Raw genomic sequence first — 53424 nt, forward strand, 5'->3', positions numbered from 1 at the left:
TTGGCACCTTGTTGCTGAAGCTGCTCTGACCTCCCTCCTCCCCAGCTGTCGTGCAGGCAGGGCACGCGCTCCTGGCATGGAAAGCAAGAAGCTTGTTCTTTCTACAAATAAGAAAGCCATAATTACATTCTTGCTATAAAGCTTCTTCCTTTCCCTGCTACATCACCCTGCCCCTCCCTGCCACATCCGTAGCCTTACAGCTCCCTACCCACTATAAAACAGAAATACTGCTGCACACCCTACCTGAAAGAAGCAGCGGGTACATCTTTCCCCATGCACAGACTCCCTCACCTCCCTCTCCTGCCACCACATCCACCCAGTTCCTGGCCTTTTGTGTGGCAGGGAAGATATAGCTTATTTCTGCAGGTACCACAGCTGCTGCAGCGACTTGTCTGGCTAAGGCCATGTCCTCTAAAGCTGGCAGCATCCTTCCCTCGTAGTAATCGATTCCCCTCACCTTCTGACTGTGGTATGAGGTTGGGCAGATGCTTTTTATATGCTTAAATAATAATATATTATTTATTATAAATATATATTTAAGCATATTAAAAAGCATCTCCTCAGCCTCACACCAAAGTCACAAGGTGAGAGGAATCGAGTACTATGACGGAAGGCTGCTGCTAGCTTTATATAGCTATATATCTCTTCCCCCCCGCCCCCCGGAGGGCTGGTAAAGGTAGGTTGCCTTAGGTTTACTTGTTAATGTTGCCTTTCCTGTATTTTTCTAAGAAGCAGCAAAAGTTAAGTGGATTCTTCAGAAAGAAGAGACATTTTTACAGACGTACAGCTACTAAAATGGCACTAACAAAACCGTGGAGCTCATCGCTGTTACCCAGGCCACAGCCACCAGGGGCCAGCCCAGGCACTTTCTTTAGGGGGTGTGACATGCTGCAACGCAGAGAACTCTTGATTTCTCTCCGTCTTGTGCATGTACTTGCTCTCTCCTCATCTCCTCCAGGAGCTGCCTTTGCAGGTTTGGGGCAGATGCAACACAGTCCTGATGATGACCTCTTTCTTGGATATCTTTTATTAGATACTAGAAGGCTCGTTTCGCTTCTCTAACGGCCTGCCATCCTATTGAGACTCCAGCACGTGCTCTGCAGAGAGCAGCTCAGAGTCAAGGTGTGTGCCTCAGGTTCCAGCTTGCAGACAGTGTGCAGGTGAGGTGGGGAATGGGCTGTACAGTAAAGCCGGTGACAGAACAAGTGTCCAATTTCAGCAGGCTCCTGGGTTGATTTTGTGTCACGCAAAGATGTAGTTTCTCCTTATACCAGCAAAGGTTTTGTTGGGTGGTTGTGGTTTTTACTGCCAGATGGATGAAGATGGCTCCAGTTGGGAACTGGGAGAACTACCTGCGCTTTCATCTTCTAGCTTGAGGAATATGCGTATCCATCCCCAGGCTGGAGGTTGTGCAAGGAGGTGTCATTTCTCTCTCTGACTCCATGTCCCTGCTCCACACACGTGAGAGGAGGGCGGTGCTGTTAGTTTAAACTGTTAGCCCTGCGCAAAGGGTCTTTGTCACATGAAAAATGGTTAAAATCGGTAGGAAAAGTGTTTTAGTTCTGGGCTTCCAGAAAACTACACCACCAAGCTAAAATGACCTTCTCAATACTTGGCCAGCGGAAGAGCCTCATCCCCAGCCAGCCTGGCTAAGGTGATACCAGCAAAAACTAGAGGTCACCCTCGATGTAAGCTGTGAGGTCCTGCTGAACGTGGTCCTGCCCCTGTTCCTGCCTTGCTGAGAGCCTGTCTGCAGTCAGCTTTGCCCCAGGGCTCCAGGGTCCCAGCAAACAGTCCCCCCTAACCCTCCCAGCGCCCACCCTGGCACTCTCTTGCCAAGCCTCTGGGTGATGACTGCTCCTGCGGGCCAGCCGAGGGAACGGCCCATGGAGGTCTCGCACCTGCAACAACTGCAGGTGACCAAGGTAAGCCCACCCACGGCTTGCACGGTATCAAAACGTCACCTACCGGGTACTGGGAAATAGCGTGGGAGGGACGGTGCAGACCATGCACCATCCACTTGGAGCACAAGTCTTATGAGGAGCGGCTGAGGGAACTGGGACTGTTCAGCCTGGAGAAAAGGAGGCTGAGGGGAGACCTCATCGCTCTCTACAACTACCTGAAAGGAGGTTGTAGCGAGGTGGGTGTTGGTCTTTTCTCCGAAGTAACAAGCGATAGGACGAGAGGAAATGGCCTCAAGTTGCGGCAGGGGAGGTTTAGATTGGATGTAAGGAAAAATTTCTTTACTGAAAGAGTGGTGAAACATTGGAACAGGCTGCCCAGGGAAGTGGTTGAGTCCCCATCCCTGGAGGTATTTAAAAGACGTGTAGATGAGGCGCTTAGGGACATGGTTTAGTGGGCCTGGTGGTGTTGGGTTGATGGTTGGACTCGATGATCTTAGAGGTCTTTTCCAACCTCAATGATTCTATGATTCTATGATTCTATGATTCTATGTTTGTGATTCCTGAGCTCCGAAATCCTGTTTTACATCAGTGTTTCTCCACTCATTTTTCTTTATACCTCTCTCCCCACTGCACCTGTACTGCTCTTCTTCCTGAGAACAGCTTAGGCAGGCTCTGCCAGGAGGGAGAAATATCGGATGCCGTCTGGAGCTTGCTTTAAGCAAGGTAAAGAGGGAGCAGACAAGGTCCACACTAAGCCGTTTGGCACTGCGTAGAACTGCCTTTATTTAGCACCACGGTGCTACTGTCATCCTCAGGATGTAGCCTGGCACTAATTGCTTCTCCAGTTGGTTTAATTACGATAAGCCTGAGATGCTGCTGCTGCTTTTAATATTGTGAAGATTCACACGGTACCTGCTGCTAGATCCCATGGATGCTGGGAGCTGCTGGACCACGGTGCCAAAGCTCAGCTCCTGGGTGAAACTCAGTAAGATGGTGAGCTATAGCTTTGGCATGAAGGTAGCCAAAATAAAATTAAACAAGCCTCTACCCATTGGTACTTATACAATGCCACAGTTGTGACTAGTGCTTTACGGGTTGAGGAGGAGCATGTTGGAAGCGTTTCTGTATCAAATAAACCAAGTACAACAAACCACAGGGTGGAGCAGAAGTGTGGCTGAGATGCAAACGAGCAGAAGATGAGGACCAGGGAAGAGCTGCCCTGAGGTGTGGTCAGCAGCAGGGAGGCAGACACCTAAACTCGCCCTGTGAACCCAGGAGCAGGCTTTCCCTTCCTGGTCTTGCCCCGAGAATGACTTTCTCAACAGCTTTGGGCAAATTACATCACTTCTGGACTTCCCTTTCCTCTCCTAAAAACGAGGTTGCTGCTTTTATGCCTTTGCAGCAGTGCTGGGAGGACTGTTACTGTTTGAAACACGCTCCAAAGAACCACCAACTGCTATGTGAGCTTTATCCTGGAGATGAGGTGTTTAGCCCCCAAAACACACCCTCCTCCTATTACAGGTCCTGTGAAAGCTGGAATAGATGCTCCGCTGTTTGCAGAGCAGGAATCCAGGTGGGACCGTAGGGGAGGTCTCTCCTGGGCAGCTCGGAGAGGGGTGTACTCTTGCTGATGGAAATCTGCTTTCAGCAACGTCGCTGAACTCCCTACTGCTTTAAATGTTAGCCTAGATTTTAATAATGATATTATTACATTGCTGAACAGATTCAAACCGTGGGAAATACATCCACCTTATTTAAAGGCAGCTAAATAAGCATAATTTATTTAATGAAGTGTCATAATGTTCTTTTGGCACTAGACCTGTCCTTGGTGTCACCCATGTCGGTTCCTGTGTCTCTGTTGGGTACAGGGCTGTGTGGTGCCGATGTCGGCAGCCAAAATGATTTTTTTGATGAGGAACCAACATCTTTGGCTGAGGACTTTGGCTCCACTTTGTGACTGCAATCAGCCAGCGACAGTTGAAGATTATGACATTAAAAATATATTTTTTAACTACAGTTAATTGATTCTCATGGGAAATTAGCATGCAGTGGGCCGTTTGCTCTCTACTTATCACTACACTTTGCTAAATGACATCAGCACTGCTGTCTGTTACCGTATCTCTGCTGTGACCAGTGAATCTCCTCGTACCTTGGTGGTGCTGGGCTTTGATTTCGGAAGACAGAGGCTAACCCCAGCTGAGGCAGGCAGCAGCCACCCGGCTCTGCGGATGCGACTGGAAGACAAACGCTGCTGGATGGTTTCAGTTACTCCGTGGATGCCGTGCCATACTCTGCATCCCCATATTTCTTACTGCTTCTTTCCTTTTCCTGCCCGACTGCGGCTCCGTCTGGGAAGCCAGAGCCACGTGCGTGTCTCCAGGCTATACATCAAAACTAGGCTTTCTGCGACCGTGGCTCTGCAATAAACCACGAGGAGAGCATGTCCCTGCTTGACTGGTACGTTAAGCAGATGTTCAGTATCTAGACCTCATTTCAGGCAGGCAGAAAAGGAGGGAGAAGAGGACGATTTTCTCTCCTCCCTAACAGCCAATGATGCCCTTGCAAACCTTCTGCGTTTGCGACGCCAGCCTGCAAATTTGGCGTTAACAGCTGTTCTTGAGCTGCTGGCTGGATTGCAGGGATGCTACCTCCCAGGATATTTGAGCGTATGTGGAGCTGGCTCCAGCTGCAGAGATGGAAAGGGCTAAAAGGATGCTTTAGAGCCACTGAAGAAATGCTGAAAGAATATGCTGGAAGCTTGGGGCTTATTGGGCTGCGTCACACCTGAGCTGACCGCTTTAACTCTCCTTCGAGCTAGTCTCCTTTATATTTATTTCTTACAGAAGCAGCTCAATTTTTCATAACTTCCCTGTGTGAAAGGCTTATTATTATCTGTTGTTATTATTCTCCAAGGTCACACAGCACCTCTGTGGTAGAAATGCAGCCCTAAGAATGAGCTGAGCCATCTTGGTTCTGTTTTGCATCCATCCAGACACCTTTGCCCTCACCCACAGGCATCAGCAGCAGGGAAATGTCCCATTGACAGAGGGATTTCATAAGTGTTATTAATATAAGAGGGTTTTCTAGGCACAAAGCAAGAGCTAATTAATGTGTAAGTGTGCTCTAGTTAACTGGGGAGACTGTAAATACCACTCTACCTGGGCTGGACACAGGTAAGACGAGGTGGCTTGCTCTGTTTCATCTGAGGGGTGAGGAGCAGAGCGGGAAGTTCCCAGCCCTGTGCTCCAGCTAAGAGGTCAGCCTTCCCCTTGCCAGGTTAATCACGCCCCCCCCACCGCCTTCATCTATGCAAACAGTTGCTAAAATATGCCCTCATGTTCCTATTTAAGCTGCTTTAACTGCACAGATGACATATATGTAGGTACAAGAAAGACAGCGGTCAAAATTATAGCCGATGGCGATCTGGAGAGCAGAGCATCCGTGCAACAGCGCTGTTAAATTCTAAGAAGTATTTTGTGGAAGAAAACAGAAGGGCAGTGGTGCCCTTTTCAAGCTGTTCCAGAATAAATCCATCACTGAGCAGAACTGCTTTAATCCTCACGCTTCATAAGGGAAAATTTCCTTTCAGCAGCAGCACAATGGTCACCACAATGGGATGCCTGTAGCAGAAACCGTCTCAGGGCTGTGCCAGGCAAAGAGTCTGCGTTTCACAGGATGCCGTGGGAGTGACAAGCTGGTTTCCTCTGCTTGACCGCCGAAAAAATCAAAGAGCATCAGTTGTGGTGACAATGGTGGAATCTGTTTTGGGTTAAATGCTTCAACTTCCCATCATAATAAAAGGTTTCTCCCATACTACGTTTTCTCCTTAGTCCTATATCTACGTGGAAGAGTGCTGCTGGAGGCACAGCCGTGGTGAGAAAAAAATCTCTGCAGGCTAATACAGCGGCTACTCCTCTTACCAGCAAGGCAAGGATGCGGGCAGCATGCCGGTGGGGACCTGGCAAGTCCTGCTCTCCAGCCAGCGCGCTCACTTTGCCTTGATTTCAGCGGGACTTGCAAGAAAATAAAAGGTTAAAATCATCTAGGGAGGGAAGGGCAGGTATTGAAGGGCCGTACGTTTTACACGTTATTGATGGCTCACAGTCAATGCGGCTATGCAGCTTCACTGGGCGTAGGGGACTGAGTTCGGATCCCGTCGAAGGAGGCAACGGCGCTCTCAGCTTCAATGCGTTCCCGCATCTCTGCATTTCAGAAAAAAATAAACATTTTACAAGTTGAGGAAGAAGGAAAAAAAACCCCAAAACATCCCTCTTTGATTGATTACTTTGCTAAAGTAGTCGAAAATTGCTCCTGCCTGTTATGCATCTATTCTGGGAGCAGTGATATTGAGGAATTTAGTGAGGAGTTGATGTTGGCTATTTGGTGTGCATGGGGGCATTTTGGATGGTTTTCTGTTCTTTTAGCAATAAGACAAAAAGAACTGGGTGTAAAGGACTCATCTGGGAGGAAAGCTGCCCAGGGCGCAGAGTCAGTTCAGAGAGGTAATAGGGTGCTTGCGCGCAGGGAAAAAAATTATTTAGCAGAACGCAGGGCTCCATTTCCAAAAGTGCGGAACACCTCGAGCCCCGGGGAAGGTTTTCACGGGAGCTCGCCCCTCTGGCAGTGCTTCTGAGGGCAGCGGCCATCCCAGCACCCGCCTGGCTGGGCTCTGGCCGCCGTGATGCCAGGCACCATGCGACAGCAAAGGCCATTGCAGCTTTACCAGAGCACCCAGCGCTGATCGCTCACCCGGAGCAACCAGCAACCGGGGCTACGAAAGAGGAGGTGAAGGGATGGGGAGGTGATTTTGGGTAGCCGGGGGAGAAACTGAGGGTGTTTGCTCAGCAGATGTGCTGAGGCTGCCCAGCACCATGAAAGCTGGATCCCTTCCTTCCTCTGAGCCGGTCTCATCGAATGAAAACAAGAGGCTAGAGGCCGAGGTTTATGGCTGGTATGTCTGAAACAAATCAAAGGAAAGAATATTTGGCTTGCCCGAGTGTGGCAGGGAGCGTGCCAAGTCTTTTGTGTGGGAGCAAAGCCAAGGTGTTGCTGTGCGCTGGTTTGGGGGTGGCAGGTCCTGATGGGCAGGGATTGATGGTGGCTGCAAGGGACGGGCCAGGAATCACAGATAGTGGACCGGTGTTTAAAAAAAAAGATAGAATAAACTATATAGCTCAGTGAGACAAGGAAAGGAAAGCTGGATGTCACCCCAGCAGTCTGCGATCCCCTTCAGGGACCTCCAGTTGCACTGTGCTGCTTATCTCCTGCCTTCCCAGCCCCTTCCCTGTCCCACCTCCCTCCTGCGGCAGAAGTTGGCTATATAAAAGGAAAGGATTTTGGAGACGAGATGAAAATGGTCTTTCATTTTCTTCCATCTGTGTTTGCTCACTCAGTTGTCTGCCTGACTTCCTAAGTCAGACTTTAGTACCTATCATCTCCCCCTCCCACCCCCTCTAATTTCCCTGCCTTGCAATTTGGGTTTTCCCTGGGCATTTTCCTACCCCTTGGGCTGTGAAATTTCCTGCTACGGTCATCCCTTGAATTTACACATGCAATGCAAAGGCTGACGAGGGGAGATGAGAAGCATGGCAGCCGTGCGAGGGGGATATAATTTGTATAAAGCTACCAGAAATGACAGCAGAGCGCTGAGCTGGACGGCAGGGATGGCTCTGCAGCCCGATCCCACCACGCTGGGCCAGCTTTGGGATGGAGATGGGTATGGGGCTGGAGCAAAACATCTCTCCTTGGGCAAGTTGCTAGAGGAGCAGCAGAAACTCCTGCTCGAGCTGAGCCAGATGATAGAAAGAAGCATTGTCGTGTCTATTTTAGGATTTTGTGCTGCTGCTCCTCACCATCCCGTCCAAATACATCCCTTTAATGGATGTAGCTTGAGAGGAAGCAGATACATTCTCCTGCAAGAGGGTGCCTGTGCCTGTAAGCCTGTTTTCCCAACACTATAAATTGGTCCTATAAAAGATGTTACCTCTCCCTGCCTCTCCTTAATAACTAGGTGTTGTGGCTATAACACCACTTCGCCGCCGTCATATTTTTCACCGGGACTCAGTCCCCCCCTCTTTTTTCCTCCTGGGTACTGAACAGCTCTCAGCAAAACCAGGCAGTCAATCATCCCAGCATCCTAACATCCTGCATCCCAGCATCCCAGCACTGATGGCAGCCGCTGGGTAGGGCAGGGGTGGTTGGACACATGGATGTGAACAGAGGGATCTGGTGAGGATGCTTCGGGAGGAGGTGGGAAGCTGGGCACAGAGGGGAGGGCAGCGGCAATAGGGCCATGTGAGAATTCAGGAGATGGGTGGGGGTGGCTCGGGTGCATATCGAGTGGTCCTGGACAGCCCTCCCGGGACCCGGCTCTGCAGTCATGCAGATAAAACCACTGTTTATTCAGATTTGCCCTCCTGGGATGATCACTCTGTCACCACGTTGTGGTGCCCCGTGGGGAGCCCAGCCCTGAGACGTGAGCTGCAGTGCGGGCTACAGGCTCATCCTTGGACACTCAGCGTTCCTTGTGTGTGAGGAGCAATTTTGCTGCCCTCGTCAAGCAAAGGCAATCAGTACCTGCCCACTGGCAGGCACTGCCCTGTGCCAAACCCTCCCGACAATGCAAATCTCATGGAGAGACGGAGCAGCGAGGGCACCCGGCTGGTGCCGGGGCAGCCTACCTCCTTCCCATCCCAGCCCCAGCGTGCCTGTGAAGAGCACCAAGACTCCACTGATGGCCCTGGCAACTCAGAAGGGGAGTGGAAAGGGTGACTTTCAGTTTTATTTAAAAACAGTAAATGCCCAACTCCCCCCCTCAAGTGACCAAGCAGGGAAGTGCTCATCTGCACCCAGTTTCCTCCCATCCAGCGCCACTGGGACCAGTAGCAGAGTTAGGTCCTCTCTGCAGGACAGGCATCCAAGTTGCGGCACTTGCTGAGTCTTCACGTAGCTGCTATGTCGAGCTGCTCGTCTTCCTCGCGCGCGTGCACGGGGAATGTAGCAGAGCAAATCACGTCTGAAAGTTCACGTTTCCAGATTTCTTTTCCTCAAGGACCTCGGAGCCCTTTCACTGAACACTAAAGATACAGCGTGTGCTTCTTCAAAAATAAATGTATTCCTTGCGTGTAAGCAGAATGCAATGTGGCTGCTGAAAATCTGTGCAAACCCAGTATCAGGCCATTATATATATTACAATAATAAAGGTTTAAAATAAACCCTTAGAGGTTAGTCTTACAGCTGAAACTTTGAGGTATCCTTTGGTCGCTGGGTAAAGCCTTGGGGGGGGACTTTCAGTCGTGGTTCATCTCTTCTTGTCTCACTTGTATGGATGGCCGGCTGCCTTAGGGGTAATGTGGGGGGGCTGTATGCTAGCAAGGATTCATACATCTGGGGTCAATTGCATCTTTGTACGTAGAAATGGGACTTAAACATGTTGATCCTTTTACCGTTCATTGGGTGAAGGAAAAGGGGAGCATTTAAAAGGCAACAAATCTTGTCAGCTCACAGTTGGCACATCCTGGCCAATAGGTTGAGCAAAACCAAGCAGCTGAAATGTCGTCTCTCTCTCGCTTGAGCCTAGATTTTTTACAGAAGATCCCACCCTTTTGCCATACGTTCATTCCCTCTCAGCTGAGCTGCAAATGTGAGACCCTCCTGCTGCAATGCTGCAGTAAGTTGCCGTCAAGAGCAGCCTCCTTGCTTTATGCTATTACAGTAAAGCATGGCCAAGTATTGGCATGATGGCGGTTTTGATGAGCTAGTTTTCCGACGATGCATATAAACTTGTCATCTTCCTGACAAATTAATGCTTTAAAAAAAACCTTTTTAACTAGCTAAAATGTTAACCATTGTTGCCCTAGGGCTTATTAATATTTTGGTGTACAGTAGCAACACTGGAATAACGCCAGGAAGTTGTAGGTATTAACGCTTCTTTGCCTGTCAGGATATTTAAGTCTTAGGTGTGGGATGTGGGTGATTTAAATAATTCCCATAGATTCATCAGCTTCCCTTGTCACATGTATGGGGACAGGGGGAATCACATGTACGAGCATGCTTAACAAATGAGCTGTCTAATGAAGCGATTTTGCCTACAGGCATTAACCACCTACTGTCAAAGAGACCAGTGGAAAAAAAAAGGCATAATCCCATGTCAAAGTTTCGTACTGTGTCCTGCCATCTTTGACGATGGCAGCTGGTCCCACCCCACACGTGAGAGATGGTCCCAATAACACATCAGCATTCAATGCATTTGGCCACCAGCGAAATGTAAGGGCCCCGAGTAAACAAACCTGGTTAGTGGGAACCTGGTGAATAACAGGAATAAACTAAAAAAAAATATTATACAGTCTGATAGGAAGAGGCTTATTTAACACACCCCAATGAAATCTTTAATTAGGCAGCCTTGAGCAGGGGGTCACCACCCACACAAAACAGAAGAAACCCAAAACGAATAGCCCATAAAATGAGAATTAATTGAATTATTAATTTAATATAAGAAAAAAAAAAGTCACAATTTTTCATACGTGCAGGTACTAAACAGAGGCTTTCAAAAAGATGCTCTGAGAACACACCTGTACAACGTGTAAGGGTCAAATACTTGTAATGCCAGGCCCTGCCTCTGCAGCAGGGCTTGCCAGTCACAAGCACTGCCCGCAGCAAACTGGGGCTGCAGGACCAGAAAACCAATGTGCCGGGCAGTGTTGCTTCCTAACAGCACAGGTAAATCCAAAACTTTCCATGGAAGCAGGAAAAACGCTACCTACGATTTGCCTGAAACCTGTGCATTGGTCAGCCGTGCTTTTGGGGCATGCGAAATGTCACCTGGTGCTATTGGATGCGGGGAATCGCACCGGGCAGCCACCAGCTCCTCCCAGCTTGCTGCAGGCAATTAAAAAGGATCTCCTGGGCTCCAGCTTTTCTGCCCCTTGGGCTGGGACAGAGTTATTTATCCATGTATGGTATTTCTCAACCCATAAGTAACCCGCCTTTCTGTTTTCCTCCTGGAGCAAAGGGGGGGTTGTTGAAATGAGGGTCCCCACAGGCTCAGAGGGGATAGGTGGCGTGGCTGGTGACTGAATTCTTACCGGGCTGTTGGGAGGGGTTTTGCTGCTGGGGGTGGGATGTAGATACGGGTCCTGGAGAGCTTGGTCCACCTGTTTTCTAGGGTGCAGCGCATATGTGTCTGTCGTCCCCAAATCCAGGGCTCTTGACACGTCAGGTGGGATTTTTACTGTGGATGTGGGCTGTGAGTTTCCATCTATTTCCCCATGCTTTAATCTGTTTCCTCAGAGGTTGTTCGGGGCCCCAGCCCTGCTCAGCCTGGGTTGGGCATCTCTCCCGTAAATGTTTCCTGGCTCCCCACATGCAGGAAGCGGTTTTGGGGCATGTTGCAGAAATTCTTTGTCTCTACTTCCCACTTCTTTTCCTGCTGGGGGGCCCTCAGCCGGGCGCGTGCGCTGCTGGCTCAGCCAGCCTTGTGCTTCCTTGTTTTGGTCCGTGTCTGGCCATTTACGCTTTATAAAAGATAGAAAGGCCTGCTTTTTTAATAGCTGGTGTTAGCCTGGGCGATACCCCGTGCCCTCGGGCATGCCCAGGCACAGGTGCAGCTGTCCCTGGCAAAGCATGGTGGCTTTCGGCCAGGCTGCTCCGTCCTTCCTGGAGACCAGGGTGGCCCTTGCTCTGCAAAATGTCCTCCCCTTTGGGTGGAGAGGGAGCGGGGTGGGTTTGGGTGCAGGCTGAGGGCCTGACTCCTTCCTCCTCTCAGCCCGGCTAAATGGCTTTATTCCTGCAAGTAACGGGATGTGGCAGGCTGCAAGTGCTGCCAAAATCCTGTCCCTTTCTGAGAGCACGGTGGCTTTTCCTCTGGTTTCCTTTGTTTGGGATTAAACGGTCAATTATAAAAAAAAGAAATAAAGTCTTAAAATAACTTTCTGGACTAGCTGGTGCTCTAGAAACCCCCCAAGTGCCTGGGTACGTGTGGCGAGTCTGACGCCACAAAGAAAAGGCTGTGGCCAACGTTTTCCCACCGTGACCTGTTTTTGGCAGCGGCCTGCCCTGCTTGACCTGACTTGCATGATAAGCGCTATGCTTTAGTGAGCCAAAAGATAAAAAGCCTTAAAAACTGGGATCCCTCTGTGTCTCAAATTAACCTTTAAGACCGCTGGGCACTTCTCCTCGGGCTGTTGACTCGTGCATCATGGGCGCAGGTCCAGGTCTGTGCACGTCCCCACCAAAGGAAGATGCTCACCCCGCAGCCCCAGGCAGGGAGGGCCCCTCTCCCCGCTCCCTGCTAGAGCTGAGGCTGTTCCAGGTTTCCTTCTCCTGCTGTGAAAAGAAAGGAAGGTTCAGCCCCAACAATATGGTTTTAGGGTCGGGATTTTTTAAGTGCGAAATTCCTGGGGAAATGTGAGGTTTGTTTCCATGTGCTGCAGCGCCAGCCGCTGCTGGGAGGGCAGCAGCTTCCCGAGATTCTTCAATAGTCGCTTCAGCAGAGTAAGAGCAAGTTCCCCTGCTGGTAAGGCAGACTTTAAAGAAAATTTCTTTCTTGTCACTTAAGGTAAGGAAGGGAGTTAATTTTCCTCCTGCAGATGCCCCCCCCGCCTGTGCCCTGGGCCCCAGGCGTCGTGTGTACAGCTGTGTGTACAGCAGCTGCTGCTGACAGCTCTGGCTCAGGGGTGGGATGGGATGGGATGGGATGGGATGGGATGGGATGGGGTGGGATGAGGTGGGTGGGACAAATATATCTGAAAATCTATGGCTTTCCCTTGTCAATTTTAATGAAAGAAAGGAATTTATTTTTCTTTTGCCCAGAAGAAGCAGCCATGGGAGGAGAAAGCCAGCAGGTATTCCTGGGCACTCATGTCCTCGAAGGGGGAAAGGGCTGGAACTAAACCGCTTGTTAGGCAGTAATTTGCGGTGCTAGGGAGTGGATTTGTGCTATGCAGAATGCCTCTGTGCAGGGAGGAGGCTGGCGGCCGTGCTTGCATTGACGACGATCAGGTAAGTGTGGCTCTGGGCTGGGAAAAGATGGGCACGTACATCGGTCCCATCCCACGAAGCTGGGAGCGTGGCATCAAGCTGTGGCCTCAGCGCAGGCCATCGGGTGCGACCTGCCCACTTCCTTGTGGGGAAAATGTTACAATTCACTGGGAACCTGCTTGGGAATAAAATAAAATATTTATGGAAAGTAGCGAATATCAAGAGGGATGTGTTGGCGGCCTGATGGCACAGAGCAGTTTGGTTTTATGGCTTATAATCCAGTAGTTACTGTACTGTGGTAGGAGAGATGCTAATGCTGCTGCGGCGAGGGCCAGCCCAGCTCCTCTGCCTCCGGCGCCACTTCGTGCACCGTGAAGCCACCTGGGCTTGTGTGGAAATAGAGGCGGGATGGCCTCATGGCAAAGGGGTCTCGCTGCGGCTTGGCAAACCCTAGGCAAGCTCTGCTCCGTATCTCATCCTCCCCTCCCATCAGCGCCACAGACATGCTGATGACCCCAGGCATCGCTAGGCTTGGTATCATTTCGGAGCTTCAAAGCCTTCAGCTGGATTATTATTTTTTTTCTAAGCATTTAGCCTGTACTTGCAGCTTTGACAGTTAGCTGGTTTAGGTCAGAAATTGGTGAGGCTGAGTCTTTCCGTAAGCCAAAAGGAGCACACGGGAGGCTGAGCACCAGGCGTCTGCCTTTGCCAGGGGTCTTTCCCATTTCTGTCCTCTATGTATTGCACCACGGAAAAATGGAGGGTATTACAGGGAAATTAGGATGGATAAACTTTGGACCAACAGGAGTGAACACTGGCAATTTGGTAACTTCTCCCACCTACAGCTTCCCATGGGCTCTGTGGGACTCCCAGTGCTCCTGCCATGCCTCCGTATCCCAGAAGCATTCACACACACCCACCCCACAGCAGACGCGGAGACGGAGGCAGGGATGGCCAATATTTACCTGCTGCCCCTGGAAAAGTCCCGACTGGAGTCTGAAATATAATTTACAGATCTTAATTCTTTAACTATAGCCCCATCTAATGGTACGATCCCAGCCGCTCCCTGTACGACGCTGGTGTCTGGGTGGATACGAAGCCTCCTCCAGAGCTGGGGGTTTCTTGCCACACCAATGGCGCTGCTGGGCCAGATCCAGCCTGCCAAATGTTTCTGGTCGGGAACACAGCAGAGGTGGGGGCTGCCGCTGTCACCACACTTGGGCGCATCGACGGCTCTGGCCATGCCCCAGCCTGCTCCTTGCAGCACCGGTATGGTTCCCCCCCCCCTTTTTACTGGTGTAAAAAAGCAGCAGCGCCTGCGGCCGCTTTGATGAGGCATGCTGGGCTCTGGCTCCTGCCGCCTGAGCGGCATGCCAGGCGGGATGCGGGCTGCCGGGCTCGGCTCAGGAGCCAACACGCGCAGCTGTTGGGAGCAGCAGGATTTGTACTGTGGGAGCCTTGTGCCGTCTCTCCCCGAAGGCTCCTCTGATGTCCTCTTCTCTGCCCAGGCCGGCATCTGGCACATCTTTTGATGGGCGCCCATACCAGAGCGATGCAGAGCCGAGGGTACAAGCAGCTTGATGCTGCCAGTGCTCCCGCACAGGCTATGGGGAAGGAGCAGGGTGCCCAGCACGGCAGGCATTAGGTGCTTCTGTATGCATGTAAGCAGCACTGCGGTTAATGGAAAGCATTTAACGGACAGCCCTGCGATCCCTTGTCTGGAGAGTGTCCTGCACGCACGCAGGAGCACATGTGCACGTCAGCAGCAGCCCCATGGGACACGCTGTCCTGTCCCCACCACATGCTGTGGGGGGGCCAGGGTACTGCCTGCAACCCAGGCAGAGCCATGGGCGCTCGGCTGCCTCCCAGCCCTTTCCAGCAAGGAAAATGGCCAGCAAACCCGTGGAGTGGGCCCCAGGGCATACAGCCCATACAGCCGCCCGCTTCCCCAGGGTTGCCTGCTCCTGGGCTGAACCCCCATAGCCATGCGGAGCTATGCACTAATGTCCTAATGGTGACAGAAAGTTCACCTAATGGTGATTTTAATTGAATTTAAGCTCTATCTAGGGTTAAGGTATGAAAGGCCATGAGAACCGAGGGTGGTGGGGCTTGTTTTGCAAGGACGACTTAGCCTGGCTGCTGCCTGGAGGATGGGCGAGGGGGAGGTGTCCCGCTGCCCTCCATGACTGTGTGGGGACACTTTAGCCACATTATCCTCGTGTCTCAAGGGGTGTGCTGGCACAGCGCGTGCATCCACATCCCCATGTGCGTTACCCAGCCTGCCTGGGTAAGTTCATTAAGGACTTGGGCTGCTAACGATGTAGATGGCAAATACTGACGATGGATGCCCAGCAGGCACCCAGACATTGGGCTGCAGCTCCCCTCCCAAAAAACAACTGCAGGGTTACAGCCAGGAGCGAGGTTTTTCCAAGGCCGGCTGAGAGAAATGCTCCTACCGATGGGCAAAGCTGCTCCACTGTGCAGGAGGAGGTTTTCTACACTGCTTCCAGTTGTGGTGGGTTTTTCCCCCTCCCCCCCCCCCCCCCCGCCCCGACTTTCTCCATGCATGAGGTTGTGCCCTGACCTCCCATGTGATGTGGGCCCTGAGACCCTCACACTGGCTGAGTCTGAGCAGGGATGGTGGTGTTGGGGCTCTCAGAGAGCCCTGGGGGCATGCGGACACTGGGAGGGAGGTGGCATCATCGGGCATCATCAGGCATCATCCCTTTGGCTCCGGACCGTGCACCATGGTGAGAGCGAGCCCCATCTCTCCCGCAGCCTGACCCCAGGTCTGAGTTACGTGCTAACCCACAAAAGCACAGATATCCAGCAAGCCAACAGCCAGAGCCTTCTGCTATTTCTCTTTTTTCCACTGTTTTTGGTCTTTGCCCTTCCCTTGGCGCTGGGGAAGGGGCTCCTCCTACAGCCGGGGCCAGACCAGGCTGCTGGCTTGCCGAGCTGGCATCCACCGAGCCAGCCAGCCCTGGCCAGGCTTGGCATGCAGAGGGCTCCCCACCGCCCTGCAGTTTTCATTTGCTTCATGGCCACTGCAAGCCCCACCAGCGAGGCTGGGGAGGGAAACCCGGCCCGTCTCTCAGCAGGAGGTTTCGGGGGGAGCAGAGAGTGGCTCTTTGTGGGGTTCCTTCTGCTGGGAGGGGGAGCTCGCCACCCCAGCCCCCTGTTTATCCAGCAGCGGCGGGCTGGTTACAAAAGACTACCTGTAAAAATTAGTTTTGGCACAAGCATCCCGGGGAAAGTCTTTGCCAAGGAAAAATATTGTCGACAGGCTCTAGGAAAACAGTGTTACTCATCCAGGGGAAAATAACGAAGCCAGGTTGAGCAACCTGCACGAATTTATTCGGCGCAGCTTTATCTCCGACTGGCAGCGGGGTGCCTGCGAAAGGATGGTGCTTCTCCTCAGTGTTAGCCCATGCCACCCAGCTTGCCTCGCCTTGGCCTGGTGCAAGCTTGAAGGTCCCCACTCCCTGCCGAGGGATGCACCGGGCTGAAGGGGGGCGTTTGTGGAGTGTAGTGGATGGGGCAGGGGGTGGCTTCTGTGCCGGGGCTGTGCCGGGGTGCTGGAGGTGCTCCCGGTGCTCTGCTGTGCTGGGGCAAAGCCCAGCCCCGGGGCGCTGGCTGGGGGGCAGCTGAGCTTGGCAACGGGCACGGCTGAAACCGGCATTAAAACATTTCCCGCCTTGTTCTTCCCATCACTGGGCATGCACTGAAGTCGCTTCCCCGAGTGTATGAAGCAAGCCAAGACTTAATGACATTTTTTTTTAGACAGGAAAAACCTCTCTTCTCTGCAAACCAGAACCAAATTTTACAAGCATCACTTAAAGCGCCGCTAGTTGCTCTGTGCTCGCTCCGCAATCTTGTTTGACTATCCTGATGCAGGTTGCAGATAACTTTCTGGTGTTTTACAGCACTTGTCAAAGATAAGAGCCTGAGAAATCGGATTCGAGTCAGTAAGTGACTGTTGAAGCCCTCCAATGCAAATTACGGCTGCACTGCAAAGGGCAGAAAGTCCTTCTGTGGCTTATATTAGCTTGGAAACCGCTTTTTCTTCCCCGGCATGGAGCTGCCCTTCGGCTCTGAGCACCCTGCAGAACGCCAGCTGAGACACAAGGTCGAGCCCAAGGCTAGCCTGGGCGGCCTGGTTTGCTTCATCAGATACAAAAACCTGGAGATGAGGAGGAACGGGGTTCGTCTTCTGTAAAGCTGAACTGCCCCTGCCTCGGGGAGGGATCAGCCCTGCAGGGCAGGGGCGCACGGCCAAGGGGGACGGAGCCCTCACTGCCCCTTGCCTGGGTCAGGGGGTGTAGTGGGTTGCACAGTGTCAGCCCCATGGCTCGGAGGCCAGGCTCGCAGGAAGGGGCACGAGCAGGGGCTTTTCTCAGCGTGATGCTGCAATATGCAATAAAGATCAGAGTTTGTGTTAATTTTAATTTTAGTTTGTGGTAATTTCGGGAGTTACTTTTCCCTAGCAAGGCGGTGCATGAGATCTATCCAGGCGGGTCTAGAAAGTAAGCCTGGGTCACAGTTGACTGCTCATGGGGTGCAGGAAGGGTTCAAAGGCCACGGCTAAGCCGGTTTCATGAGCAGCCGCAGCCAAACAGGCCCATGCCTGGCCCCGGGGTGGAGGAAGGTTTTGCTGGGGTCCCTGTGGCTGCGGGGGCAGAGCTGCCCCTCAGTCCATGCTGCAAAGCCTGTTCCCGCATGCCCTAAACTCTGACCCCTGCATCCTGTGCCACAGCTTAATGGCTGTACAGGCGTTTTACTAATGAAATGGTGGCAGAAGGCCAAGCATTTGTTTTGCTGGGTGAGTGGTGGCTCACAGTTCGTCAAGAGTGCTGTGGGAGAGCCCGCGTTTGAGCTTCCCCGGACAGACGAGACACCAGCAACCCCGGTCACGCTTCCCCCATGCATCCCTGCTGCGGCAGGGACGCAGCCGTGGCGGGAGGGGACCCGCGAGCCGGCCTGGCGGGGTGGCACAGGAGCTCAAATAGCCCTGGGGAAGGGGAGCAGTGAACTGGCCAGGCCAAGGGAATCGGCTTTTTTCATTCAGACCAGCTACTCCGTCAGGGGAGCACAGCCGAGGGGTATTTTTGCTCAGACGTGATGTGAATGATAACACCAAACCTCCTCCCGTGCCCCAGCACAGACCAGCCGCCAGGTTGGGCGAGAACAGTGACCGTCACTGAGCAGCCGCTCCCTTAAAACAAAAAAGGGGGTACAACACCTGAAGTCCAACACTGCGGAAAACACTAACCTCAAGAGGAGAACTGTAGGCTGAAATAAGGGATTACTTCCCCAAATCTGACCACCAGCTAAGCGTGCCAGCGTTGAGCCCCCTGATTAAAAGCAGCAGGTTTCTCACCAGCTTCATTGTGGCTCTGTATGATGAAGATGATACAAGATGAAAATGGTGAAGGCGAGGAGCAGAACTTGGTACAGAGAGCACGTATCACCTCCTTTTTCCTCATTCCTTGCGATTTTCTTATTTTTAGGATACCAAATGATAACTTTGCATATGCAATATCTATATTGCATTGTAATATCTATATTTCATGCAGTATCTAGATCAATACTAATCCAAATGTTTTCATATACTTCTTTAAGCCACTGTGACACCGTACCAATGAAACCCACACGTTTGAAAGGCCTTTGATGCGTAACTGGCAGGTCTCAGACAAGTGGTATTCAGGGAAACATTTGGGATACCGTTCCATGCTTTGCTTAATCTTCCGGTATGTGGTGCTGGATGTTGCTGCGGTGTGAGGTTAGAAGGTTTTTTTTTTAAGCAACGGACCCAAAATCACGTAGCTCACATTTGTAACCTGCCCTATCAAACTGGCTGTCAGTGCAAACACCGCTGGTACACCTGAGCCCAACACAAGCAAGATGCTATCGCAGAGCACGGGACCAACGTTACCGCAGGGACTTGCACACCTCTGCGCCAAGTCTCTTCTCACAGGATGTGGTGAAGCAGAGACCCAACCCCAAAAGCTTTCCCTTCGGTATGCTGCTTCCTCGTACAGCGAGCAGGAATGAAAGCAGGGACAGGCTGGCAGTGGAAGCTGAAAGCTCCTGCCACTGCGCTTGGTCTGCAAATGAACTAACAGCAGGAGCTGGGCTTATTAATTTGAACCATGTTTTTGGAGGGAGGTGGAATAGGGCGATCAGAGCAGAAATAGCTAGGAAGTAGCAGCTTGCAAGAGGGAAACTGTAATTTCCACAAATCCTGGATGTACGTGCATTTTAGCTGGGCTCTGGCTCTAGCTGGCACCTTTGAGCAGTGCCACATGTATGGAAGGTGCTGGCTCAGTCCCCGTAGTGTGCGAATGCGGCAGTCAAACGTGGCAGAAGAGCTGAAGGAAGGGCAGGAGCTACAGGACTTGAACCCAGAGGCCAGGAACAGGAGTCAAATAGGCTGGGAGGGCTTAGAGGTCTAGAGCTGGCTTTTTCCAGCTTCCCCTTGCAGTCTTTTCACTGCAAATATACCAGGGGATTGCAGGACCTGGTGCTAGAAAGAAGACAACACTGAGCTGTCAGAAAGCAGCCTTCACATTGCTATTTTAGATTAATAAGGCTAACTACTGCCCCGAGCTGTTACTCAGTCTGGAGAAATGGCTAGCACTTGGGTGAAGGATGGCTACATTGCTTCTTTGTACTTCAACAGGTCTATGCGGTCCCCTTATAATTTCTAGAGCAAACACATAAATAGGTTAAATGGCTAAACTATCACTTAGACCTCCTCTGACAACAGACTACTGATTTTACGACCCTGCCCGTTACAGTTACCTCAAAGGTTGCATCCAGCTGCTCTAAATCACACAGCATTTAATCTGTGACTTACAAAACAAAGCACAAGGCAGAAAGTACTAAAAGCCAAGGGGTGCGGAAGGACAGCAAAGAGGATAGGCAAGGAAAATATCATACAGCAGCCCCGTGGCTTAATTAGCGAGTTGTTTCAATTGCACTGCTTATCCTTCTGGGACAGCAGAGTCAAGGAAGACCTTGCCTTGGTACCTCCCACACAACTGCCTCGAAGAAGAGGCTGCACAAGCAACATCCACGTTGTCGGTGCTTCTGAAAACAACATAATTTCTAACAATGGTTTGTCCCTCGGATTATTTAGCTTTTCTCAAAGGACCAGTATATTTGGAACTGAGCTTTGTCAACCTGTTTATGTTGCATCACCTGGATTTATTGCCAGTGACTCAGTTCACTTCTGAAAGTGTTTACGGTAACTCTCTTGTGGAAGAAAGCTGCCTTAAGTGAGCTGCGAGGAGTACAGTGCTTCACTTTTAATTGGAGAAAGGGGAATTTATATATGCATGAGACAGGTAAAATTGGCTCGTTGCTGTCATTACTTTGGTTTTCAATGCACTTGCACATTTCACGTGAAACTAGTTTGTAGCCTACCCAGACTATACGGTACATTGAACTTCTTAGCATCTTGCTTCTAACAGCACAGCACTTGCTTTGTTCTCACTGAAGAGACTTCTGCTCCCCAGACGAGATCTGGGAGCACCAGCTTGAGAGGCCGCTGTCTATGGGGGCAGATGGGGCCAACAGGACCTGGACCATGGATGGAACTAGCGCAAAACCCACTTCTGGCCTCAGGTCCAGGATAAGCTACTTACTCGTAGTGGGTAAGCAGCAAAGGGTGATTTCGGCAAACAGAAACCTTAGCATAACTTGCCTTTTTGCCTCTAGGTTCTTGCTTTTCTTCTTGTTCAGTCTAAACCATGTATGGTCCTGCCTCTCTCTTGCCCTTTGGGCCAAAGGCTTTTCAGGACAAGGCAGCCAGCCCCTACTGCCCCTTAGGGCTGGGTTCATTAAGCCTCAGGGGGGAAGGTAGGCACTTTTCTCCTAGGCAGAAAATAGCTTACAAGTTTTAGCTGCCCACATCCAACCCTTTCTGCTACTCTTTCAAAAACCAAAGCGATTATGCTGTTCGAGCTGGGCTTTTCTAATATTGACAGATGGCCTCATCCAGAGAGCTACTGACTTCTCATGCAGAGCCTTTGGCTCAAGTGATTTGGCTGCTGAGACCACAGTGTTAGCATGGTACCGAATTTTTAAAAATGAGAGGGAAGATGACAAGCTTATCTTAGCTGATTAGCCATACACAGCAATGCCAAGGTTTCCAAATTAATAAAAAGCCAACAGCATTACAGATAAATGTATTTTAATTAGGATTAAATACTATCTCAAGGTATCTTGAAATCGCACTTGTACTGTACTAATCAACAGCCAGAGGCAATAAAAAAGTCTGAAAACGTAAAAGTTCTAACATCCAACACATGACAGTAAGTGCTGCCATTTAAAGCGACAAACACCGCTCCCAAGAACAGATATTCTTAGAGGAATAAGTCATAACATTTTTGTATGGACAAAAAAATTTAAATTGAAGACCGGAAGAAATATATTAGTGCCTGCCTTTTTAAAAGTTTTTTTTTTTTTTTACATTAAATACAGTTTTCTTTAAAAGCAAGGTACTTTCTAAATTCATGGTTTATATACTGTATGTACACAAGAGCAGAACATTGTACAGTGTTTTTGGATAAAGCAGCACTAACTAGCTATAAGCTGGTACGGTGTTGCTGAACCAAATGCAAGATGACAAGTTAAGCACTCTAGGAGAAGTATCTCCCTGGTTGGTATAAGAAAAGTAAAGTATCATGTATGTACAAACTGATTATTCAAACAAATCCCGCAAACTCAACATCATTTGCCATGGAACTGTACATGCTGCAGCTAATCAATGGAAGTCTTACTGCAAGAACTGATCGGAGACACCCGAAGTAACCATTTTCTTTCAGTAACAAAGTGCATTACCCATGCAGAGAGCACTTACGCAAGCCGTCATTGCAACACATCACCCCTGGGGCGCAGGGCTCCAAGGAGAGCGGATTCTTGCTGCAACCTCAAGTCAAGTAGCCACCTGCATTTTTTCACTATACAAAATATGAAATGCCCCAACCAAACCATACCAAATTGAGATTAAAGCTACATTATTAAGTATCTGTATGTGCACTCCGCCTTTCTGCAGACAGTTACAGATTAAAGCAGAAAGTTTGCACCCAAGTATCACCAGTTCAGACTAAAATGGACTGGCAGTGATTTCCATAATTAGTGCAACATTAACTCCTATACTTTATCAAACTGACTTGCTGTTCTTCAGATGCACAACGTGCTTATTCAGGTTTTACAAAAACAGACAAACCAGAAGGTTGTGCAGAAAACTGGTTTCAGGTTTGTAGACACTTTTTTTTTTTTAAGTCTACCCCATTAAAAACCCACCAAACTTAGAAATAGCTTGTGCCCTGGTTCAAAGTCAATTGCCTCAAAAAATGACTTTTTTTATTCTAGGGTTAGCAGCGGGGCAGAGAGATTAAGGTTGTTCTTGTTACACACACTTTTAATTGTCATTCAGTTTACATCTTCAGAAGAGGTTATTTGCTGTACTTCCAGGATGCTGCTCATCCTTGTCTTAGCCACTACACTGGTTTAAGGAACTGAATGTTTCTTCTTTGATGAGGACAGAAGCGAGACAACTTGTTTCTAAACTGCATCAACTTAAAGTTTCAAGTTTTAATGGTGTAAAAATCTGACATTCAATTACAGTTAAGAGAAACTTGCTACACAGCAAACTGCATCCAAATCTACCAGTTATTGATGGGACCTTTAAATTAACCGTTAACAAGTTATTCAAAGCATCCAGACCTGGAAACATCAGATCACCCAGCCAGTGAGCCAGCAACTCCCTCCCTCTTTTTCATGAGGTTTTAACAAATGCAACTGATGTGACCTTAGCGCTGGAGCCAATGACTTCCATTGGTTAACTCCAATACCCAAAAGGGCTAGGGAGATCCTGTGTTAAGCCCAATGCAATATGCATTAGTGTCATGGAGCAGGAAGATCCCAGTGTCTACTTGTTAAAGTTCACACAGACCATACAGATACAGACAGGGTAAAACAGAGACTCAAAAGGATCCATTATGCTTGAAGAAAATTCCAAATAAAATGACATCTTCTGCACAGCCCAGCCTCAGACACAGCCACACCTTTATCTAGTATAATAAACTCTGTAGTAAACTGTTTTTGACCTCCATAGAGAGTAGGAGTTGTCAAATTTAAGGAGATAAACTCCTCTCCCTGGGTACTGGTGGCTGCCAGCATACACTTCTTCATGACAGTCTCGTCTGTACACAGGCACTATTTCATCTAGCTGAGGCTTGTTGGCATTCTTTTTGGCTTTTTCTTCACTGCTAGTATTTTCTGCAAGGAAGAAAAAAAAAGGTGTCAGTTAACATGGGTGGATGCTTTACAAGAGAAAGTCAGACTGATCTGTAGTGGACAAGGCACTCTTTGTTAGTTTAAAAATCAGATGGGTCAAAGGGGTTCATACCAAGGCTATAGCTAAAGGATTCAAAAGCAGGAGGAACACTAAGCACGCTCACTTCATCATGAATTTTACGGTTCTGTATTAAAACCCACCACACGCATCTCCCCAGCACAGCTGGGACAGTTTGTAGAGATGCCAAGATCTAGTTTTCATGAAGCCTTTACCCCACGTTGACTGCTACTGATCTGACATACTTACTACTACTGATTACTTAGTAGTAATATCCAGAAGGCCACTGCTTCCTATGTCAGAGCAGTTCCTTCTAAAGCAAGTCACATGCTCATTTCAAAACTTTTTTTTCTGATGGCATGCTAAACTCCCCTGTAGGTAAAGGCTGTGACGTGTGTCCCGGCCACTATCAGGAATTGCTCTTTTAAGCTGTTTTGTTGAAGCCTCAAGGAAACTTCCTCCCTAGAAAACATTCGTGAACAGCAGGACAGGATTTTTCTTAAGGTTTTCAGTGTGCAGATCCACTATGCTCTATTATGGCACGGGTTTCAATCTAGCTTACTGAATAGCTGAATTGGACAAGAGGGCTCACTAAGGAGTAAGTAAAACTTAGGAAAAGGATTTCCTCACCCTCAATTGCTTTAACCTATCTGTGACCAAATGAGGTGACTGAAGTTACTTTCAGAATTGCACTTCCTATTCAAAATTGAAGACAAGATTCCAGCTAGATGGAAGCTCAGGGAACTAGGAGATTACACAAGACAGTGGGGGTTTCCCCCATGGCAAGCTCTGTAGGACTTGCAGTTTATACAATTAAGCATGTTTACCTTCTTCTTCATCCTCATCATCACTGGATTCGCTGACATGCACACTGACTGCAGTATTAGGGGAGTCTGTCCATTCAAAATACACCCCAAAACCAATGTCATAATTGTCTGTAGCAAACTCCCAAAAGAGGTAAGACCCCTCTTCATGAGTTGGTACTCTAACTGTAACCACTTCTCCTCGGCCCACTGTGATCACAGAGTCTGCATCCTGCCGGATTTTTTCCTTGAAGTCTTTTATCTGGGGTCGTGTCCACATCGATGGGGCAGCTATCACTGGAACAGAATCTGGAGAGAGGGGGGAAAATATCTCAGTTAAGCTTTTGTTTCAGTCATTTATGTTGCTTGCTTAAGCGTGCTTTAGGGGCACTTGAGGACAACAAGCATCAGAGTTGCTTCTAAGTAATTTTTTTTTTTTACTGAAGAAACAACTTTTCACAGGTTAAGAGTTGCATGAAATGCAATGCAAGTTTAGATATAACCATGCACACAAATCCTACCAGTATACCCATCTGCTACATTCAAACTGACAGTGCTTACGCAGAAAAGACTCAGAAGGCAGACGTACTGCTACAGGTGACGGGGTTACATTGCAGAGAACCCTTCATTGAAAGGATCTTTAACGCGACAGAACCAGAGGTTGTGATTTGTCTAGAAATTGTCAAATATTGACTAAAATTACTGAACACCTCACTATGCAGACAGGGACCACGCTAGTGTTGGTTCCATACTGGGATCCAAGCAAGTCTTTTGAGGACTACTCATTGCGGATGAAAGTACAGGGGTAACACCCAGAAATACCAGTGATGAGAGAGCTGCTGGGAGGCTACTTTTCCTGCTCCACTTCTACAGCTTCCTAGAAGCTGTCTGAAGAAGGTGGGAAATGCGAGGGGACAGAAGTCCGGACTGCACATAGGACAGGGCTAAGCCACAGCATTCAGAGAGAGTAAGAAGGATTTGGCTTTATTTTAATCTGCAAGGCTAAATCAACACTCAGTTTTGACCTGAGTTCAAGTAAGTTTGAACATATTTCTGCACAGAACCGCTTTCTGCTACAACTTTTACGCTCCTTTCCTTCAAGTCAAGAGTGAAAGGAGGTTCTGGATCCCATCCACTTTGCTTGAAATGCTTTTGCTGCTTCCCCTTTCCCACCCCCAAAAGCTTAGTTTTGCCTGTGCAATATTGTTCTCCCTTGAGAGAAACTGGACCCAGGAATCAAACCTAGCTCTTGCATAGCCCAATGAAGCCAAGCAAAGAGCCATAGTAACCATACTTAAGACATCTGAATCCTAAGAAAGGCTTCCGCTATTTATTTTTAATTAAGGAATCTAGCTAGTCCTACCTTTTGGTCCATTCTCCAGTGCCTCTTCCAAAGCCTCTGGATCCAGCTCTTTTTCAGGGCTGTCTGCATGTGCACTGGCCTGCCCATTAACAGATGGGGTGTCCCCTGGGGCAGGTGCATTCACCTTCGATGCAGTAGTCAGAGGAGTCCCTGTCGCTGCCACAACCGCCTCCTGCTGTTTTTGTAAGGCTGCCTAAAATGACAGAAATTAAGTAAAACCAAAACCTCCCAAGATGTCTCCCACTTCCAGCAGACAGTATAAAGACACTTCAAAGAAAAAACCTCCCCCTGCACCCCATGAGGAGGCTTGACACAAAAGACCAGAAGCAGCACACATTAATCAGTGAAAGTTACATGTACTTAGTATCAGGGGAAGTGAAGTCACTTTGTTCTAGGCTGGTGGATACAACCTGAAGAAAAAGATTCGATTTTCAAGTTAATTAGGGCACACACAATAAACTCTTGCACTTAACTACAGAAGTTCTGCTTTTCAGTAACTCCTATAACATTTCTTTCAAAATTGAAAGTGACGACTTGTTTGCTGGTTTTCACCAGTGGGCTGAAAGGGTTCTGGCCTGAGATCATCCAGGTCTAAAAAGAACTGGAATTATTTAAAGTCTATTAAGTACTTTGTCAATTTGTGAGTTAACTTGCTGAACAGGGTTCTCTATCAAATCCACGACACCTGACAAAGGCAGTTATTTAATATGAAAGCAGGAAGCGTAAGAGCCACAAGGACTGTGAGTGGTCTGGGAGAAGAGTTATTCAAGCTCAGAGGTGCTGCTTTTACAACACGACTTATGTACATTGAAACTCTTTAGACAGAATTTATCATGCTGTCCCTGTGCAAAGGATTAACTACACCTAAAAAGAGATTATACAAGGTAACAATCATCCTTTTGGATTTAAGCAGGATGCATTATCCCTTTAGCTTCAAGGCTTACTCCCCCGCCTCTAGTTATCAGTACAGAGCTATTACATACACTTTTTTGTTGGGGCAGGGAAAAGGTATAATTGACAGTACCATTCTTTGAAGAATAACCTAATAAGCACATGATTTTGATGAATGAATGGAATATAGGTATCCTGAAGGAGTTTGAGGACAATATAGTCAAATATCAGTTAGATTTCAAATTTGAACAATTGTACAGATGCTGCCCAGATACACCTTCTACTAAAGAAGTCCTATTCAGTGATTCAATGTAGAGTGGTGAGAACTTTTCTAGAAAACTATTGCATATAGCCTTTCCAAAATTAATCATATCAGAAGCTGATCTGTAAGCAACCATGACAGATCAGCACTTTTTAACCGTACTAATGGATCCCAAGGCAGCTGAGTTACAGGCATCCAGAAGGAAAGTATTCCTCAGAAGTGTTACAGAGGCTACGTGAGTCTTCAGGAAAGTCCAAAGTAGAATTAGATAATTTTAGCTCTGTTATACGCTTCTTCTCTACAAGAGTTGTCCAAGTAGAGATTTGAAAGATAAGCTTCATTGCCTGGCAGGCTTAGTATTTTGTAAGCCACTCTAAAGAAAAGACTGTTTTGCCCTGGGTCTCGGAGGGCATTAGTCTTCTGTACATCGAAAACAGACAGCCATGATTGAAAGGAGCAGTGCTGATAGCATTGAAGAATATTGGCAGCAGCATCTCTGACACCTCAGACTCAAGGGAGTAGTATCAATTACAGAAGGCATCAAGGACAAGAGGAAATGGCCTCAAGTTGCACCAGGGGAAGTTTAGATTGGATATTAGAACAAATTTCTTCACCAAAAGGGTTGTCAAGCATTGGAACAGGCTGCCCAGGGAAGTGGTTGAGTCACCATCCCTGGAGGCATTTAAAAGCCGTGTAGACGTGGCACTTAGGGACATGGTTTAGTGGTGGACTTGGCAGCGTTAGGTTTACGGTTGGAGTCAATGATCTTAAAGGTCTTTTCCAACCTAAATGATCCTATGACAAGACTGATGAGGCTGTAACTTTTGCTTACCACTATGACACCGAAGCATTGGTACCAAGGTAGCATTAAGCTTCAAGAGTAACTATTACAGGGCAGGAAACCTCTGACTTTCCTTTACCACTTCAACTCCATCAAATGATGGTTTAGGTTGGAAGGGACCTCTAAAGATCATCTAGTCCAATGCCCCTGCCATGGGCGGGGACATCTTTCACTAGGTCAGGTTGCTCAAAGTTGTTGTCAGGTTGCTGCCTAACCTGACCTTGAACACTTCCAATGGCGGGGCATCCCAACTTCTCTGGACAACCTGGTCCAGTGTCTCACCACCCTCCATTGTAAAAAATTTCTTCCTTATGTCCAATCTAAACCTTCCCTCTTTTAGTTTAAAACCATTGCCCCTTGTCCTGTCACTACAAGCCCTGGTAAAAAGTCTTTCTCCATCTTTCTTATAAGCCCCTTTTAAGTATTGAAAGGCCACAATAAGGTCTCCCTAGAGCCTTCTCCTCCAGGCTAAACCACCCCAACTCTCTCAGCCTTTCCTCACAGGAGAGGAGTTCCAGCCCTCTGATCATTTTTGTGGCCTTCCTCTGGACCTGCTCTAACAGGTCCATGTCTGTCTTGTACTGGGGACCCCAGAGCTGGATACAGGACTCCAGGTGGGGTCTCATGAGAGCTGAGTAGAGGGGGAGAACTACCTCCCTCAGGCTTCTGCCCACGCTTCTTTTTATGCAGCCTGGAATATGATTGGCTTTCTGGGCTGCAAGTGCACATTGCCAGCTCATATCTAGTTTTTCATCCACCAGTATCCCCAAGTCCATCTCTGTAGGGCTGCTCTTAATCCATTCATCCCAGAGTCTATATTGATACTGGGGGGTTGTCCCTACCCAGGTGCAGGACCTTGCACTTGGCCTTGTTGAACTTTCTGAGGTTCACATGGGCCACATGGGTTCACATGGATTCCTTCCTTGGACAGTTCTTTGCTGAGGGCATCAGTCTCATCAAAATACAGATGACTTCATAGGAAGTTAGTTACTGAATTTTAGGTCTTTAGCTCAAGAATAGACTTCAGACTGGCAGTTATAGGCCATTTAAGATTCAGGTCCTGCCCAGAGAGGTCAGACATACTAGAGTCTGAGGTCTGGCTTACATCTGTTTAAGGCACTTACAGATGGACATCCTTGAACTTTAAAATAACTTGAGATGTGCATACAGCACATTTGCCAGAGATGCAAGATTCCCCTAAACAGAGAAGTAGCCTTTCAAGCCCAGGCACAAAACCCTTGCAAAGAAGTAAGGTACTACTGCCACCCATTGCTACCAGAAATATGAAAGTCTGTCCTCCCACCCAAACCATGAGCAGTCTATTGCAGGCAAGCGAATTAATTAGATACTGATGTCAGACAACAGATGCAAAAGGAGAGAGAAGTCAGTAGTGCTCAAGTTGACAGGGAGGAGTAATCTCAAACCCAGTAGTGATGCGACAGGGCTGCATGCACGTTCAGCTGGAAACACATAGCTGACCAAAGCCTGCTGCTCTGCACAGATCTTCAGGTGCGATACCTATATGGAGAATCACTTGAATAGGTTTGTTCATGCTCAGATGCATTGGTACGTACCCCCTTTAAATTACACACACACAATAGATGCTGCAGCAGAGCGCTTCACATTTAGTCTCCAAGTATTGAACAAAGTAATTAAAGGCTGCTTTAAATTTTCTTAACTAACAGCTGCTTCAGAAAACTACTCGAACAGATTAAATAAGGGGCTTTGGTGTTTGAATCTGAAGCAGCATGAGTCACTAAACACTCTCTCTCCTTGTAGCAATTAGCTTTTCAAGGGGATAAGGGTAGACAAGTTAACATTTCCCAAAGACAGCCTGGGACGCAAAATCTAAGTTTCTCAGCTGGTCGGCCATACCTGTTGCTGTGCAAGCTGGACTTGATACAACTGCTGCATGTATTGTTGATAATGCTGTTCCTGGAGCTGCCGAATTAGGATCTGCTGCTGTTCATAGTTGCCCGGATACTGCTGGGCTGCATACTGCTGGAACTGAATGGCAGTCTGGGAGTTCAGTGCTGCCATTATCTGTTGCCTAGATTGGTGGGAGGAGGGTAGGAAGGTTACAAGCAGCTGAGGGTATTGGGGAAATCCCTGTACTTAAGTGATTTAAGTGGCCTCAAAGACAGTTAATTCAATTCCTGCAAAAACCAATTAAAACAAATCTACATAATAGAGCAGAGCCCAGAGGTAATGCAAATCTGAATTTTGCCTAAAAAATATGCTCAGAATATAAAGAAGGGAGCAACAATTTCTACCCAATGTTTGAAAACATCAAATGTTAAAAAACCCAAGAGCTCTTACATAATTCTCAATCTCTAGTCTGATAAAGAGGTAGTGCTAGAAAAAAATCAGTGACTAAATTTCTCAAGCAAGCAAGGGAAAAAAAACACATTTGGTTCCTCCAGAAAATATGCAGAAACCATCTTTCTAGCAGCCCTTCTACAAATATTGGTAAGAACAGACCTGCTGTGGTACAGCATACCAATGCTTTTTGGTAAGTCTAAGAAAACCACACCACATTACTATCTTAATTTCCCAGGACAGTATGCAAACAGATATGAAAAGCATGACTGACCGTGACTTAATTCAGGAACAGAAAAAACACTGCCAAATAGGGCATCTCTGTCTCCAATAAACTCAACTGCTGAAACTTCAGGAGGAACACAGGGGTTACTTATGCACAGGCTCAGTTTTCCTCCTCTCTCCAAAGGGCTAATGGAAGCTATATAGTAAAAAACTAACTAGATCCAGAGTTTTTGTCCCACATTACGTCCATCAGTGACCAGCTATCAATGCTTCAGAGGAAGAAGGAAGTATCACACAAATGCAGGAGTAATTCTTTGCCTCTTGCCCTTCTTCCTTCCCCCAAAATAATTCTCTAAAAGCTCCAGTATTAGACTGGTTTGTATCCTAAAAGGCAAGATTTACTGTTTCAGCAAAACTGTGACCACTTTAGATACACTTGGCCTGTATATATGTATCCATATTTCTTTTCTGTCTAAATTCTTTATCTCTGTAACCTGTTACAGCCACTTAATACACAACTGCTATTCATGTAAAAAAGTAATCTCTTAACTTCAAGGTATACCACACTCCTTGTTACTTAGCACTGTGCAACATTTTTCTGTTGTATTCTCTGTGCATTTATGTCTGTGTTTTACACTCCTCTGGCTCTCACAGTGCTAAACAAACAGTAAAACTTGTGGATTAATTATTTGCTCCCTTCTCAAAACCACTACATAGCAAGCGCAGGATCTGCTTCAGAGACACCCCTGCAAAGACATTTTTATTATTGAAAATGATTGCTGACTGATGTGGAACAGCTTTGATGATTTACTATTCTCTTACATGTGCAATGCTGGATTCATGTTTTCAGCATCTGGATATGATGGGAACAATGAAATATAACTAGAGCTGTATATTCTAAGTAAACAACTTAATTCAGGCTACAGAGGTTAACTGCATTTGAACATGGAATTTTTAACTCCTTTTAGAAAGGTGCTAAGATCCAGTGATTGCCAGTGTACAAGTGAGATTTGCAGACACTTCACACTTCCTAGAAAGGGAGCACCTTTAAGTAGGTAATGTTAGACTACGAAGTTAGAAAATTTCAGCCATGCATTCAAAAGACCCCAGTGAACTGCAGTTATCCTTTTTCAAGGCTCTGCCTTCTGTGAAAGGATAGAAACTTTCAAGTCACAGTTCAAACAACACTTCCAGTTGGACACGTAACTCCGCTCAGTTGAGTGCGGCATTAATCATTTAAGAAGCAGAGCCACAAGTTTTCATGAGGTGCAGCCCTTGAACCCAAAAATCTCCAGAGCTTCTCTTTAAACAAAGCTTCTCTGGCACTTTCATCTGAGAAGGCTGCATACAATAACACGTTAAGATAATTATTCTCTGTAAACTGTGTCCCTCTTAACTAAGGATGCAAATGTCACCAGACTCGAGTGCTCTGAACTTCAGGTATTCAATTCTAGCATAACTATTTACACAGAGAGATACAATTGTCTCAAGTGCAAGGCAGTTATTTTCTTTGAAGTGCTGTTTGTTTCAGCTACTCACTTCTGTTGTTCCATCCGAAGTCGTTCCTCCTCTATTCTCCTCCTCTCTTCTTCTTCTCTTCTCAGTCTTTCCTCTTCTTCTCGCCTACGTTTTTCTTCTTCTTTTTGTAAACGCTCACGCTCCTCTTCTTCACGCCGCCTTCGTTCTTCCTCTTCTCTTCTGCAACATCCACTCAATAAGCTATTTCAGCATTCCTACAGTCCTAGGATGAGTTATTTTCAACATGCTGTAACCTGCCTTTTGCCTGCCCAATAAGGCTTTTTGTTTGGTATCATCTCCTCCCACTTCAATTTGACTGGAGAAGTGTCTTATTGGACACAAGAAGAAAATATGTTTAGTTTACAAGAAAATGTTTAGTTTTACTGCACTGTGCAGTATGACAAGTGTAAATTCTATATTGTAATTTGATATTCATTCTAACCTGTTACTATACTATCCTTAGCAGAGAGCAGTAGAAAAAATTGTCTAGAAACCTCAAACACATCTTCCAAGCTTTAACATATGTTCAATAATTACATGGATTTTATAGTTTAATAATCACATGATATGTAAGTGATAGTAGAAGATAGCCTTTGTCAAATTGCTAACCCATACTAGAAGAGGAGTTCAAAGCACCTGACAATTTCATGTTCCGTATATGTTTAGTCCACAGACATATCAGGGCAGATGTTTTGTGAAGTGTGTATTTCTTAAACAGATGACGATATCAGCAAAACTTAAAAAACTCCTTATATTCTAGGTGTCTTCACCTCAGAAACAATCATTCATTACTGGCAACGTAAAAAGGCTTAAAGAGATCAAATGGTACCACAGCCACCTAAACTTCAAGCATTTCTCTTGCCAAGACGACTTCAACCTAAGCTAGCTATGACACTGTCCGTAAGTCAAGAGTTATACACTCAATATACTCCAACACCAAAGGACTCAAACATTACCTTTTCTTTTCTTGTTCTTCTTTCTCTATCTTGTGGGAAGTGACATACGTTGAAAACAAGTGGCAGCACCTATTCAGGAGCTTAACAAATTCTGTCATAGCTTTTTGCTTTGACATGTTTCCAAGGGCAGCCCATTCCTTCCTGAGAGAGAGAAATCAGCTGAAATAACAGAAGACTCAACTCTTTTCAAGTCAGTAGTGAACTCTGAGAACCCAACAAAGAAAAAAAAGTTGGGAGACCAGGGACCAAACTTTATCATACGCAGTTTCAGAGAACCAACAATTTTCTCCCATTCAAAGACAGACCTTAAACCTGTAGGTTTCAGCGCTCTCTTCTGCCTGCACCAGAACAACCCTTTCACACAGACATAACTGAACGCTTCCATGAAATCTCATACATACCATTGACCCTACTTTGAATTCTGAACTACATCCAAAAATTTCCCAGATAGAAATGGACCTTAAATATTTTTTACCCCTCTTCCACTCTAGTTTGTAGGGAAAAAAAGGCATACGTTTTCCCAGATGAACAAACATGGTAACAACCATAGATTATAGTGCTTGAGTTACTTGAATGCAACAGCCTGGTTCTTCCTAGAGGAAGGCTGTGTCCATATGGGCAAAAGCAGTGCACTGGGTCCAGCTCCGAGAAGCCAGTGCTGTGTTGCACATTGCCTTTACACTAGAAACAGCAACAATGAACATCAGAAGTGCAGCCTGAACTGCAAGCAATACAAGAGACAGGCCTGAGACTGCCCAGATCTCATCAAAATTTACTCAGAGTTTGAACGCATCAGGTATCTGATTTCAGAAGTTAACTTTGATATTAACAAAAGCTATGGTGAATGCTGCTACCATTGGCAAAAGGCTTGGCCTGCTGTAACCCTGATGTAGTGTTAGGATGAAACATGGGCCTGCACATTAATGCACAGCTAACCAAGTCTTAAACTGCTATAAGAAATTGGACTGTCGGCACAGCAGCTTTTCCTAATGTGGTTGAAAAAACCCAATCATCTTCTGTTAGCTCCTTTACTGAACTGTGACTCAGATTTCCAAGATGTATTTGAAGAGGCCACTCTCACTATCTACTACCATGCACACACACTGATGCAACCCACATACTTGTTGTCTTATTGCAGAAATTGGATGACGTTTTCTTCAGACAGAAAAAGCAGAGTTAAGATCAACAAGGGCACCAGCCCTTTTACCTTCTATCATTCCCCAGCACATCAAAGAATCCAACTTCAGGACAAGTGTCAGGGTTGTAAGGTCCCAGCAGAACCTGCTTGTGCAGCGCCACAAGTTTGAGTTTTTCTTCATATGTTGGATGAAAGGCTTTGCCATCCTTTTCTGTAGAAGAAAAGAAAATTTCACTGTTGTGATTAATTGATTAAGCACAGGACAGCAAAGAACATTTTGTATAACCATTTTAATGATTTCTCCCAAAAAAGGAATAAGAAAGTCACAAAAGGTTAGACAAATTAACTCAGTTCTATGTGAATAAAATATAGATCTGTCCAGAAGAAACACATCTAACTTCAGCTGCTGAAACTTAATTATGAAGTGTTTTTCATCATACCATCTAGAGCTAATCTTAGCTAGTAAGTTATCACATAAATATTTGTTAATTAGTTGAATATCATACCATATGGATCTATATCTCCAAAATATTTAAAAGCCTTAACTTGAACTCAAATGCGCCTGCCAAGTCTATTGTAGTGTGGATAGGAAGGATTTTCCACAAAGAAAGATGCAATGTTAACTTTACAGATTGCTCTCCTTTCATGCTCTTCACATCGACAAAGGCAGAACAAGCAAGGTTTAAGGCAAGGAAAACCACAGAGAGGAAAAACTAGAATTAAGGGAAAGTTTTCCTTGAAGCAATTTGATTGCTGCACTTCGCCAAGGCAGCTGGAATAACCCCTCACAATGAAAAGTCTTAGAGGTGACTCCATCGGCACCAACATGTAGAGAGAGCTCTGGCTGTAAGACACAGGTAACATAAGCCTGAACATAATCAGAATTCTCAATGGCTCCACACCAACACCTTCTGAAGCGGTCCCGCCACACATTTACTGGCAAGAAGAGACTTGCCTTGATTTAAAATGATATATGAATTAGTCAGCTAGGACTTACCTCAGCACATTTAAAGTGTCAAAACAAATCAAAGAAACAGGCACCACTATATGTAATTACACTGCTCATTAAGAAAAGACCTTTTTCCTGAACAGAAAAACAAATAAATAAGCATCATCTCCTTTTGGAAAGGCTGTAATGAGGAAGCCATTATCGGATGTAAACAACAGACATTTCACATGACTGTAGTAAATGTAGTACATGCTCTCCATGCAGTCAGGAACCACAGGCAGAGCTGCCACCTAGTCTCCAGCTCTCCTTTTACAGTAAAGGTCACTTTGGACCAAGTTGTTTACAGCCCCAAACTGAACAGTCAAATTTCCACCCAAATTTTAGGGCAGACATTTACATATTGCAAAATTGCTTGGCTGATGCTTGTGAACAGAGTTATTAACAGGAAAAGAAGCAAATCTCAGAACAAAAGAAGAGGGGAAATACCTCTGCTATGGCTTATTGAGAAACTCAATATTATTGAGCAAATAATTCTGAAAATTGGAAACAAACCCAGAGGGAAAGTGTTTGCAGGTCACAGCAAGAAGCTACATTTTTGACAGAGTAAGTTCGGTACGTTACTGGACTTACTCAATTAAAACATTACAAGGAACCACTACATGCATGCCATTAATTTTGAAGCCAGAAAAGCATTTAATCACTTATTATCCATTTCTAATGGCCAACCACACCTTCCAGAATCTCAAGTATTCGCTTTTCTCCCAGTGTCACACAACCTTGCAGCCAATATCTCTTCCAGCTTCAAAAAACAGAAGCCTTTGTCCACAAAAATATCTATTTCCAAAAATACCTGGTGGGGAGTAAAAGTGGGGGCGGAATGTAAAGACTGAACCAGAGTCTACCCAGTGGTATCCAGTGAAAGGACAAGAGGCAGCGGACGTAAACCGAAATATAGGAAATTCCACTTAAGCATATGAAGTGGCTTTTTTAACTGTGAGAGTGATCAAGCACTGGAACAGGTTGCCCAGAGAGGTTTTGAAGTCTCTGCCCTTGGAGATATTCAAAACCTAAACAGACACAGTCCCGAGAAGCCTGCTCTGAACAGTGAGGGCTGACCTTGACAATCCCCAGAGGTCCCTTCCCACCTCAACAAGTCTGTGACCCTTAAGAGATGCAAATCACTGCATCCTGATAAGTCTTTCCCTGGGTCTCAGGTCTCCTGCTCTCAGGCCACCCAAAGAGTCCTTTGGCTTTTCCTCAATTCTTCACACTTCTCATTTAACTCAGAATTTGCTTATTAGGCAGCAAGCACTTCCATTAGCCTCAATAAACAGCATGCGCTTTGAAATCACACTGAATAACCTGGGGCAGCGTGCCTAAAAGCAAGTCAATTGATAAGGGTATTACACTGAAATTTTGCCAGGCTTCTGAGCGAAGTACACTTCTCAAGGGGGTCCCTATGGCATAATTTACCTTGCACAACCTGTACACCTACAGTTGTCTGCCAAAAACCATAGCTATTTGCTGTACTAGACTGCTACCTAAGCCAGCTTACATCAGTATTTGAACTCACTTCTGAAGAGGATTAAAGGGGAAAAACACCATTGTTTCCCATGCTATACACAGCACACCTGCATTATCACAGAACAGAGAAGTCAGACCTTAAGCCCTACTATCAAGAGAAGCCAAAACCTGCATTTTGCACCCAAGGGGAGATGAACAAACAAGCTAAGTAAGAGAGGAAAACAGACAGATGAGAAAAATATGAGACAGGCATTCAGTGACTTGTAGATAATGCAGATTAGAAGCAAGCTCTCAGCAGAGTACCTGGAGCCAGTCAAGAGAGTGAAGCTGTATACTAGCTATTTTTCAGTTGAATTCTACAGCATGAACCACACTGTATAATTATCCCAAAGATTTGGAATTGCTGCCGTTAAACTGAACCAGAAGACCTGAAGCCATATGTAGAGTCAAATATGCCAAAAAAGAGTCCAGACAAGTACAAGTGCCAAATTTATTCAAGCATCCGTAAACATAACATTTAAGTAGGTATTACCCACACATCTAATACAGCTGTCAGGAAGCTGAAGAACATCAAAGAGCTCCAGGGAACACACTGAGAAGTCCAAAGGATGCGAAGTACAGCAACTATACAACCCTTCCTATGCCACTGGTATGCCTGACCCAACAGGGCCAGAGAAAGGCTCAGCTTTCTTACAGAAGATTAGGAAACTTCTTTCCCAACAGTACTTCAAACCATCATTCACCCGAAATGGCAATTTCTCAAGTCAACTAAACTCTATGCTTAAGCAAGGGCCATTAACAGATCAAACACAAGTAGTGATTAAGGGGATGGTTACATGAACAAGGCAGGCTATGGACCTATGATGCTTTAGGCATTCTGCAGTAACGGCCCATACATATATACACACACGCATATATACTTCACTGATGACATGAAGTAGTTCACCCAGAACACAGAGAAAGACTGGCTCCCATTCACCGCAAGCTCAGACCTCATTGATGTGTGCCATGAAACCACAACGCTGTATTACTGTGTTGTCACCCCTGAAAGGGAAATCCCTGCACACCTAATATCAGCTATTCAGACTACCGCTCTCCTTGACAGTGGCTACTTTGTTTAGATGCCCGCAAAACTGAGATGCACTGAGGGCAACTCAGTTAAATACTCTGGAAAACCAGTACTTAGAACACCAACGACGCTCCTTGCACTACAGGTAATTAATCGTATGCTTGAAGACCACCGCTTGTGTCGGCATGCAAACACAACAGAAAGATAAAGCTATAACTAGTAATGAAAAGCAGATAATGGAGGCTTATGTCACTACGTAGCATTGTACCATTGACATGAATTGGTATAAAACCGCAAATTCAGACTCAAGGGAGTTTAAGAAATATGCTTAAGAAGAGACTGCATCATGCAAGATACTGTTACTACTCCCATGTAACTTCAGATTATTTTTTTCCTGTAAGAAATATGGCACAACAGGCTGCAGCTTCCACTCCGACTTCACCTACTGCACTCACTCTAAATGCCTAATTCCTGTGGGATAGCATTCAGTCGAGTCATCTAGAAGAAGATAGAAAACAGTTTATGAACTGCGATTTTCCACCTCATAGCTTTTAAAAGCAGAAGTCACATGTTAATGCTATTCATATGCAAAGTTTTAATGAGCAAGACCAAAACTGAGAAGCACAAGAACTGAATTGCTGCCTGCAGATCCCAGTACACACTCTAACACTCATAATTCCCCTCTCCTGAAGATGTTCTGCAGCAACAGAAGAGATACGAACTGGCCCTTCCAATTAAACGTGATCAAAGCTCAACTTCACATCAAACATAGATACGTTATAGGGGTTTTCATATTCTTGAAAACAAGAGCCTACTTATCTTATGAATTACAATCATGCCATCAAATTAGCCCTCAAAAAAAAAAGATGAAGTCAAACAGTTAATTTAGAATTATGTATTGCTGAGGTTGAATATGCATTCTTGTTAGGATAAGAGGAAATAACTTGGAGCAGTCAAACAAAATTAGAGTACTTAACATACCAGGAGAGCTTTTAGATACCAAAATGATATGGATTGTATACTGTCTCTCATACTCAAGGGTGCTGCGCTGCAAATCACTTTAGACAGTGCATGAACACTTCAGGGACTGTCATATATTGAAGGTTGGGTGCAATGGTATTTCAATGACAGGATACGGAAAACCATAAAGCCAGGTTGATACTGGAAAAGATTTGCTGGCAGAGCTATGCAAGCCACCCCCTCCTACTGCAGGACACAGCTGACACCTTAAACAAGCTGCCTTTGCTGGCATAGCTCGTACCAAAATAAGCCATCAGAGACACTTCTACTCTGCCAGCTGCCCCGGGGCAGACAATTACAGACAGTCCAAGAGACAAAGAAACATACCCATTTCAGTAACATGACTGTGTTCTCCCCTGTACACTGGATCCAGCACAGCAGAGCAGTTTCTTAATGGCAGCCAAAACGCTGGTCGACCTGAACTAGGCTTGACAGGGCAGTAAGGGAAAGAGCGCGTATTGTAAGGAAGGCTCTTGTTTCTCACAGAAAAATGGACTGGAACACTATTAACCATCTATTTTCTGTGCCTCTATTATTCTGAAAAGCTTTCTTCACAAGCCATTATGGATGCTAAAAAAAGCTAGCGCACATCTCCTGCACAGCCTAAGGCCCGACAGCTGAAGTGACCCAGGGTCAAGCATTTTAGATCTGCTTCTGTCTTTACCAGACAGAATAAAGTAGCTTTTGAGTCTCTTTAACATCCTAGCCTAGTTTCAGTTGTGTTTTTCACATTGTTTATACGCATTCCCACCCTGTCTTGTCTTCGAGCAATTCTGTTACATGCAACATGCCACCACAGACAAGTGTTAGCAGCCATTGTAATAAGCAAATCCGAACTATTTTGATCAGATTCAACTTTTCTAGGAAGAAAGTACATCATGAGTTATAACCAGACAACTCAGTCTGCACAATGAAGCTGAAAGGAAGCTGCTTAATTAGCGAGCGCTGCTTACCCTTTGACCTCACCCAGGGACTCCTCTAGCATCCCGATTCCTTCCGTCCCAATAACCACAGTTAATCCAGATACCATCGTCCTCCCAAACAAGTGCTGCCCTGGGTCACTTGTTTGTTCCATGGTAGCTGTGTGAGTAGGCAATATCATACACTGAGGCATGGATATCAATTAGCTTTAAGAAAGACAAAGTTTTTCAAAAGATAACCCCCATCTCCAAATCAGTGTTTTTTAGAAGAGTGATCAAAACAAGATCTCAGCATTGACCTATTAACACGGGTCAACCTTCAGATCCCTCATACGTTGCTTCTTGAAGTAAAGGAGGAATCCGTATTTGTTCCTTGGCATCTACAAGGCTGCTAAACAAGCATGCCCACTCCCACGGTTGTTTTGACAGTAGATGCATGAAAATCATTTGGAAACGAGACCAATTATTTTCAGAGCCACACAGATATAGAACAAGCAGGCAGAATCAGTAATCCAAGTATTACAAGCTCCCGTAACTCACCATCACATCTATAAATAAAAATCCTCATGTTATGTCAGTTTCAGCAAAAAAACTACAGATGAAAATATGGGCAATGACTTCATGTGACTTATTCCAGCCGTAAGGATAGAGGAACGAGGTCTTCATTTGGAAAGTCTGACAACTCCATACAATGTGGAAATTTTTCCTCTTATGAGCAAAACCACGCATTACAAGAAATTGCAGGAGGTTAAAAAAGAGCAGCAATAAGTTGAAACATGTTGAAATTAAACTTTTAATAAAAGGAAGGCAACAACAAACCCACTGTTGAGACAACAACACAAGAAACTGGAACCTAGACACAAGTAACACTCCACTGACTTTTCACCATCCAAGAATAGATAAATGTAGAGCATAAATTTCATTAAAACATGAGACATAATAGACATAGGTTATCAATAATGTAGATAAGCTCATTCATAGTGTGTAATTTTTACACTGTAAATACAGGTTCCAGTAGAATATTAAACCCAAGACAAAATGAGACCATGGTTGACTGAGACATGGAATTTGCTACTGCAGAGACATCATGTTTTAAGAACAAACACTCATTAAACCAAACTAGAACTCTTTCAAGCAACTGGTTTTACAGAAAGGGTAGAGTCACAATGCTTCCAACCTGATACCTGGTTGCAGCAGCTTCCAACACAGGGAAAAAAAAGAAAAAAAAAAGACCCTTATGGTTCTTACAGCTAAAAAAAAATAAAAATCCCTGTATGTCAGCATGCTAACAAAAAAATTGCTTTGTGGAAGAGCATCAGAACAGGATCAAAGAACCTGGGCTCAAGAAAACTGCTTAGAGCTTTACATGCTCCTAACAAATATTAGGGTGCAAGTCAGCCAAAGTGAAGAAAACAGACAACTTTGTCCTTCTAGCACAGTTTCCACCTGCCACTATGCTTGCCCTCAGAAGAGGCAGCTTTCCTGGGGGGTCATCTAACAACTGACCACCACAAGACTGACCTTTCCAAGTACAGAGTTGTATCTTCCCTAGCGCAGGTGGGTTGCTAGACTCCCTGCTCTGTGCCCCACGTTAAACAGCAGCCGCCTGAAAGCCAGCAAAGCACTGCGAGGTGCCCAAACGCTGTAGCGCAACGTAACGCTACAGCGAATGCAGCTCTTCCTCCAAAAGCACGCAGTCGATTTCCTCCTCTTGAGGAAAGCAAGTGTAGCAAGGTACCTCCGGCTTCCTGCAGAAGCAAACCTGGCTACAGGGGATCCTAAAACAAATGCTCCGGGTCTACGCCCGTGCGGGCGTTTCGTGGCTCCCTCACACAGCTGCCAGCTGGAGTCACGATGGCAAAGCCAGACTTGAAGTTAGCATCCTGTGGAGACGGCACGACATCTCATGCCAGTATCCGGGCTGTCAGCAGACTCGACAACACTCAGAGAGTGCTCGTCGCCTACGTTTGCGAGATTTTTCTTCGCATGCCACCAGCAAGGGGTTTTTTCGCTCCGTTTTCAGGTCCGGCGGTGCAAACCCTCGCAAACGCCTCCCCGGCCCCGCGGAGCGGGCACACCGCGGCCCGGGGCGGCCTCCCGGCTCTTCTCCCGGTCCCCCGCCCCGGCCCACCTCTCGCACCAGGAAAAGCGCATCCCCGCAAGCCGCCACCGACCGCCGTGACACGATGCTCGCCCCGGCTCGCCGCCGCGCCCGGCGCACCGACACCTGGGGGCCGCGGGCGGTGCCGCGCTGCCGCCTGCCCCGCTACGGCGCCGCCTCCCGCGCCTCTCGGGGGATCCGGGGCTCCGCCTGCGCCCCGGAGCCCGGCTCGGCGGGGAGGCGGACGATGCCGCCGCACGGCACTTCCCGGGACGCGGCGGCTCCCGCCTCGCCGCCCCGGTCCCGGCGGGGGATGCGCGGGCCACGTCGCCGGGCGGCCTCACCTTTGAAGAAGCGCAGCGCCAGGCCGTACAGCTCCTCCAGCGCGAAGCCCCAGCGCCGCTCCGGGCTCAGCGCCGCCTCCTCCGCCGCCTCGCCGCCGGCCTCCGCCTGGCCCGGGGACCCGGGGCCCGCTCGGCTCCGCCCCGCCGCGGGCTCCCCCTGCCCCGGCCGCGCTTCACAGTGCGGCACCTCAGCGTTGGGGCTCAGCGTCAGCCCGTCCACCGAGACCTCGAGCCGGTCCGAGCTCAGCACCGCCGCCATCCTCCGCCACCGCCGCCACCACCTCCCTCCCGCCCGCCCTCCGCCTCCTGCTCCGCTGCGGCGGCCACGTCCCGACTTCCTGTTCCCTCCGACCCGGAACTTCCGGCCCCGCCCAATTGCCCCGCCCCCGCGCGCCCCCGCCGCTCCGCCCTGTCGCCGACGGCCGTCCGCGGGTGTCGCGGCGACCCGGCGCCCGCCTCAGGCCGGCCGCGGCCCCGAGGGCGGCCCCGTCCCCGGCGGGCAGGAGGACGGGGCGCCGTGACCCAGCCGGGCGGCTGGGAGCGGGAGGCTGTGCCCTCCGGGGCTCGCCCGCCTCGCGGCGGCGGCCGCTGGAGCCCGTGAGGTGCTTCGCAGCCCCCTCTTCCCGCCTTGCCGTCCTCCCGGGGCCTTGAACTCGGCTCCCGGGGCGCGGGTTACACCCGCCTGTGGCAGCCTGCCCGTGCCCCTCGGGGATGGGGCTGAAAATAAACTCGCCCCCTTCCCCCGGGCGGGAGGTAGGGCAGCCTCGGCCGGGCGGGCGGCCAGGGCGGCGCTGGCACGGCCGGGGCAGCTGCCCTGAGGCAGCGGCGCCGCTTTCCCCAGAAACGTTTGGGCTGCCTGCCCCGGATCGCGGGCCCTCCTCGGCGGCAGCCCTCAGATCCCAGGGCACGGGAGTGTTTGTGCGTTAGCGTTTGGGGGAACTGCCGCTGAAGACTCTTACGTGCTTTTTGTTGCTTTATGGAAGGGAATAACGATTTTTCGACGGCTTTATGTCACAGACTGAAAGCCTTTTGCTCCAGCTGGAAGGTAATGTGGGGTCTGCCGCTGACCTCTCTTACTCCTCTCTCAGGAAACGTGCTTCAGGCCTCACCCAGGAAAGGCAAGAAAGGAAAGAAATGAGCCAGGGAAAGAAAAAAAGAGTACAAGGCAATTACTTCTCCAAGAGCTGTATCTGCAATTAGCTCACTCCCTTGTGACCATGAAACACCGTTCACAATAATACTATTATCATGTGCTACACGAGGGGAGAGAGTCGTTCCTGCACATGGCTAAGGAGGTTTATTCCCAGCGCAAGCGATCCTCCTCACAGGACTTTGGGAGAGACTGCATTAGCATTGAGTGCTTTTGGCCACGTTTCTCACCCAAACCGAGATGCAGACTGCACGCCTAGGAAGCAGGGTGTCTGTGTCTGGTGTTTCATGAAGCCGATGCAAAGGAAGAGACCTGCACAGCTCTGCAGCCTCCTGAAACTCGGGGGTGCGTGTGGGAGTTCCCCCCGTCCCCAGTACTTCGCTGAAGCCTGCCGCCCATTTCTGGGGTCATCCCCTGAAGTCGGTCACACCGCCTAGGAGATTATCTACCATTTGAGGTAGTTTTAGATCCATCTGCTGATCTCTCAGGAATGCTGGAGAGATTTTATTAAGTCACACTTATAAAGCGCTTTGAAGCCTTTGGGTAAAAGGGAGAAGAAATGTAAAGCTTTAAATTGAAGTACTTCATTTCCAGTTAGTATTTCTTGAAAGAGTGAATGCCACACAGGGCACTGTTTACTACAAATGGGGCAGAATTTGATTCAGATGATGAGTCATCTAAGCTTCAAAAGAAATTTTACAACCAATTGGAAATCCTTTGTAGCTTCTTCACTAGTGTTTTTGGTTTTTTGATTGAGGATCAAACGTAACACCGTATTGTTTGCTTTTTCCTGCCAAAGACTGCAGAACAAGGGTGTAACGTCCTCTTTTGACGGTTGCAGGTCTCCAGGGCACACAGTTCTCCATGCTGACTAGTGGGTGCTATCTCATGGACCAGACTAACAGCAGAACAGACGATTTAATCTCCTCATACAAGCCTGCACCCTGCTTTACAAGTCTGTCACTTCAGCATCAGATCCAACTTCACTTTAAGATTTGTTAGTTCATTTATAAAAATCACTTGTATTAAAACGTCTGTTTTCAAAGTTTTGATCTGACACATTTCCTGCTTGGCTTGAAGAGTTTGTGCTTCATAAATACTTTCTTATGGCATCAGTTCTACAGTTCAATCCATAGCAAGATTAATCTTGAAGTTCCTGCTTTAAGAAACTCTAAATTCTTTATGCTAAAATGCATCCTTAGAGTAAAAGAAACTGAAGTTCTGACTGATCCCTACTGGATTTGCTATGTTTCACCCAAATGGAAGGAAATATTTACTTCATTTTATATACTAGCAAAACCAGAGGTGTTTCTGCTTCATGGTAGGAGACTGGCCCGAAACCAGGCAGCCCTTAGTTTGCCTATGTGTTTGGAGGCCAAGCTAAATCCAAGATGCTCCACAAGCACCTTGCTTGACAAGCTGATTTTGGGAATAGTTACAGAAAACTGATTTGTCTCCTGACAGGCTCTCTCCCGTAGCAAATGTTTGGTACATTTAGCAAATGTGAGGCTATTCCTCTCTTCTCATGCCAGCTTTGCTATACCATGCAACAGGCATGCGAGCTGGCGCCAGCGGAGCAGGTTTCTCCACGAAGTGCAGCGTAGTCTCTTGGAGAGGCCCCAGCTGGAGAGTCGAAGCAAGACGTCTCTGGTAGCGCTGCATTCGACCGAGGCATGGTCAAGGCGCAGCGCTGCAGCCGGGTTTGCCTCCGTTCGGAGAGCCACCAGGCAGCACTGAGCTGCCCTTAGGGGCTCTCCGCCTGCCTTCCCCATAGCCCAGCTGTCTGGTGAGCATGGAATGGACGTTACATCGACTCTCCTCTGTTTCATGGTGCTTCTAAGTCAGATTTATAGATACGGAAACTTGCTGTTACACTGCGGTGTCAGTAAATGCTGTGATGTGCAACTGGTGGACAAGCTGAGTGCATGATCAGGTATAGGAAGGGGAATAGCTGTGAGATGATATATTAGAAAAAAAATGGAGGTTCAAATTCTGAGAGGAGTCAGGAAGTCCTGGTCTGGGATAATGTAATAACAAATGACGAAATATTTTTCCAGAAGAAAATTTTGAATTTGCAGAGATGGTTATTTGAGCTACAGCGTGGACTCCTGGCTCATCTGGTATAAAATAGAGATTTACCCAGAGCGCCGTGTCCAGGCAGCCACCGGGCCCTGAGCACATCTCCCCGCTGCTGGAGGTCTGGCTGCCGGGGCTCAGGGCCTGCTCGCGGCCATGGGGAGCGCTCCCGGGCAGCATGGTGGGGAGGCCACCGCCGGCACCGAGCCCTGGCCCTCAGGAGCTGCTTCAGCCGAGGCTCTTGTCCTTGTCCCCTGCCTGAGCTATGGCCACGGGCCCCCAGATCCTCACCTGCACCCCAACCTGCTGGCTCGCGCTCCCAGCCCCCTTGGCTCTCTGGCCCTCGGGGAGCAGCCGGCCCTGGCTGTTCCCTGGCACACAGCCAGTATGACTTCTCACACCTTCAGTGAATTGCTCATGAATCCTGTAAATGAAGAAGTATTTCCCAAATGGTTATGACAAAGAGTTCCCAATAGTTTATGTATTTGAGAAAACCCTTAGCTTAATTCACAGATAAGATGAAAATGCTAAGTTCAGCCAGTAAATTATTCATTTATTTCTTGTAATAGCTGGTTCTGCATGAGAAAAGAAACACAGAAAAAATACAAGTCCCAGAGAGGTAGCCTAGTCCAGCAACAGTGCCCTCCACTAAGAAATGTAGACCTAGAATCCTTATATAGAATAAATCATTTAATTCACGCTGGTGAATGTTTAACAGTTAAAAATACCAACCTACTCATTGCAATTATACAGTGAACCATTAAAACGTTCATAGAGCACTAGTCTCACTTAAACAAACAGCTCTTCTACTCTTCCTGGTGTTCACAGGTACCAGGCTGCCAGCCCTTCCTCCCAGGCACCCATGGGTGAAACCTGTGTGCTTCCTGCAGCGGGGGCTGTCCTTTGGAGGAATTCCACTTGCACGGTGGTGGCTAACACGGGAAGGAGCCCCGCTTCGTAAGATGTGGCCTAATGCAGTGTTTGCTAGAGCAAACTGCTGCTAAATATTTGATTATCTCACATGAACATCTCCAAGCAGCTGGGTCTGGCACTGTGGTATAGGCTCAGAAATGCAAATCATTCACTATGAAAATACTGTTATCAGCTTCTCAGGAATGGCTACGTTAAATAAACCAGGTGTGAACATCACTCCCAGCTCTAGTGTTACCGTACCTGCCCAGAGCTGTAGCTGGGAGAGAGGAGAGTAGACTGCCTGGAAGGAAAGGCTACGTGTATCTCTGGGAGGGTGACCAGGTTAATGGAAGAATTAAATTCCCCAAGATTTGGCAATTGAATTGCATTTGTGAGTAGTAACAGGATTTACCTTTTTCCAGAACATGACAGTTCTGTTCCTCTTTTTACTGTCTTCATTTTGCATTCGTGAGAGTTGTACTGGCTGGAACACACCAGGACCAGGAGGAAGAAAGCGTTCAAGTTCTTTTACTTTAAATTACAGGCTTTCTCTTTGTCTGTCTGCCTTTCCTTAAAGGATGGATACAAGCTGTTTGGTTAGGAGCTGATCTTACACTGTAAAACCACCTATGGAGGCACTGTTACAGTGTAGTGGACTCCCAAGTCTGCTAGCAACACGAAGGAAAACAAATTTGATTTGTGCTTATGTCTCTACATTGCTTTGGCTGACTAAAGAGTATATGTAAGTATTTTTGTTTCCCCCTTATAGTTCTCTTGATCACAGTCATTTTACAGAAATTGATTTTTATTTTTTTTGGAAGCCTATTGGAAAATATCTTTGTCCTGGGAGCTACAGTGAATCTGCCAGTGTTGCTCATTTTGGTGGCCACTCAACCTCATCTACCACTGAGGTGCTTTTTTGTGGCTGCTTATTGGTTTTCCTGAAGTTTAGGAGCCCAGGCTGACCCCACTGTACGTGTGACAGACAGCAGATCTTCTCAGTAACTCTTTAGATGTTCAGGACACATGAAACTCAAGGCTCACACTCCAACCATTTGTGCATGCACAGTAAATTGGGTTTGGACCTACTGGGATTGGCAGATCTGGGACAACAATGTGTATAATGGCACCACAGGATTCACTGAGAGAAAATTTTTTTAAAAGTCATTTAAGTCTGTCCTTTTTCATTACTACTTGTTTATTCAAATGTCGTATGTCTGTGGAGAAAAATAAGCCAACTCAGGATTTTATGTTTCTACTTTTCAGTTAAGCAAGAGAGCACTTTGAATCCACTTCTGCAAGACCTCTACTATGGTCTCCTCTGGATTGAATAGTTTCATTTTTTTGTAAGAACTAATGAAAGCTCCAAAAACAGAGAGAGAGGGGAAAAAAAAAAGAGAAAGGTGATTTTCCAAGTAGAAACCTGTATGCAATTTCTGAGTAGAAACTTGTATGCAATTTGGGTCGATGCCTGAAAATAACCACAATTGCATTTTCTTTTTCCTTCAAGAGGACTCCTTGAAAGCATGGTCTAATCTGCCTGGCACCCAAGAGCAAACAGTGCCATGTGCTTCACGTCCTGTTGGTCAACTCTGAAAGATGGCAGTACAGTTGCAATCCTGCAAACGACTTGCATTCCCTTCTGGGACCTCTCTACAGCGGGATGGATAATAGTTGTCTCTGCTTTGAAGCTAACACCATTCACTGCGCTGCAGCCTTGCATTTATGTAGTGATTTATGGTGACATTCACACTGACTTCTCTAAATTATTACACGAGGTGCAGTATAACAGTTAATTGGATGGAGGGTCTGGCAATACCTTTTTAGCCATGTGTCGTAGTTTAACCTCAGCCGGCAACTGAGCACCACGCAGCCGCTCGCTCACTCCCCCCCAGCACCCCGGTGGGATGGGGGAGAGAATCGGAAGAGTAGAAGTGAGAAAACTCGTGGGTTGAGATAAAGACAGTTTAATAATTGAAATATTATAATAATAATAATACACAAAGCAAGTGATGCACAGTACAACTGCTCACCACCCGCCGACTGACGCCCAGCCAGTCCCCGAGCAGCGGCCCCCCCGGCCAACTCCCCCCAGTTTATGTACTGAGCATGACGTCACATGGTATGGAATGTCCCTTTGGCCAGTTTGGGTCAGCTGTCCTGGCTGTGCCCCCTCCCAGCTTCTTGTGCACCCCCAGCCTTCTCAGTCGGTAGAACATGGGAAGCTGAAAAGTCCTTGACTAGTGTAAGCACTGCTTAGCAACAACTAAAACATCGGTGTGTTATCAACATTGTTCTCATCCTAAATCCACAACACAGCACTGCACCAGCTACTAGGAAGGAAATTAACTCTATCCCTGCCGAAACCAGGACACTGTGTCAGCAAACGCTGCTGAAAACAGGTTTATTGACAGAGTGCTAGAGTGACTCCTGAGGAAATGGATGGTGCTAAACTCCATCTTCACTGAATATTCCCATTTTGACAGACGGCAAACATCCCATAGCATGGACACAGTTATACCAGCTATATATAAACCAGGTGATCATAAAAGAACAGTTCAGTCTAATAAAATAAGCAATACCGGTTTGATATATCGTCCACTGATAGGATTGCATCTGCAGCAGCGTAACTCTGTAAACAATCACGCCTTTTACAGGTACATGAGCTGAGAGAGGTAGTACAGCACTGTTATCAAGAAGGCTTTGCTAAACAAGATATGGCCAGGAGTTTGAGCACTTCCTGAATTTAACCAACTCCTCTAATAAAGTGATTTTACAGAAGAGAGAACATGGAAATTGATGCAATTAACAACTGCATTTTTGGCTATCTGCCCAGGAAAAACTGTTAATCAACAGCCAGATGAATGATTTCCATCCATGTAAATTCAGAGCACCTATGGATGCTCTTTTAAAACACCTCCAGAAGGGAGCGGTACCTCTGGGTCAGGGTCTGACCCCAACTAACATGTGTCCCCAAAGGGGACAGAGATGGCACACCCCTGTCCCTGAGCTCTCCTGATGTTCCAGACACATCCTCCTCTGCGCTGTGCTACATACCAGCTTCTTCCCTCCTGTGGCTATTCCTTTTGGCTTTATTTTCAAATGAACTATATCTGCCTTCGGGCTTCCAAGCTGCCCAATGGCACGGGAAACGATAGGCAGAGAGGAGATTTCTTTGCAAAACTGTTTGTTTTGTTTTCCTCCTGCCTGTCTCTGGGGAAGAGCAAGGCTATGTGTGCAATACGTGGCACTATTCATGCCGCTCCTTCCATTCAGCAAACAGAAGGATAACATACTTGTCAAAAACATGCGTTAAACCTGTCCCTCTTCATCTAATTATCAGATGCACTCTTTTTTAATGGAGAGCGTGCAGCTGGTTCCCATCTGCTCAGCTATGGCTCACTTTTTTATGTTGTTGTTTGGGGTTTTTTCCCCTGCTTTGGGTTAAATTGAGAATGAGGTTTCATGGAATGGCTGCTGTTAGAAGGAGCTGCCCTGGTCTGCTCCCAGCCACACACCACACACTCCCATCAGCATCCTTGTTGCCAGCTCTTAACGCTCATCGGACCTCTCAGCAATGCCCTTCACCTTAGCAAGCAGGCAGAAAACTATTCGCTTCCTAGGTGCTGAGTTAGTTCTCTGCTGGCTTAGAGAGCCGGCCTGGTTCACCGAGGGGTCAGGAAAGCACTGGCAGCAGCAGGAACGCGCTGCCGGGAGCAAGGAAGGGAGGATGGGAGCAGGTTGTTCTTTCGGGGACAGCTTGCACTTAGAGCCATGAGCTAATGCCAAATAGCAGTGGTTGCACTCCACCGTGGCTTCCAGCTGCATTCTCCTGCCCTTTCCCTTGCACCGAATCTAGCAATGGAGTGGCTTCAGGGTGAGTTGATTGCAGCTGGCTGATCTGGCTGAAAACTACTCATTTTTATGGCATGGTTAGTTTGCCGCTGTCATCAGCCAGATGAACAGATTTGCCCTGTGGCCACACAGCCACTAGATGCAATATAAGGAAAGCAACGCAAACAGGAAACGTGGACAGCAACTAGCTTGTAGATCAGCTCAGCTGTAATACCAAACTGCACTCTAAGAAGTAGCTACACCAATCCAGCCACCCCGCTGTTACTGGAATAGTCAGATCACTAGATAGTTTGCTTCCCTACCTGTGCTCTTCTGCTCTAATGAACATATTTTCAGTGCAGGAAGTCTATTTTTATCTCCCTTATTCTGCGTGAGTAGAATTGCACTCCAGCAGGCAATTTCAACCTCTTCTGATTTGTGGACTGCTAGTGGCGAGGCAGATCCTGCACAGCGGGACTAAATCTATTGACTTCCATTCCTTTGTGACTTTTGTGGACCTTGGAAGTTGTTCACAGTGGCAACAACCGTAGACTGAAATCTACTGCGCAGCACAACTGCTGAGAATCACACAGGACCCATCAGACTGGCGGTAGTGTTTTGACATCGTTTTCTTCTCTCATTTTTTTTCTCTCTCATCAAGGATAATAAAATCAGAGCAGATTATGGTGCGCAAGGCTGGTGAACAAAGATGGAAACTTTGAGTTAAAACCTCCTCACTCCAGTTTCCTAATGGACAGCACAGGACAAATTACTGAGACAGGACTTCCCATTCTCTTTGTCTGTGAGCAGGCTGTCCTCACAGGAGATAAGCAGTGACATTCTTTCTTACAAAAGTAATGCAAGATCCTTTGTGGCAAGGCAGAGTCACAAATCTGTGTATGGGCTGCACTAGTAACCGTGCCTTTTCTTGGCTTGCAGATGTTCCTCTTGTAGAGACCATGGCTCCTTTCCCCACCACTGCAGAAGGCTGTGTTTTGGTATGGTGGGGTTTCAGTGGCCATACTGGCTCGTAGTGAAATGCAGCCTCCTTCCTTTTATCCCACCCTCTCTCTTTCTCTTTTTAAACTGGCTTTATTCCCAGATCTGGTTCACGGCCCAGCCTCATAAACAGTTGAGTCAGTACAATTGTCAGGGTGAAGGGCTGCAAGGAGAGGGGCGTGAATGAGGGAGATGGCAAAGGGAGCAACAGGCAGGATCTCCTTAAGCTGCCAAACCCTCATTTTTCATCAAGCCAGAGTTCAAGACTGGCACATTTAGTACGTCCGTAATCTGACGCAGCCCCTGTGGCTTAAAATGTCTACAGTTTATTTACACACCTTCTGGCCCGTATCTTGCTGATGCTTGAAAGGAATTGCTGCTGAACAGGTCATATGTTTTTCCTCTTAAATACAGGGAGATGTGAATCCTCTTCCTTTCACATGCTTTGCTGCAAGTTCCCCTCCCCAAGGAGGGGAACGACATATTAACATATAATTTAAAGTAGTCATGGAGTCATCCACTGGGGACCTCATCATGTATCTCATGTAAAACAGGGTCCGGGATGGCTGGCATGTGAGGGAGTTTCATCAGGGAAAAACAGGGCAAGCGTTCTCAAAGGAAAAGCTTAACCAAGGTGATTACATCTTACCAGCCAGATTTCTGAACTGTATTCCCAGGAGAGAAGCATCTGAATGCCTGATTCAGTGGTGATGTGCTCCTACACACCAGTCCTAAAATAGCAGAGGTTAACAACACTCAAAATGTCAGCACTAGGCCCCCGAGATAAAACGCTATCATGATGAAAGGAGCAATTCTCTTGCTTCCTTCCGTCTGCAGAATCTGTATAAGCTGGCCTCCACTTAAGGAGCCTTACCAGTGCAATTATGTGAGTTAAGAGCTGGGTCTTTTGCTGACATAGTTATGCTGATAAAAGCCCTCATTTAGATGTAGCTATACAGACATAGGCAGGAAGAGTGTGTCTTTAACCTCACTGAGATACTCACAGCAAAAAAAAAGTATCTCTAGTATAGACAAGCGCTTAGGCTCAAAAATATGTGAATGTAATACCTCCTTTTGTGTGTTGCTTTTATTACAGGCCTCCACAGAGTGCCCGTCATTGTAATTGTTGAGTAGCCTTTATATAACAGCAAAACAACAATATTTTCCAGCTAGAGAACAGGCTCTGATATTCGCAACAGCAACTGACATTTCTTTCCAGATCAAAACCTGGGGAAGGAAATTCCTTGCCAGATGGAGTCCCAAACATCACTAGTAGTGTGCCCAGCACCCCCCAGCAACCTGTTAGCCACGACAGCCAGCCGGCTCTTGCTAATACTCTCTATTCAAAAAGAGGGCAGTAGCAATCTGCCTTGGTTGAACCTTATCGCTGTGGTGCGAAATGCTGCATTCAGGTCAGTGGGTATTCGTTCCGACCCCCTCACTATGTTTTGTGTGCAAAATGTAATTATCTCACTGTTGATCACTTCAACAGAATAATTCAGTCCCCAGGCTCTAGTGGTCGTGTCAGGAAGGGGCTGGTCCTGATTGGGAATCCCAAATCCCACAAAAATAAGTAAGAGTATCCAATACGACTGGTTTGATGAAAATAATACTTATTTAGAGGCAGGTAATTTAATGCACTACAAAATATCTATTAATTTTGATCTTTTTAACAGTCACCTAGGAGTCAGGAGGAAAATCCTTCAGGATTGGAAAGTCCTGAAGATCCGAGGAAAATTTCTCTAACCACAAGTGAAAGAAACGAGATGTCAGCTTTAGCATCCCGTTCATTGCAAAAGGATCCAAGTTTTCAATTAATTTTCTTTTTTGAAGGAGCTTGTTTTCCTCAACTTGTAAAGTCTATTAGAGGGAAAACATCTGTTTTGAAAAAAAAGTTCTTTTTTTTCCCCCAGTGACACATTGCAAGATCTTGCCTTCTAATGCCTTGCAGGCATTAGTTTAATAATTCCTTCTGACACCCTAAAGCTCCAAGACTCTACAAAGAGGTAGTGAAAGGATTAAATAAATTACTCGGTCACTGTGGAAAATCATAGCCAGGGAGTCAGAACGCCAGGAGCCTGAGGTTTCCATGGCTATTGTATGAGACAGACAGCTTCATCTTGTCACCCGTGTGGGATTGCAGTACTATTTTCTTTTCTCCTTTGAACAAACGGGCTCATGGCCAATGATTTACCAGTCTCACTTCTAGAAGTGTGGAAGCCACTTAGTTGTCGCAAAGCCTCAGACAAAGGTAGACAAAAGCTGTGCAAAAAGTCTCAGCCATCCCTATTTAGAATGGAGGCTGCTCAATATCTAAAGAACTGAGCTCTTAGTTATCAAGGGATATAGTAAAGTCTTAAATAATCTGCAGACTATTAGAGGACAAATAAAGGCTCTGGCTGGGAAGTTATTGAATGTTCAAGGATTTCCAGTATCCTGTTTCCTAGGTGCCATTAAAAAACCACAACCTTAAATTCCACAGCAACTCAGCTCCCCCTGTGATACCATTATGTATACATGGCTGGACACAAAAAATGTGCCACTTCTTACCTAACAGCACATTGCTACACGCTGTAGCATGTAAATTCATCTCTGTCTGTTGACACAAGTCACCCTTCTTCAGCATCACTTTATTTAAACAACCGTATGGCGTGTGTTTGCATGTGTATTTGTACATAGACGAAACTAGCTCCCCCAGTCAGCTCCTCATCCTGCTAACGCTGCTCGTGCCTGCAGCACAGTCAACAGCAGAGTGCCCTGGCAAAGCGGGGGAGCCCAAGGGGTTTCCAGAGAGCCGGCAGGGAAGGATGGGCCTGCACCCGCAGCACCGTGCCTGGGCACCGAGGCTGCTCCCTGGCTCCCTTCCAAGCTTCCCGTGTGACTGGAGGCCGCTTGCTTTCCTTTCTGGGTGCCTCCGACGTCCTCACGGGTGAAACATCCCTGCTTGGGAGCTGGGTGCAGCC

General features: G+C 47.2%; 1 protein-coding gene across 1 annotated transcript; it reads right to left on the reverse strand.

The window, feature by feature from the left end:
* Positions 1 to 21061: 21061 nt before the first annotated feature.
* ACBD3 (acyl-CoA binding domain containing 3) lies at positions 21062 to 41749 on the reverse strand. Its single transcript, XM_076334676.1, has 8 exons — positions 41491 to 41749; positions 33633 to 33774; positions 32426 to 32566; positions 31491 to 31649; positions 29283 to 29457; positions 25414 to 25606; positions 24075 to 24359; positions 21062 to 23171 (listed from the first exon to the last, which is right to left on the reverse strand). The coding sequence occupies exons 1-8, from the start codon at positions 41747 to 41749 to the stop codon at positions 22960 to 22962; spliced, it is 1566 nt and encodes a 521-aa protein (XP_076190791.1). The 3' UTR covers positions 21062 to 22959.
* Between the last annotated feature and the right edge of the window lie 11675 nt (positions 41750 to 53424).

The sequence above is a fragment of the Aptenodytes patagonicus genome, chromosome 3, assembly GCF_965638725.1.
Source record: "Aptenodytes patagonicus chromosome 3, bAptPat1.pri.cur, whole genome shotgun sequence".
NCBI classification, from domain to species: Eukaryota; Metazoa; Chordata; class Aves; order Sphenisciformes; family Spheniscidae; genus Aptenodytes; species Aptenodytes patagonicus.

What these genes read in the sequence shown, in the direction of transcription:
- ACBD3 (XM_076334676.1), bottom strand. Translation starts at nt 41,749, where the DNA reads ATGGCGGCGGTGCTGAGCTCGGACCGGCTCGAGGTCTCGGTGGACGGG. An exon ending in ACTGGAGAATGGACCAAAAG is followed by an intron (nt 24,360 to 25,413) that starts GTAGGACTAGCT and finishes CCCTCTCTCCAG; the next exon opens with ATTCTGTTCCAGTGATAGCT. An exon ending in TGATGAGGATGAAGAAGAAG is followed by an intron (nt 23,172 to 24,074) that starts GTAAACATGCTT and finishes TCTTCCTTGCAG; the next exon opens with AAAATACTAGCAGTGAAGAA.